This window comes from Lontra canadensis, unplaced genomic scaffold (genome assembly GCF_010015895.1).
Source record: "Lontra canadensis isolate GAN:19392208 unplaced genomic scaffold, GSC_riverotter_1.0 scaffold93, whole genome shotgun sequence".
NCBI classification, from domain to species: Eukaryota; Metazoa; Chordata; class Mammalia; order Carnivora; family Mustelidae; genus Lontra; species Lontra canadensis.
The window spans coordinates 5,467,688-5,536,254 of NW_022631087.1; the positions used below are offsets into that span (position 1 = coordinate 5,467,688).

The following is a 68,567-nucleotide window of genomic DNA, read 5'->3' on the forward strand; positions in this document are numbered from 1 at the left end:
CAGAGAGAGACACACACAGCGAGAGAGGGAACACAAGCAGGAGTGGGAGAGGAAAAAGCAGGCTTCCCGCTGAGCAGGGAGCCTGATGTGGGCTCGATCCCAGGACACTGGGATCATGACCTGAGCCAAAGGCAGATGCCTAAGGACTGAGCCACGCAGGTGTCCTTGCAGAACCCCTTTCACCATGTAATGCAACATATTCAAAGGTGCCAGGGATTTGGATGCAGACATCCTTGGCTGGGTTGTGCAAGGGGGTGGGGCACATGCGTTATTCAGCTTACTGCAGGAGGACAAAGAATACCATTTGGACCATTTCCGTTTCCTGAGGACAGGGAAGGGGAAGTCAGGAAGCTGAATCAGCTCACAGAAGGACCCCAAGCTCAACGCTGAGACAGAGGAAAGAGCCAGATCAGCTCTGCTCCGGCCTCCTCTGTCCCGGGTTTGTCAGTGTGTGGGGTCTATTTTGGCCAAGTCCGGGGCTCTTAGAGAAGCAGTTAGAATGAGAAGCAAGCCTGGGCTGGGAGCCAGGAACCTGTGGTCACTGAAGGCTCTGCGTTGTCCTACGGGTGCAGCCTGGGCAAGTTGGTCCCCACTTGGGGCCTCTGCTCCCCCATGTTAAATAAGAAGGAATTCGATCACAGCAGCATTACTTTCTGGGATTCCTGAATTGACAGGCTCTGGATGTGCCTAAGGGAAGTTTTCAGACCTTGACACTCTTATCCCCCAAATTGCCGAGGCACAGATGGACCCCCTCTGTGACACAGCGAGTGGTGGGGTGGGGTGGGGGGGGGTCAGGAGCATGCGTTCTGGCTCCAAAGTGCCATTGTTGGAATCCCAGCTCTGCTGTCACTAGCTGTGTGACTTGGGAAAGCTATTAACCTTTCTGTGCCTTAGTGTCTATGTGGACACAATGGAGATGCAACTGACAATAACCCAGAAGGACGATGTCAGGACCTGAGCCAAAGGAAATCCTGCACATAAAGGCTCTGCGCATGGAAAGCACTCTATAAAACTGGGTTAAGATTGCAGTTTGTAACTCAATTCCAGCCCCTTCGGGGCAGCCTAGCAATATTACCACTTTTACCAGAAAGATCTTGTGGTTTATCTGTTCATTCTTTCCAGTCAATCAGTGCAGAAGGTACGTCTGCTGCCTGCCAGGCATTGTTCCAGGCTCTGGGATTTACAGAACAAAGCAAAGTCCCTGCCCTCCAGGAAACTCACATTCTAAGGAGGCCTTTGGTTTCTAATAGCCCTCATTTCTAGAAAATTGTTGACAACACTTAAAAAAAAAAAAAAGATTTTGTTTATTTATTTGAAAGAGAGAGAGAGAGCATGAACTCAACTCGCACAAGTAGGGGAGCTGCAAAGGGAGAGGGAGAAGGAGAAACAGGCTCCGCACTGAGCAGGGAGCCAGACCTCCTCCGGCTGGATACCAGAATCCTGGGATCATGACCTGAGTCACAGGCAGGCGCTTAACCCACTGAGCCACCCAGATGCCCATTGGCAACTCTTTTGCCATCTCCGGGAAAGGACACCTCCTCTTGAAATTTTGAAATCTTGGTCTCAGACTGCCTGGGTTCAGACCTTGATCTTAACTTCTCTGCCTTGGTTTTCTCGTTTGTAAAATGGGGATAATAATACCAGCCTGATGGGGGGAATTGTGCGGATCAAACAAGCTAATGCATGTGAGTGTTTAAGTAGTAGCTGATGCGCTCGGTGAACCCGAGCTGTTAGTACGGTAACGACAGTTCACAGAAGCCGAGCTGGTTCTACGGTCTGTAGACTAAACTTGACATAGCCCCTCTATCTGGAAGGCCCAGAAACCTCCTGATTGCCAGATTGACTTGGTGACCGAAACTCAGGTAAGTGCCCCTGCAAGAGGGTGGCTCACGGGCCAGAGCTCTGACCTCGGATTAGATGCACCCACTGCCCACTTCTCGAAGACTGTCTCCAAGCATCAGGGCCTCCTAGACATGTGAGGATGGAAGGCACGGCAGGACGCAGCCACCACAGCCCCCGTGCTTGACAGAGCATGCTCAAACCTTACTAGCATTTTTTTCAGATGTGGGGCACTTGCTACTTCCATTTCCAAGCAGTATCCCCGTCCCAAGCCAAAGTCACCTTTTTATAATATTTTTTGTTTGTATTTTTGTTTTTTAGTTTAGAATCCAGAATGGTGGCATTGGGACGGGACTTTAGGAAACACCCAGTTTTCTCACCAGGGCTCATCCAGTGACCTGCTCTCCCCGAGTCCTAAGTGACGAATCTCCTGCAGACCTAGCTCAGCAGTAGCTCAGACACGGCCGGCTCTGTGAAGAGAGGAGTCAGCTGTGACAAGTTCTGGAAGAGCGCCCTAGGCATGCGAGCAGGGAAGTAGAATGTGTGACGGGCATGGCTCTCAGGTTGCGTGTGCACCAAGTGCAAAGACAGCTTGGAGGAGGAGGGCCGACTTCAACTCACTCCCAGGTTTGAGTCCTGGTTTCCTGCTTTATGTGTGGCCCGGGGAACACCACTCCCTTGCCCCCTGCCTCAGTTTCCCCATTGTAAAACGGTAGTGATCTACCCCACAGAATAAATGTAGAGAGGAACCATAAACACAGCACAGTCTCTAACACTTGGTGCTTAAAAAAAAAAAAAAAAAGTCCTAAATGTACATATAGGGTGAGAACGAGGAGGCAGGCTGTCAGGGCAGGGTACCCTGGAAAGAGGTGACATCTGGGGAGAGTAGGCTCCCATCACGGGGAGGAGAGCAGGCAGGGGCTGGGGCTGCTAAGTCCGGGCTGTGGCCCACTAGCCTCCCAGCTTTCTGGACCTTTCAGAATCCCAGGGTGCGCAGGTCCCATCCTGGCATGGGGGCCTCTGTAAGGGTCGAAATCACAGGGCTGCTCAGATTTCCAGAAGGTTTTTTTTTTTTTTTTTTTTTAAGCGTCCTGTTTTAAATTGCTTTGTTTTCCTTGGGTCATATGACCGCTTCCCCTCCACCCCCGCTGGCCTGGGGCGGGCGCGGCGCGGGTGTTGCAACGTCGGGCCCAATGTGGGGATCAGCTGCCGGCCGCCGCCACGTGACCCGCGGCTGGGATAAATGGACGGCGCGGCGCCGCTCGGCACAGTCGCTCTCGCACGTCCTCTTGCGCGTCCGGGAGACGTCGGAGCCAGCCCCAGGGACACCGAGCGCCGGCCGGATGGATCGCCCGCAGCCCGACAGGCAAGCGCGGGGCGCGGGGCGCGGGGCGCGGGAGACCGGCTTCTCCCGGGTGGGCAACCCCTGCGGCGCCGCCTAGCTCTCGGCTCCAGCCCCTCCCGGAGACAGTGCTGGGAGCCTCTTCCCTGAGTCCCCTTGGGCTTTGGACTAAGGAGCCGGATTTCGGTCTCAACCGGTGGGGTCGTTAGAGGGAGAAAAGTTATTTACATGTCTGGCTGCCGCAGGTTGGGTGGCCGGATGGGAGTGTCCCTATGGTTTTTATTTTATTTTATTCTATTATTTATTTATTTATTTAGACTTTTTAATGTTCTTGGAGGTGCTTTCTGCTTAATCTAGAATCTGTGGGGCTGCAGTCCCTGGGTGACAGCGGCTGGTTCTCTTACCAGAGCCCCCTGGTGGCCACGTCCTCCTCTTACTAGGAGTCCAGCACCTGAAGGAGACACCACAGTGGCTATCCTGTCCCCATTTTACAGATGAGGACTGCACTGTTCAGGGAGGCGGGAAGCCCAAGGCCCTCTGGTTAGCAGGTGTCCAAGCTGGGATCTGAACCATAGTCTGTTCACCTCCAAGTGAGGCTCCTTCCCTTCTCACAGGAGTCTGACAAGCATGTACAGAACAGGGTGATGTTTCTGGAAAGGGTGAGGGAGAGAAAGGAGAAATAACTGTTCTGTGGGAGGTGGATACGGACATAGAGCAGAAATACTCCCAGAAAGGGACTTTTTCTTTGAGTAAAATAGAGTTTTGCAGATTTTTTTTAACCCAAGCACTTTCATGATGAGCGTAACATTATAAGAGATTTGTGTCTGAAATATCAACAGAATAAATGAATTAAATCTTGGGTCTAGAGCCAATCGAAGCATTTATGACCTAAAATATGAATGTTCGTACTGCTGGGTTTGCTTCTCACTGGGCCTTGCAAACACCACCCCCCACCCCCCATAGTCACTGGTGCCAGGATTTCCCAGTTGGTTGTGTGACCTGGAGCACGTTGTTGGGGCTGCATCCTAAGGCAGTCGGGAACGTTGCCCCTGTATTAGATGGCAGGCTCTACTGACTTCTTTAGAGAAGCCTGATAGTGCTCGAAGACCTGCGGATACACAGGTGGTGTCCCCAGAAGCTCCAGCATTCGGAGGAACCCTGCTCAGAGCCACCCTTGTTCACCCTCCCCGCCTCCCTTCTGCAGCATGCCCCAGGATTTGTCAGAGGCCCTGAAGGAAGCCACCAAGGAAGTGCACGTCCAGGCAGAGAATGCTGAGTTCATGAAGAACTTCCAGAAGGGCCTGGTGACCCGAAAAGGTTTTAAGGTATGTGGCTTGGTGGGACAAGCCCTGGTGGGTGTCTGTCCCAGGCGCTCAGGCCAGTGGTTTGAGCAGGGATTGGGACCAGGGACACTGAGGGACCAGAGGGGCACGTCCAAGGGAATCATTTTGCAGATGACACTGAGGCTTAAAGAGGGCAGGTGGCCTGTTCAAGGTCACACGGCAAATTCACAGCCTGCTACGTGCCGTTGTGGGGGAGGGTTTGCTGAGGCTCTAGAGCCGTCCACTGAGTGCCTGTTCTGTGCTGGGCGTTTTACACACTCTGTTTCTAATCTGTGCCCCAGGTCTGGGGGAAGGAAGGCAAGGAAGGGCAGGCCCAGAGAGGTGAAGCAGCTAGCGGGAGGTCACACAGCTCGTAGGTAAGCGGGAAAGGCTGAAATCAAACCGAGGTTGGTGTTCCTTCAGAGCCTGTGCTCCTGACCTGACGCAGGGGGTGGCATGGGTTCGGGCATGGGTTCGAGCCCGAGCTCAGCCACCTCCTCACCAGGCAGCCTGAGGGCAGCCTACGGCAGCGGGGTCTTCTTAAGCACCCACTCTCTGCTAGGCACGGATTTTTGCTGTTTCCCCGCACGGCTCAGGAATTCATGCAAACAGCGGGCGAGCACTCGAAGAATCAGGCTGGGGTCGGGTGCTCAGACATCAGTGTGAGGACAGGCTTGTTCAGGTTGAATGGGGGTGCTGAGGTGGGAAGCCCTATCCCCTGACTGCTGATACCCCTTCCTTTTGTGATCTGCACGCTCCCCCCACTTCCGACTGGAGAGAAGCTTTGGTGGCAGGTGCTGTGCTGTTCTAGGGGGTCAGGCCCTTGGCTGCCTCCTGTGACTGCTGCATCTGGTCTCTGCTCCCTCTCCCTGTGCTCCTCCTCCCTTTCTCAAAAAGATGGCATGCACCCAGTGGTTGGACTGGGCCTGGGGGGCAGCAGGAGCCGGGGAGGTGGCTCCCGGGGTATCCTACCCCCAGCCACTGGGACTTTGGATCTTACTTCTAAGCCCCTAAGTTCGAAGTGAGCATGGAGATCCGGGAGAGAACCCAGTGCTCGCCCAGATGATGCTGAAGGAGGTGGCATTTATCACCACAGCCTGGGAACTGAGGGCCAGGTGCCAGCCTGTGCCTTGTACTTGACCTGGGTCACCCTGCTTGACTCTCCCAGCAGCCCCCTGTAGGACATCGTTGTCCTCTTTGGCAGGGGAGGGGACCGAGGCTTGTCTGGACAGTTGCTCAGACGTTCAATCACCCAGAGAGGGCAAGTGGCTTACCCCAGGGCCCACAGCCTGGGCCTGACTGAGCCCAGGTTCAAACCAGGTCAGCTCACTTGATGACCCGGGCGGTTTTGTATCAGGCCTCCTGGCTTTCTGCCCCCACTGAGAAGGTCTGTGGCTTGAAAGAACTTGGAAACCTCAACCAGAGCCTCTAAACTTTGTCCTCTTTCAAACTCCAGATCAAATGTGTGATGGGAGGGTCTCCCCTAGCCTCTGGAGGTGGTGGAGTTCAGAGTGGGTCTCTGGGAAGGAGAATCGGCCCCACAGGTAGTCACCTGTAGGTCCAAGTCCAGAGGCGCTGGGAGGCTCCCATGAATGCGTTCTTTCAGGTCCTCCCTTGCTCCAGGGCCACGTTGGCTCCTGGCAACGCCTGGGCCCGACTCCAGTTTCATTTCTTGCTAGTCGTGAGGGCTCACCGTCTCCTACCCTCTCCAAGCTTAGCTTCCTTTTCTGTAAAGCGGGGATGGCAAATCCTCTGTGGGGTTTTATAAGGGCTGAGTTAGGCTGCGTGTTCATCCGTGGAATGCCAGGGTTTCAGGTGTGTCAAGCGTGTGGTCGAGTTTTCCCCTGACCTGCCCTCTGCCGTGCAGGGGCGGATGGGGCCGGGGGCAAGCAGAAGGTGGGGCCCTGCCTGGGGGGGGGGCGGTGTCACGAGGGTCTCGCCAAGACAGCCGCAGAGGGGCTGGATGGGGTTTTTACTCGAGGCCAGCAGCCCAACCTGCTCGTGTGACCATTTCAGCTGGTGATGGCCTCTCTGTACCACGTCTACGTGGCCCTGGAGGAGGAGATCGAGCGCAACAAGGACAACCCGGTCTTCGCCCCACTTTACTTCCCAGAAGAGCTGCACCGCAAGGCTGCCCTGGAGCGGGACATGGCCTTTTGGTACGGAACCCACTGGCAAGAGGCCATCCCCTACACGGAGGCCACCCGGCGCTACGTGGGGCGACTCCAGGAGGTAGGGCGCAAGGAGCCAGAGCTGCTGGTGGCCCACGCCTACACCCGCTACCTCGGCGACCTGTCAGGGGGCCAGGTCCTCAAGAAGATCGCTCAGAAGGCCCTGGACCTGCCCAGCTCCGGCGAGGGCGTGGACTTCTTCACTTTCCCCAACATCGCCAGCGCCACTAAGTTCAAGCAGCTCTACCGCTCCCGCATGAACTCTCTGGAGATGACCCCCGAGATCAGGCAGAGAGTCCTCGAGGAGGCCAAGACCGCATTCCTCCTCAACATCCAGGTGAGGGTCTGGCAGCCTGGGGCGTGGGTCGTGGTGAAGCCGGGCCTCCAGGTCTGCTGCTGACTAGCTGGGTGGTCTTTATTACCTCAGTCGCCCCATCTATAAAATGGGGATAGAACAGTACCCGCCTCCTAGGGCTGTTGGGAGGGTCGAGTTCATACTGATCATGGTAGGAGCTGGCACAGGGCCAGCCCTGTTCTGTTAGTTTGTGTTCTCTGGGCATGTGATGGGGTACCATTGTAGCCCTCTGTGACCGCACTGACCATATTGACGTCGTGGGTGCGTGGTTATGTGGCTAGGTTGACACTGCGGGGAGAGGGGGTCCCAGGGGGCGCAGGTGTGGCCAGGACACAGGGGAAGGGCATGACCAGGATGTCTCCATGGCAGGATGCTGGTTATCTGCAAGCACATGGGGAGGAGCGGGCAGGCGACGCGGATGCACCTGTGACATTTTCCCTCAAAAGCTGGGTGACAGGAATGGGACTGCTCAGTATTTTTCTTCACGATTTCGTGAAGTTGTCAAGATTTCTGAGGACAGCTTAAAGTCCCACCTTTGGCTGGGGCCTACCGCCATCTCTCACCGGGATGGGCTTGTGTGTCTTCTGTCTCTCAGCTGTTTGAGGAGCTGCAGGAGCGGCTGAGCCGGGACGCCGAGGACCAGAGCCCCTCGCAGGCCCCGGGGCTGCGCCGGCGGGCGGGCAGCAGGGCACAAGGTGAGGCCCCCTGACCTACAGGGATGGGCTCTGTGGGAGGAGAGCCCGGGGCCCAGTGGTCTTTCTCCAGTACCTCTTGGCTGTTCTGTCTTCTGTTTTAAATGAGAAGCAGGGCACGAGCACAGGGGCCTGGGGCCGTCCTTCAGGTGTGGCTCAGGGCCAGCTGTACAGCCTCTCCACACCTCAGTCTTCCCCATCTCTAACATCAAGGGCAGTCGACAAGTTCTAGTTCACTGGCTTAGGAGTACAGACATGCACACAAAGGACCATCAGGAGTCCTGGGCAGAGCCTCTATTTTTGTGTGTGTGAAGCCCAATGTGGGGCTTGATCTCATGACCCTGAGGTCGTGAAATGAGCTGAGATCAAGAGTCGGGAGCTGTCCTAGCTGTTACCGTACCATGGGACACCGGGAAGACAAGGAACCCCTGGGTCTTTTTCCTTTGCTCCTGGAGCCACCCTCCCCAACCTGCCCTGGGGCTTCCCCACCTGAGCCGGGACCACATGGGACCCTCTGTTGGTGGAACCGTGCCTGGGAACGTGGGAATGAGACCAGGTCCCATGGGATGGGATGGCCTACCTGGTAGGAGGAGGGGTCTTTACCCTCATGCAGCAGTTCTCAAAGTGCGGTCCCGTCGAGTGCCCCTGGAGGGTGTGTTCTCACAGTGTGGGCTGGCTGAAGATGGAAATGTGGACAGCTTAGAGAAGTCGTAAGCTCCCTGTCTTTAGAGGGATCCAAGCAGTGGCCAGAGGGCTCCCTGTCTGCATTAGCAGAATCCTGGCATTGAGCAGGAACAGTACTAGGGACCGCTGAGGCCCTTTTGCTGTGTTTTTCTGGGACCCCCTCATATCTCCCACCTCTATCCACCTGTTGGTGACATTGCCCCCTTCTCTCTCGCAGACTCGACTCCCACGGAGCCTCCCAGAGGGAAGCTCCAGCTCAGCGTTCTCTCCCAGGCACCGCTCCTCCGATGGGTCCTTACACTCAGCTTTCTGGTGGCGACGGTGGCTATGGGGCTTTATGTCATGTGAATGCAAGGGCACTGGCCCTGTACACTGTGAACTCTGTCCAATGGAGGACATTCTGTAGAGGAACTGTCTTGGCTGGCTTCCTTACCTTAGGCATGAGGGGTTGTCGGTGTCTTCTTCCCTGTCCCTGCATCCCTTTCTTTGGGAAGGGAGTCTGTGGCATCTTCCCCAACGCAAAGCACATCCAGCTCACAGACATGAACTTCCAAAGTGGGATGAGGGATCCTGCCTGGGCCCTCAGCACCCCCAGTTCCTGCAGCAGAGCCCCGAAGACACGGCCAGAAGTGGCAGCTGTCTCGAACCGCCAAGGGTCCCGAGTTCACGGTCTCCTTGACATGCCATGACCTCTTTCTCTGCGGGCCGTGGCGAGTTTTATATAAATGTGCAAAGATGTTGTGTCTTGTATCTGTCCTGTTTTTGTTGGAACCACTCCTTGTTCTTGGCTGCACCTGGGCTGTGGTGTTTTGTTATGTTTTGTTTTTATAGCAGAGTCGGGGTGGGTTTGGGGGTGGGATGGCGGGGAGGGAGGTGTTTAACAACACTGTGGCCTTGGCCTCTTTTGTGTGAAATAATAAACTCCAGTGCCTGATAGTAACGTGGAGTGTTTTTCTTGGGCTCTGTTACTCTTGGGGAGCTGAACTTTTCCCCGCTTGTCTCTTGAATATTCCTGGGGAGAAGGGGTGAGGGTGGGAGTAGAGGGGGGCCGGTTTTGGAGGTTGGTCTCTGTTCTGAGAATGTGAAGGGTGAGCATTAGGAAGTTGATGTGCGAATCTTCATGTTGAACCTTGTGTGATGCAAGACTCAGCTTTACTGAGAATGGCATTGCCCTGCTGGGCTGAAATGAGCCGATTCTGGGATAAAATTGACGCAGTTGCTCCCGCGAATCTTTGGGACTCCTGTGAGATCCTTGGGTTCCAGCCCCTGCCACTCTGCTTTGTAGCTCTGCCTTTGAGGTTAGTTATTAACCTTGCTGGGGCTCAGTTCTGTCACCTGTAACATGAATACAGTGAGACCTACCTCACCCGCCTGTCCTGAGAAGCAAATGAGATGCAGGTAAAATGCCAACATCGTACCACATTAGGTCCTATCAGGAAATGAGGCTGATCAGGGGTTTGTGATTTTTGCGAAGTGATTTTTGTGCTGTGTGTGTGAGTCGCTTCACCTGTGTCCCCTCATTTAATCCTCGCAGCAAGCCTGTGAGGGGTGCTACCACTCTGGGGGGCAGGATGGATTTAAACCAGGTCTGTGCACCTCCAAAACCCCACGTTCCCCCTTCCCCCAAGTCATGAAAGCCGCTGAAATATTAATAGTGCAGCTTCCCAATTCAGGCAAGTGAAAACCCCTCCCTGAAGGTGTGGTTGGGAAAGCAGAAGACTGCGCATCTTAGCACCACTAATATCCAAGGACTGGGAGTCAGGAGAGCGTTGTGTCCAGTCCTGGCTTTGTCACCAGATCTGGAACCTCAGACAAGTTACTCGTCCCTTTTTGTTCACTGGCAAGACGGAAGTAATATATCTATCTCCCACAGCTGGTGGAGGGCCCGGGGGTGTCTAAATGTCAGTGTGTGGATGGTGGCATCAGAATCACCGGGGGATCTCGGGGCCCCACCCTGAGACCTTCTGACTCTGGAGACCTGGGGCAGGACTCTGGAATCCTGTGGGTGAAAAGTTGCCTGAGAGATTCCAAAGCGTAACCAGGCCCAGGAGCCACAGGTGATGAGACGACGTTTGCCAAGAGCAGGCATGCAGATGGCTGTAGCTCTTCCCACCCTAGGCCTGCTTTCCAGCTTTCCGTGAAAGGGATGCCCTCGTTCATTCTCTGTAGTGATAATGAAAGGAAAGGAGGGAGGGGAGAGGCAGAGAGACAAACCACCTTGATTGTACTAGTAGGAAAATGGCGAAATAGTCTGTATTCTATTCCCACTAGGGAGAATCTGCAGCTGTTAGATAGGACTGAGTTTGGCGCCTGGATGGCTCCGTCCCAGACGCATGCAACTCTTAATTTCCGGATCCTGAGTTCGAATCCCAAGTTGGGTGTAGAGAGTACTAAAAAAATAAAAATAAAAATAATAATAGAACGAGTTATATCTGTTCTGTCCTCAGGGGAACCTCCATAAGGTATTACTGAGAAAATTAAGTGTCAGATTCATTTTTTAAAAATACACTGTAAAAATACACAATTACATACTCCGCATGACTATGTTTCCGTGACTGTGGCAAAGAGAATAAAAAGTTATTTCTAGTTGTTCCTCCTGGAGGGTGGGAAGGAAAAAGGGAAGAGATTACGCAGCCCTCGCTGCTGGAGAACGCCAAGTTTTGCCAAATCTTCCCGTTTTTCCAGCCAGGTTGGGTATCTGGTCGTGCATTTTCGCAAATTTTAAGCACTTTCAAGTAATGAGAAGTCTTGAACAACGAAAAGAGGTATCACTTTTTGGGTCTAAGGAAACATCCTGGAGTCCCAAGGAGGGGCCAGTTTCGGGCCCGTGGGGACTTATTTCTGACCCATCCCCAGCTGTCGGAGGGTGTGACACGGCGGGCTCGGCACAGGGGGCAGCGGGCTTCCGCCGGGAGCGACGGCTTCTGAACCCCCAGGTCTTCCAGGGCCCGGCTTTGCAGGCGGTCATTTTCTCAGAATACTTGTAAAAAGGCTCGAGGACAAGCCCTCGCAAGCGCTCGCCGCCCAACAGGGAAGGCCGCCTCTCCGCCATCTTTGCATCCGCCCCGCGCGGAAGCGCCGCTCCCTCCCGGGTCAGAAGTTTCGCGCCAAATTGTCCGGCCTGCAAAATGGAGCCCGGAAGGAAGCCAGGGACGTGACGTCATGCGCCCCGCAGCCATTCCGCTCCCGCGGCCGGCCTGGAAGGCGGTGCTCGCGGGCGCAGAGCGGTCCAATCGCTAGCCGCGGGACCCCGGCGAGCCAATCGGGGCGCCGCGGGTGCGGCGTCCGAACGCGGCGTCTGGTTTTTCCCGCGAAACTGGCAGTAGAGAGTGGAGGTTCTTCTCTACCGGGTCCTGGGAGTGCGGTAAGTGGGAGGTGAGACCGGCGGGTCTGCGAGGGGGTGGTGGGCTGGAAGTGTGCTGGCGTCCGCACGTGAGGGCGCGGCAGGGTGGGCAGGGTCTGTTGTGGCAGGGCCGGGGACCCCGAGCCCCGCGTTCGGAGCCGAGCCTCCGGGCTGCTGAGCCCGGGCCGCGCGCCGCCGTCCCCGGCCTACTTTAGCTGTTTGTGCCCGCGCCAGGCGCAGTCATGTCGGGCTTCGACGACCCCGGCATCTTCTACAGCGACAGCTTCGGGGGGGACACCGCGGCCGACGAGGGGCAGGCCCGCAAGTCGCAGCTGCAGAGGCGCTTTAAGGAGTTCCTGCGGCAGTACCGAGTGGGCACCGACCGCACCGGCTTCACCTTCAAATACAGGTGCGGACTGGGGCGGGCCGGAGGGTGGGCGTGCAGACCCGCCGGCGTGGAGCGCACGGACCCAGTGCGAGCACGCGTCTGCACCCAGACAGAGCCTTCTGCTGTCCTAGAGCAGGGATGGGGCCACGGGCCCAGAGAGGTGATGCGGTCTGTCCCAGGTGGGAGGCTCCGGGTCCCAGCCGCACCCGTGTGACATTTGGGTTTTGTCCAGTTTATACCTGAAGTTAACTTTTGAGTGAGCATCTGTTGAGTGGGCCCCTTACAACCACCTGGAACTTGTTGGGGGCCTTTGGTTCTTTATCCGGGACTGGCTGTTGACTTCCTTCTTGTTGTTTTCCTGTGGTCTGTGTTTGTGATGCCTCCTAGACTCAAGTTCTCTGTGTGTGCAAAAGGTGAAGGTGGTCGTCCGGATTTTTTTTTTTTTTTTAAGATTTTATTTATTTGACAGCAAGAGATCACAAGTAGGCAGAGAGGCAGGCAGAGAGAGAGAGGGAAGCAGGCTCCCTGCCGAGCAGAGAGCCCATTGCGGGGCCCGATCCCAGGACCCTGGGACCATGACCCGAGCCGAAAGCAGAGACTTTAACCCACTGAGCCACCCAGGTGCTCCAGCTGTCCGGATTTATTTCACTTAGGCGTTCGTTCCAATCTTGCCGCTTCTGCTGATCAGCCACTGTTGTCCGCCAGGCACTGTTCAGGTGCCGGCTACCCGCTGAACCTGCTCTTAGTCATTGTCTAACCCGTGGCATCACCCCAAATCCTGGTAGGCCCAGCCTCTATCCCTAGCTCCTAAAAATGCAGAGAAGGTGAATTTGTGGGTCTCTGTGGCTTGGGCATGGCCAGTGATTAGCTGATTGACTTCCAAGTAACGGACTCTCTGTGTCATCAGTAAGTGGATGCCAGCGGTTCTGCCTCCCATTTATTCATGTGCTTGCTGACATTGACCGTGTGTGTGCCAGGCACTGTGCTAGGCATTGAGATAGGAAGATGAAAAGACTCCCTGCTGCTTGTTCTTCAGAAGCTCATAGGTCAGTGGGGGCAAGGCATGGAGGTCAAGAGATAAATTACAAGGTGACAGTTGCCTCAAAGGAGGAATGTAAAAGGGGAGTGAGGGAGGCTTCCAGAGGAGCCCAAGATGACCCTCGGCTGAGAAAAGAATTTCGGGTGTGGAGGGCATTGCCGATAGGAGCCGTTGAGTGTATGGGCGGAGAGGAATGGGTGGGCTGTTAGAGTAGGGTGCTTTCCAGTTCAGGGTGGCCGTTTCTTGTGGCTCTGGGCCATAAGGTTGAAAGGGATAAGGTCTGAGATGAGGCTGTGGAGAGGGCTCTGCATAGCATAGGTCCGGGGTCCCTAAGTGTGTTTGGGGACAGTAGTCCCATGGGATGCTCTGTAAACAAAGTCCCATCTGGTGGTTGATAAGACGGACACGGTCACTGCTATCTGTGGTCTCCCAAGTTTGAGCTTTGTTAGTCTCTGAGAGAAAGTAAAAAGCTCCAAAGGGTCCTGCAGGGAAAGAACCGAGTTTCCCAAACCGACCTGTGCACACAGCCCTGTCTTTAGTGTGGAGATCTCTCTCAGCATCTCGTGGACTGTTTCCGTGGGGCTGTTTTTGGAGGACACCCCTCTGGGCAGTAGGGTGCCTCTGCAGGGTTACAGCATAGAGCCACATGGACCTCCATGGGTGTTTGGGAAGAGGAAAGAGGAGAGGACGGGGGTGGTGGTTGGTGATGGTGTGGGCGGATGTGGGGTGCAGGCGTACCTCAGCCAGTGTTGATTTCCTCTGCTCTGCACCCCACCCCCATCCTGTCATCTGCCCATGCCAGGGATGAGCTCAAGCGCCATTACAATCTGGGGGAGTACTGGGTCGAAGTGGAGATGGAGGACCTGGCCAGCTTCGACGAGGACCTGGCCGACTACTTGTACAAGCAGCCGGCCGAGCACTTGCAGCTGGTGAGTGGGACCCCATCCCTGAGTCCCCCAGGACTGGTCCCGCTCTGGTGACCAACAGTTGTCACATTCCTCTTCTCTAGCTAGAGGAAGCTGCCAAGGAGGTGGCTGATGAGGTGACCCGGCCCCGGCCCGCAGGCGAGGAGGTGCTCCAGGACATTCAGGTCATGCTCAAGTCGGATGCCAGCCCATCCAGCATTCGTAGTCTCAAGGTGGGTCCACTTAGAGACCGGTCGGAGGGTGACAGTGGCTGCTGCATGGTGTTTAGGAGCTTCAGACACAGGCAGACCAGAGTGTGAGCTGTGTGACCCTGAGCAGCTCGCTCGACCTCTCTGAGCCCGTTTCTTCCTTGGTATAATTAACCCATTGAACAAGTTGAGCTCCTTTCGTGGGCAAGGCATTGAGTTTGGCCATGGAAAAATAATGTTGAACTAAATACCAAGTTCCTGTTCTTGTGAACTTTATATCCCTCCAGGAGGTGTGTGGGTGGGGTGGACCTTGAGTAAACCAGTGAATATCACCCATGATGGTTTTAGTTGATCGGAAGTGCAGTGGAAGAAGTCAGGGGGGTAGCCCTCTGGGAAAGACAGAGAAGGCTTTCTTGGTGGAGAACCACCTGAGGGGGCAGACGGCGCGAAGAGCGTTCCAGGGAGGCCGAGTATAGCCCATGCAAAGCCTGAGTGGTGAGTTGGGCATGGTACATTCAAGGCCATGTTGAAGGACAGCCAATGCGACTGAAGAGTGATAGGAAGCAGGAGGGGTTGGCAAAGCCAGTCTGTCATCCAGGTGTTTGTTTTCTTAAAGATTTTATTTATTTATTCAAGAGCGAGTGCAAGGTAGCGTGAGTGTGGGAGGAACAAGGGAGGGAGACAAGCACACTAGACTCCCCACTCAGCACGGAGCTCGGAGTGGGGCTTGATCATGACCTGAGCCTGAGCTGAAACCAAGTCATTTGTCCAACCGGCTGAGCCACCCAGCGGTACCCAGGGTGTTTATTTGTTTTAATTGACAAATACCGAAGGCTGCTTCACTCCAGGAGCAGGGCTAGATCCTCACTATAACAGATGGGACTTGCTTTTCATGGAGATTATGGTGGGAGAACCAGGTAAGGGAGGTTGAGATAGCTTCAGGAGCCGTGTATAGTCATGAAGAAAAGAGAACGAGGTACACATGACAGTGGCCGAGGGAGGTGGGTGGTGGTGAGAATAGGCCTCCGATGAAGTGATGTTGGAATGAGTGAGAGATGCATCGTCAGCTGCATAACAGCCCAAGGGAAGAGCATTCCAGGCTCAAGGAGAAAGCAGGTGCAAAGGCACTGAGGTGGGGATAATGGCATGCTTCATGGAATAAGATGAAGCCTGCGTGGCTGGACCGCAGTGAGCGTGAGGGTTGGGGGAAGGAAGGGGGAAGGAGGGAAGAGGCCAGAGGGCCAGGGCCTTTCCAGCCATGGGAAGGAACTTGGATTCTGTAGGAGTCACAGTAGGAAAGCGGCAGATGTTTAAGCAGAAAGGGCCAATTCCATTTGCAAACAGTCCCTCTGGCTCTCCTGTAAAGAACTGATAAAATAGCACGAGAGCGGTGAGTGGGAAGTGACGATGGTCAGGATGCTAGTGGTGGTCATAGGGCTGTTTTCAGAATCTAGGGAAGTGACGCGCGTGCCAGTGCTCGGCGCACTCTGCAGTGGGGCCCGGGTGTCACCCATTTAGCTAATGGCGCCTCCACGTCGCGCATCGCACCCAGAGGGCCATACTCTGGTCTTTGCTTATGTCCCCACATCCTGCAGCTCTTTTGGAGCCCCTGTCAAGCTAACTTTGGCTCGCACGATGGCAGGTCTGTTCCAGAAGCAGGCTGTAGGCTCTGGAGCTTGTTAGCTTTTTCTCTTCCCAGCACCAGGGAGGGGCTCTGTGACAGTGTTTGGAATCCAGCTCAGTGTCACGCGTTTGCCCCTCTGTGGACGTGGCATTGGGTCTGTTTTGTGGGGGCACCTGTTTGATTAGGGAGCCAAGCCTCAGCTGCCCCCAGGGACACGCTTCCTACCCTCAGACTCATTGGAAGACACAGTGAATGGCCTATTTCAGCTGATGGGTTCCCCGTGATTGGGGAAGAGCCCTCTCTAGAAGGATCATTTGTCAGGATGGCTTGGAGGGGCTGAGGCAACCGCTGTCCTTTCCAGCTTGGGATTCTGGTGCCAGGACACCTGCAGCTTTGTAGCTTGTGCTCTAAAAAAACAACAAAAAAACACGCTCCGTGGTGGCTCCAGCATTCAGTGTCCCCAAGTCATGGCGGCGGGCCTGCCTGCCCTCACGTACCGCAGAGGGGGCCAGCCTCCTTCCTTCTCTGCCCCCCATGTCCCAGGCTGTGGAGGGGGTGCCAGCATGAACTCATACCCTGCCTGTCCAAAGGAGCCACTGGGAACGGGAAGAAAGTGAGGAAAGAAACTTATTTATTTTTTTGTCTTACATAGTCTAATGACTCTTACGTATCCTTAGCTGGGTTTAGTTGTTAACCTTTTGCCTTATTTGCTATTTCTCTTTCTTCCTTCCTTCTTTCCTTCCTCCTTTCCTCCCTTTCTTTCTTTCTCTCTCTCTCTCTTTTTTCTTTTGGTAAAGCACTGTGTTTTAATTTTTTAAATTATTTTTGAGAGAGAGAGCGAGCACATGCCCATGAAAGGGGGGGAAGGGGCAGAGTAAGGGGGAGAAGCAGACTCTTCCTATTGATTGCGGAGCCTGACACGGGGCTCAATCCCAGGACTCCAAGATCATGACCTGAGCTGAAGTCAGATGCTTAACTGACTGAACTTCCCTGGGGCCCTTGCTAAATTTTAGATAAATTACAGAAGTGCCACTTTGCCCCTAAATACTTCAGCATGCATTAGAAGAGGAGATTTTCTAGAAATGTGTTTCTTTTTTCATTATTTAAGTAGGCTCCATGCCCACTGTGGGGCTTGAACTCGAGACCCTGAGATCAAGAGTCACATGTTCTACTGAGCTGACTGGGTGCCCCAGAGAAAGAGATTTTTACCATAATCCCCACTGTCCCTGTCTCCCTTGAACCAACCACGCTGTCGGTGGTTCTGTTGCAGTCGGATATGATGTCGCACCTGGTGAAGATCCCTGGTATCGTCATCTCGGCGTCCGGGGTCCGCGCCAAGGCCACCCGCATCTCCATCCAGTGCCGGAGCTGCCGCAACACGCTCAGCAACATCGCCTTGCGCCCTGGCCTGGAGGGCTATGCCTTGCCTAGGAAGTGCAACACGTGAGTGGGCCTTGCCGGGCCCCACGCCTGGTCAGGGGGGATGGGGTGGCTGGTGGGGGCGAGATGGGCAGGGGGAGTGCTGGCCTGCAGCTCAGGGCCTGCCTCACGGTAGTGGCGTAGCCCCACACACAGGGGCTCGGGGATGGTGTCCCCTGCGTGCCCACCAGGCTGCCCGGACACCCTTTGTGGGGGAACCCAGGGTTGGGAGGGAAAAGCAGTGCAGGGGAATGAGTCTGCTGGAGTCTTCTAAGGCACACTGGCTTGCTGGGGCAGCTGGCCCAGGAACAGGGCGTGCTCACGCATGGACAATTGCCACCGACTGTGTGTGCACTGCAGAGTCAGAGAGCAGATGGCCTCCGCCCCTACAGCCCAGAATTTGCTCTCTGGCCCCTTGCAGGAAGCGATCTTCACCTTGACCTGAAGGGCCTGCCCCTTCTCTCAGGCTGCTCCTTGGTCTCTGCTGGTCCCCTTCAGCTTTCTGACCTAAATGTGGCAGTGCCCCAGGGCTTAGCCGTACTGCTTTTTTTCTCCACTCGCTCCCTGTGTGGTCTTGGACTTTAAATACAATCCACGTGCAGAGGACACTCACATGTGTGTCTCCCCTGAACTCTCCAGGGTCAGATCCGGCTGCTGGCCAGATGCCCCTATGTAGGTGGCAGGCACCCCGCACAGACCTGACCTCCATCCCACGCCCAGATCTGCCCTTCTGCTGGCCCTCTCCTGCACCCCAGATGGAAGCACTGATTTTTCAGGTGCTCAGGCCCAAGTCCTTGGTCTCTAGGGTGTTTCCTCCTATTTCCGTTTAGACAGCAGAGAAGTCATTTTGGCTCTGCTCCTGAGCTTGCACGTAGAGAATCACACTCTTTCTCACCACCCGGCATGGCTGCCTTGCTTCATGCTCTCCTGTCTCACCTGGAGCCGTGATCTCCCAAGCCCACCCTCGTCCCCCAGTCTGTTCTGCACATCACAGCTGGTGACACTTTGCCCTGCAGGTGACCTAATCATTTTCATGTCACCCAAAGTCAGACACTGGCCGGGCCTGCACGGCCCTTCATGGTCCTCCTCCCTCTCTTTAGGCCCAGCTTCCCTCTGTTCCTGGGATCGTTGAGCGCACTGCTGGCACAGGGCCTTTGAATGTGCTATTTACCCTGCCCCGAACATTCTCCTTCTGACCTCTGCAGTCCTTGTTCTCCGTTCCATCAGCGTTCTCTTACGTCACCTTTGAGAAGTTCATCCCAGGTCCTCCATCTTACACTCGGTACACACATACCCGGTCACTCTTCCCCACCTACCCGACAGCATGGGGCACTGCTGTCATTCTGTCATGCAGCCCTTTACCAGCTGGCTTTTTCAGTCTCCCTTGACAAGAACATGAGCTCTGTGAGATCAGGGACTTTGGTTCCCTGCTGTGTCCCTGGCCCGTAGAATGGTGTCTGGCACGTAGTGGGTGCTTTGCTGGAACGCTGCTATGGTAATTGAACCATGACTTGCTAACATGGAGATAAAAAGAGGCTTGGACCCTGAGAATGGTCTCTAGGTGCCCAGACCCTCACCACGAGATCCTGGGCTTTGAGTGGGGGGTTTTGTAAGGTCGTTGGTGATTCAGCCTCTCTACCTGTGGGGACACTGAGACCCTCGTGGGGGTTGAGAGAGTGATTTGGCTGTGTCCCATAAGTTAAGGGAGGAGCCCCGGCTGGAGCAGACCTCCCTCTTCCTGATCTGGTTCGCGGTCCCCCTCAGAGCTGCCCTCCTTTTAAGGGCTTTGTCCAGCTTATCGCAGAGAGCCTCAACTAGCTCCTGGCCAGATCTTGTCCCCAGCTCCTGGGATGGACTCCCTGGGCTTTGGGTTCTCCAGAGATCTCTGGTGACCCTTTCTTCTCTCTGTACAGGGAGCAGGCCGGGCGCCCCAAGTGTCCACTGGACCCGTATTTCATCATGCCTGACAAGTGCAAGTGTGTGGATTTCCAGACCCTCAAGCTGCAGGAGCTGCCTGATGCCGTGCCTCACGGCGAGATGCCCAGACACATGCAGCTCTACTGCGACAGGTGAAGCAGGGCGTGCTGGGCATGGCAGGGTGGGAGGTGGGGGTGGGGCTGGGTGTCTGTGGGAGCCAGTGGCCCTGGCCGAGGCATGGTGGGAGGAGAGGATGGCTTGTTGTGGAACACTTGTTCACTGGAACACACCAGTGCTTCCCATACATTTCTGCTCCCTTGGTGGTCCTGGAATCTGCAAGGGCATGTAGCCCCCTGCTCTGCAGTTCCAGAACCCCCCGGGCGCCCCTGCCCCACCCACGCCTTCTGATGACATTCTTCCTTGGATTTTGCGGAGTGGTTGGGAAGGAGGAGAGGTGCCCAGCTAGAGTCCGGTCCCCTTGCAGCCACCTGGGAGGAAGGCTTGGAAATGCGACCATGGTTCTGCACCTGGATGTGCATCCAGACCGTCAGGCTGTGGGAGCTGCCCGATGCCGTGCACCCAGATGTTCTGTGCTGCATGTGTTTCCAAGGAGTGAATCCCTAGGTTTTGTTAACTTTGTCAGTGACGGTGGAAACTTGTAGGGATCCGACTGGAGCAAGTTAACGTGTGCTGGCGAAGGCTTGCTTTCCTTAGCAGTAAAATGGGCTTCATGACTGTCTTTAATCTCTAGATAGGTTGCCGGAGATGGTAATTGGAAAATGCACATGTTTCATACAGGTCCTTAATATGAATTATGTGTTTGGTGTTTGTTGGGTTATTCTGCAAGTAGTCTAACCCAGGCTTAAGAGGGGGACGTATGGGAAGGAGCACCTGGGAGGCTCAGTTAAGTGACAGACTCCTGATTTCAGCTCAGGTCATGGTCTCAGGGTTGTGAGATCAAGCCCCCTGTCAGGCTCCACACTGGGCGTGGAGCCTGCTTAAGGTACTCTCTTCTCTTTCTAAAAAACAGAAGAGGAAAAAAAGGTGCATGGGCAGGGGTGCCATAGAATCCTCTTGGGGGGGGCGCCTGGGTGGCTCAGTGGGTTAAAGCCTCTGCGTACGGCTCGGGTCATGATCTCAGGGTCCTGGGATCGAGCCCCGCATCGGGCTCTGTGCTCGGCAGTGAGCCTGCTTCCCCCTCCCTCCCTCTCTCTCTCTGTCTACTTGTGATCTCTGTCTGTCAAATAAATAAATAAAATCTTAAAAAAAAAAGAGTCCTCTTGGGGCAGTGAGTGCGACAGTGATGCTCCTTTGTGGGGTGTGACTCTGGCACGTAAAGCACGTTTGGGTCTGTTTCCTCCCATGATCCCATGAGACTTGAGCAGATCCGATCATGTTATCACTGCCCCGCTACTTCTCTAATCTCAGAGAGGTGCAGTGACTTCTTTGAGGTCACACCGCTTCTAAGTGGCAGAGTGTAGACACGTGCATGCCCCAGTGTCCCCTCTGTGCTACACTGGTTTTCACTGGAACGACTTGGAGACTCCTTGTTTCATTGTCTTAGTTTTGCAAAGAGAACGTGGCAGAGGCACATCCAGAGGCAGGATGTGCCCGAGCTCGTGGAGCCCTGAAGAGGCAGAAATGGGGGGAGGACCTTGCAGAGAGGCCGGAGGGCCTAAGGAGGACGAGGACACCCTTGGGTACCCCTTGGACACCCCTTCCCCTGAGGTGGCCAAGAGGACTCCCGTGGCGAGTCTGGCAGCAGGTGGGGGATGGGGCTTCTGAAGGCTGCGGTGAGCTAGCACCGAGCCTAGCCGGCAAAACAAAAGAGCCCTTGCAGGCAAGGAAGGGTCAGGCCAACTCCACGACCAGGGGTGCTCAGCACCATCCCGCAGGCAGCTGAGCAATGTACACTTGGAGCAGGGGGACCCGAGGGATGGAGAGATCTGGAGTATCAGTGCTAAGGTGGAGCATGAGGGTGATGGTGGGTGAGAAGCTTCCCACCAGGCTCTCATCTTTGTTTCTCTCTCCTCCCTGTCTCCCCAGGTACCTGTGTGACAAGGTCGTCCCTGGGAACAGGGTCACCATCATGGGCATCTACTCCATCAAGAAGTTTGGCTTGACCTCCAAAAAGGGCCGTGACAGGGTGGGCGTGGGCATCCGGAGCGCCTATGTCCGTGTCTTGGGCATCCAGGTGGACACAGATGGCTCCAGTAAGTTTGGGCTTTGGGGCTCTGGCTGTGCTGTGTCCTGGGCCGAGCCCCTGCTGTCTCTCTCCAAGGTTTTGGTCAGGCCTCCTGGCCTCCCCGTCCCCTCTCTCTTCCCAGTGGTCCCCGAGCATCTGTACGATCTAGTTCCTCACATCCCCCTTTCCCTCTCTCACTGGACCATGAGCACAGGCCCACTCCTGGCAGGGAGACCTGGGCTCTATCTCCCCAGGCTTATGCCATCTGGGCATTGAGGCCCTGCCCTGTGGGGGCCCCTGACCAGCTGGCCAGGGTCTGTCTCACACAGCACTCATGCATCCTCCTTCCCTGGCCCACCCAGGCCGCAGCTTTGCCGGGGCTGTGACCCCCCAGGAAGAGGAGGAGTTCCGGCGTCTGGCCGCCCTCCCCAATGTCTATGAAGTCATTTCCAAGAGCATCGCTCCATCCATCTTTGGGGGCACAGACATGAAGAAGGCCATCGCCTGCTTGCTGTTTGGGGGTTCCCGAAAGAGGTAGGGGCTCAGTCCCACCAGATCTGGGGAGGGGAGAGTGACTTGGCCATAGGCGGATAGCTGCTAATGGTCAGGACTTGAATGTTCTCATTTTCCTGGGATCCTCAGCCTTGTCTGGTACTCCCAGGCCCCTTCCCCAGCTCCCAGGCTTGCTGTCACTTAATGGCTAATCCATGCTCTCCTACCCAGAGGGATCTCCTTAACCAAAGTAGGGGTAGGCTAGGCAGGGGAAGGAGGGGGTCCAGCAGGTGCAGTGGGGAGAGCTCTGAGCTTGGAGACGGGAGACCAGAGATTAAATCTCTGCCACTTTTTCCTGTGTGGCCTTGGACAAGAGACACCACCTCTCTAGACCCAAGTTTCCATGGAACAGGGCAGATGAGAACCTAGCCCTTGCAGGACAGCTCGTGTGCTCTTGAAACTAGGAAGTAGTAGAGCCAGGGAAGATAACGTTACCAGCAGTTACCACTTACTGGGGCCCTCTTGCAAGTGCTTTCATGTGTCCAACACCCAGCCAATTCTCACAGTCACCCTCAGAGGAAGCTCTGATCAAGCCCGCTTTGGAGGTGAGGCAGTGGAGGCATGGAGAGTGAAAGGGACTTCCCGAGAGGCCCCATCAGTGGGGCCAGGATCCTGCCTGCCTGGTGCCTGTCGCACGTGCCCTTTCCTTTCCAGCCACCAGGGCAGTTTGATCAGACCCTTATCATGTGTGGCCAGGCCCTGAGTGCCCTACCCTTGACCATCCTTGGCCTGGAGGCAAGTTCTCTCCATTGTTCACCACGGGTGAGGCTAGGGGGCACGGCTGTGAATGAGGGTCCCAGCCCAGAGCCCCTGCCTCCCCGAGGCTTACAGGTTGTGGGGCCGACTGCCAGCCTGCCCCGTGCCCAGCCTGAGTCCTAGCCTGGCCCACCTGCCTGTCCTCCCCCAGGCTCCCCGACGGACTCACCCGCCGAGGAGACATTAACTTGCTGATGCTCGGGGACCCGGGGACGGCCAAGTCGCAGCTGCTGAAGTTCGTGGAGAAGTGCTCTCCCATCGGGGTGAGTGCCGGGGACATGCCGCTCTGCTCGGCCGAGCCTTAGGAAGACAGGCTGTGGCCCGGGCTACCTGGTCCCTGGGCCGTCCTCGGGGGCCGGCTCACCAGGGCCTTTTCCGCATTCCTCTTGGCTGTGGGTCAGGATGGCACTGAGAGGAGGAAGGGGACCAGCTGGCGTGGGGCAGTTTGGGGCAGCGGGTGGACTGCGGCCTCAGAGGCAGCGTGGGCTTTGGGTCTCGCCTGGCCAGTGGCTAGCTTGTGGACCTTGAGCGCGTTCCTCCCTCTTCTCCCTGAGACTGTGTTCATCCACCTGCTAAATTGTGATGTTGGTCATCATGCGGCAATCAGGGGCCAGGCACTGCTTGCAGCCCACTGCGTAGACTTACTGACCTAATGCTGTGCTCGCTGTGCAGTGGGTGCTGTGACCCTTTTTAATAAAGGAGGAAACTGGGGTACAGAAAAGCTCAGTCTTGCCCAGGGTCCCACAGTGAGTATGTGCAAGCGCAGGGATTTGACCCCAAGTGTGTGGTAGGTGGGGTCCTCTGTGCAGTGATCTCTGGGTCTGGGGGCTCAGAGTGGGGTGAAGATGACCTGGCAGGAGAGGCTGCGTGGGGGAATATGGTCTGGGGGTCAGACATGCCCGGTGTGCCGCAGTCACGTGCTAGAGACACACGGGTGCTACTCTGTGGGCTGTGGGGTGGTTTCTGGTTTCCCGGCAGCCCTGGTGAAAAACTAAAGGGAGCAGATGAAATTAATTTTAATATTTTATCTAAAGTGTTACTGTCTTACCCTGTAGCTTAATATAGAAAACACCACATTGTACTTTACCTTCTCTTTCGTTAAGTACTGACCCTGGAAGCGTGTGTGTTTTGCACTCAAAGCCCGCCTCACACTGGACTTGCCATGGTGGCAAGGTTGTGGCACGCGGCTCTGTACAAAGACGACAGGGGACTAGGGAGGGGCAAGCTTCCTCTTGGAGGCAAGAGTTCACAGCCCAGCCCTCAGGGCCGCCAGGAGTGTGGCATGCCTCTGCCCGGGGCCACAGTCTGCTCCTCTGTGAGCTGGTCCCATGAGTGCTGCTTCACAGGGCCGTGATGGGGCTCAGATGACCATGGACGTGGACGCCTCCTACCCCCCTGCCCCGGGGAGAGCCTCCAGGCCAGGCTGGTGCCCTGGGCCGCCTTCCTACCCAAAGGGAGGTACATGGGTTCTATTCCCGGCTCCACAGCCAGCTTGGATGTGTGACCTTGGGGGAGCCACATCAGTCTGGCCTCTTGACTCACCGGGGTTAGGGCAAGGAGCTGGAGCTGGGTCGTGTCCTGATGTCCCCCCTGCCCTAGGTGTACACCTCTGGGAAAGGCAGCAGCGCGGCCGGCCTGACAGCCTCGGTGATGAGGGACCCCTCGTCGCGGAACTTCATCATGGAAGGCGGAGCCATGGTCCTGGCCGACGGTGGGGTCGTCTGTATTGATGAGTTTGACAAGGTGGGTCTGACGGCGAGGTGGGGGCCGAAAGGTGGGTGGCTCCTTGGAGTTGTGGGGCTGGAGGCCTGGCCTCCTGGGCTGGGACCACAGAAAACACCTCTGACTTGGAGACTGGTATTCAGTCCTGGGCCTGTCATTAGAGGGAAGTAGTTGCGCCTCTGACCCTCAGTTTCCACATCTGGAGAGGGGAGAGGAGAGCCAAGCCCACACGGCTCATTGTCACCAGGGCTAGAGGCCGCCTGGTTCTTGCCGTGGACCAGATGTAGAGTCGGGACTTAGGGCTGTTGCTGCTGTAGTTTTCCTGCTGCCCTGCTCCCCTGCCCTCTCACCTGGGCCTCACAGACATCTCTGCCCCACACAGATGCGGGAAGATGACCGAGTGGCGATCCACGAGGCCATGGAGCAGCAGACCATCTCTATAGCCAAGGTGCGTGGCTGCCGTCCCGCCTGGCCCAGCCACGCCGGAGGGTGCTTCCCGGGGCTGCGATCAGGCTCCAGCCTCCGGCTGTCCTGAGCACCCCGGGCTGGGGCTTATTTGTCTGTTTGCCCTGGTGTCTGCTGGCTGCAGCTGCCGCCCTGCGCGCATGTACGTGCAGGAGAGATGTGTGCCCGGGTTCTTATCTCTCTTGTCTGCTCCCCAACCCCCTCTCAGGCTGGGATCACCACCACCCTCAACTCCCGCTGCTCCGTCCTGGCCGCCGCCAACTCGGTGTTCGGTCGCTGGGATGAGACGAAGGGGGAGGACAACATCGACTTTATGCCCACCATCTTGTCCCGCTTTGACATGATCTTCATTGTCAAGGACGAGCACAACGAGGAGAGGGATGTGGTACGTCCGGAACCAGCTGGGGCCGCGGGAGCCAGGCCCACAGCTCTGGGGGAGGGCAAACAAGGGGCGTGGCTTAAAGTCCTTCCTGGCAAGAGTCTTGCCTATTAGTGGGCCGCTGGGGCAGGGGGTGCAGTATCTGCGGCTTGCACGGAACGCTGGTCTAGGGGTCTGGAGTCCTGCCTCCTGCCTGGGCTGTGCAGTCGGGGAAATTTTTCTCTCCCTGGGCTCAGCCCGTTGTATGTGACACAGCGAGTTGGCCTTTGCAAGGGGAACCCCAGCTCTGGTCGGGATGTTTCTGGAAGGAATGGAACGGCTTGTGTAATGGACAGGTCTAGAGGTGCGAGGCCCACCCAGATCCAGGGGCCGGTGTCAGCAGAGCTCTCTTTCTGGCCCTCTGCTCTGCCTCCCTTGCTGGAGGCTTGTTCTCAGGGGGCCGCTGTCTTCACGGGGGCAGCTAAGGCCTTGGCAGGTGCGGGATTTTGTTGAACCAGTTCACGGCTCACGAGGAAGGGCGGGGGGCCTCCTCCTTTCCAGGAGTTCTGGCCCTGCCTGCTCCTTCCTCCCTGCCTGTGCAACTTCTGTGTGGGGACCAGGCTCGGGAGGGCCCGTGGGCTGACCCAGTGTCCCCTTGGCTCCACTAGATGCTGGCCAAACACGTCATCACTCTGCACGTGAGTGCACTGACCCAGACCCAGGCCGTGGAGGGGGAGGTTGACCTGGCCAAGCTGAAGAAGTTCATTGCCTACTGTCGAGCGTGAGTCCTGGGGTGGCCCGGCTCTCCTGCGGGAGAGCACCCTGAAGCCCAGGCCTGCTTCTCACACAGGGGGCCTGAGATGAGGCTCTTCTTAAGGTTTTAGCTCTGCTCCTTTCTGACCTTGCATAGGTCACTCTGTGGTTCTTGGCCTCAGTTTCCCCATGGCTAAAACGGGGATGTAGGAGCTAGAAGGTTTTGCAGGCCCCCAGGACTTCCCATGCAGGGAGGCAGTGCAGTGTGGACGTTGTGGATGTGGGCTCTGGGTAACGTCCGCTCCCACCGTGTGACCTAGGGCAAGTCAGGGGACCTCTGAGCTTTGCATTCCTGGACTGGCACAGGCCTAGGTTTTCGTGAGGATTGCACAGAGGTTGAGAGCTCGGCAGAGCCCTGCCCCGAGGAACATTCAGGAAATGGTCGCTGCGACTTCTGGTCTGGCTTCTCTCACAGATTGTAACAGTGATTGTGCACGTAGTCCCCGTTCTGTGCTAGGCGTCCCTCTCAGCGTTTCCTGTGTAAATGAGCTTTCGCCCTGTCCCGAAGCCTTGGAGCTGCTGTAGTTACCCGTTCTGCAGGTGGGCCTGAGGCAGAGAAGTGGGGAAAAGAAAGGTTAAGTGACTCGTCCAGGGTCCTAAGTGGGCAGTAGCAGAGCCAGGATTTGAACCCAGGGACCCGGCTCCAAAGGCTGGGCTGGTAACTACGGTGCTGAGCACCTGTAAGTGGCCTCAGTTGGCTCTCGTTGGAGGTAAAACCTGAGGGCGGGGGACTCTTCCAGGGCCCCTCCAGTGGGAATTGAGGCGCTGTAGTCAGGTGGGTCCTGAAAGCACGCTCTCCTTGGGAGTGCTGAGCGGTGCAGCACATAGCAGTCCTGGGTGCTCCTCTCGGCTCTGAGGTCTTTATGGCCCCGTCATCAGGGGCTTGGCCCCAGGTGTGTCTTGCCCCACCTTGATGCCAGGTCCTGGGTGGCCTTAGAGAGTCGCTCCCTCTTTCTGGCCTCGGTCTTCCCATCCTCAGGATGAGGGTGGGATTAGGTGATCTAAGCATTCCCCTGAATGAGTGACTGTCATGTGGTTAGGGGACACGGTGGGTGCCCCCTGAGTGCTTCCTGGCCTCATGACAGCAGCTCCCCACATCCTGCAGGAAGTGTGGCCCCCGGCTGTCGGCAGAGGCTGCAGAGAAGCTGAAGAACCGGTACATCATGATGCGGAGTGGAGCCCGTCAGCACGAGAGGGACCTTGACCGCCGCTCCAACATCCCCATCACCGTGCGGTGAGTGGGTGCACGTGGCCCGGACCCAGCTGGGCCGGACGGGCCCCGGATTACAAAGCAGGATGTGCCCAGCAAGCCTGGGGCCGGGGCCCCTTGCTAACTCCAGTGCAGGCCCATAAGATGGGCTGTGGGCTGGGGAGACTTTGGGGAGTATAAACAGTGGCCTCCCTGACTACATGTATTTCTTGGCTTGTTTTATGGCTGAGAAAACCTGAATCCCTGTTTTGTGAATTTTGTCTGGCTTCCCTCATTGCAGGGAAGCCTGAGGGTGAGGGGAAGTGTCCAGTCATGGACGTTATGAGCCCTGGGTCCTAGACTCTGGCCCATTGTGTGACTGCAGGGAAATTGCTTTTCTTGTCTGGACCTCAGTTTTCATAGTTCTTCACTTCTTATTCTTGTGAGTTTACACAGAATATAGTGACTGGGGGCTGGGACCTACCTGGTGGGCTGCATCCTGCCTCCAGCGCTGATGAGTTAGAAGTGAATCTGGCTGTATGTGGTGGAAACCCCAAATAGAGTTGAGTAAGCAGGGGATGTTTGAGGGTAGGTGGTCCAAGACTGATGTGATGGCTTCTCAGGGTCATTGGTAACTCAGGCTTGTTCTCCTAGTCCAAGATGGCTGCTGGAACTGCAGCCCTCACCTCTGTATTCCAGGTGACAGGCAGGGAAGGAGAAGAAGGGCCTATCTTTTCAGGACATTTGCTGAAATCGCCACAAAACTTTGACCTTGGAACTTCTTGGCTACACCTTAGTCACCTAGACGCATCTAGATGTAGGAGAGGCTGGGAAATGTCTTTTAGCTGGGTGCCATGTGCTAGAGTCAGAATTGGTTCCATTACCGAGGGGGAAGGGAAGATGGGTCATGGGGACCGCAGGTAGTCTCCCCGGTGGCCTTCCTATCCTGGGCAGGCACCTCCCTGATGTGGCGCGGGTCGGGGCAGGGAGTGAACTGAGGCCGCCCCGTCGCTTCCGCACAGGCAGCTGGAGGCCATCGTGCGCATCGCGGAGGCCCTCAGCAAGATGAAGCTGCAGCCCTTCGCCACGGAGGCCGACGTGGAGGAGGCTCTGCGGCTCTTCCAGGTGTCCACGCTGGACGCTGCCTTGTCCGGCACTCTGTCAGGTGAGCAGGCTCGGGGGCACAGGCTGAGGTTCCCGGGGCGGAGGCCTGGAGCGTTTGTTGCTTCTGTGCGGTAGCCCAGCGTCTCTGAGCTTCCTCTTGGCGGTCAGAACCGCCCATCCCCCCGCCTCCCTTTTCTCCCCACAGCCATTTCCTCCCAGAAGAGAAGCACAGTTTCTCTTCTACACCCTTGAACACAATCGACCCTGTTAATTATTACGGGCTGTGATTTTGTCATTGTCTGAGAACACTAGCACTCTTGCTTGTGAGCTCACAAGCACTTCGAGCGCTTCCAAAGCTCTTTCCCTCCTTTGACTTCCGGCTGCCTTCCAGAAGCCAGCAGGGCACTTTGAAATGAGGTGGACACTCAGAGGCCTGTTCGTGGTGCCATTTGTTTAGCTAGAATGCGGATCTCTTGACCCGTAGGCCAATGTGGGTCAAACTGCTGTCAGTCCCACTGCCTGCCTCAGGCTCAGTCTTCCAACAGACTTTTCCGGAGCACTGACTGTGTGCCGGGTGTGGTATTTGCCAGACACCATTCTAGGTGTTGGGTGTAAGAGGAAACACATCTCCAAGTGTCTGCCTTGTGGGCCTTTCATTCTGAATGGGGGGAGAGACAACAAAGGCAGATCAGGTTCAGGCAGAAGTGGGGGTGGGGATTCTGGCAGGCCAGGTGTGTTGGAGGACAGGATGCCTCCCCATCAGAGGGGTGGTCAAGAGGCAGTGGTGTGAAATGAGGACATTAGGTTCTGTGGGGGAGGGGCGGTGTAGAGAACGCTCTGGGTAGAGAGAGGAGGGCTCGGTGCCATGCCTCCAAGGAGACAGAAGGCTTGGAAGGTTCGAGGGCCAGTGTGGCTGGTACCTTGGATGGTGGGAGGGACCTGATCACCTCGTGTTGGTGAAGCCAGTCTCTGCCCTGGAGGGGATTTCTTTCTCTTGAGACATTTGGTAACGGAGAGTTCTCTGGGATGCTGATGCACAGAGGTCAGGTGAGATTTGGGACAGTGGAATTTTAGTTGGGCCCTGTAGGCTGTGTAGGAGTTTGCCTTGCAGACAGACCCCTTTCAACCTGCAGCCTTGAAGTCCATCTCCGTGGCTTCGCTGACCATGCCCAGCCCTCTTCTTAGCTGAAACCCAAGGCATCTGTAGGTCTTGGTCAGCAGGAGAGACTCGCCCTACAGCAGTAGGTGGAAGTCAGGAGCCTCCCGCTTGCCTGGGCTCCTTAGGGCATCGTGCAGATGTGGCCTCCGGGTCAGTCTCCTTCCCCCCTCCGACCCCGTGGCACCAGTGGCTTCCGCTCTCTGAGATCTGCTTCTTCTGGAACTTTGTCCCTGCTGCCTGACCAGCCAGAGGGGTCCACATGTTACCAGCATTCTCACAAAGTCAGATCCTATCTCTCCGCAGAGCCCTCCACTGGCTGCTCCCCCAGAATCAAACCCAAACCCATGCTGTGGCCTAGGGGTCGGAGCTGACCCCTGGTCCCTAGTCTGGCCACGTTGCCAGCCCCTGGCTGGGTTTCGAATGGAGTCGGGTTTCTACCTCCATGCTTTGCGCCTGCCGTTGCCTCTGCCTGGAGCGTCCCTCTGCACAGGTGTGCCTCGGGCCCTGGCTTCAGGGCTCTGCGGAGCTGTCTGCTCGGCCTGCGCAGTCCCCCACGTGCTGTTCCCTGCTTCGAGGGGTTTCTTCTTCTTGTTGAAGTTTTCTTCTGAGCCATCTCTCTTGGCTCAGGGGCCTTGTCTCTCCAGGCGTCCGTCCCACCACGGGCCAACTGAGATCCCTGGCACCCCGTTCCCACCCGTTCCTCCCTCTGTCCGCAGGGGTGGAGGGCTTTACCAGCCAGGAGGACCAGGAGATGCTGAGCCGAGTTGAGAAGCAGCTTAAGCGCCGCTTTGCCATCGGCTCCCAGGTGTCGGAGCACAGCATCATCCAGGACTTCACCAAGCAGGTGGGCCTGCCAGGGGGCCTGGGGGCTGGGCTGGCGTTGGGGGGTGGGGTGTCTCCTGCTCGCTCCTGGTGCCTGCTTCCCACCTAACCGGCAGCCGTGTCCTGCGGCTCAACACACAGGCCTGAGTGGGGGATGGGGTGGCTGTCCTTGTCCTGGACCTGTCCCTGTCATTTGTCCTCTAGGGACTGTTCCAGTCTGGGGAGTGCGCAGTTTTCTGTCCCATTAGGGGAGGGGACAGGGTGCTGGTGTCCACAGCCAGGCTCCCCCAGCCCTTCCCATCGATCCCTTCCCCCACTGCCTGGCTTTTTTTTTTTTTTTTTTAATGGTTGAAGTGACTTTATTTATTTATTTAAAAGATTTTATTTATTTATTTGATAGATACAGATCACAAGTAGGCAGAGAGGCAGGCAGAGAGGGGGGGAGGCAGGCTCCCTGCTGAGCAGAGAGCCCGATGCGGGGCTCGATTCCAGGAGCTTGGAATCATGACCTGAGCTGAAGGCAGAGGCTTAACCCACTGAGCCACCCAGGTGCCCCCCACTGCCTGGTTTTTATGGGCACGGCGGCGGGGGCAGAGCCAGGAGGGTGAGCTGTCCTGCTCCTGGAGGACAGTGCTCTTGACCACAGAGAGAGGACGGGGGCTTTCTAGATGCTATAGAGAACTTGTGGTCTCAAAAACCACAGGAACAGCCCACCAGTTTCTGGTGTTCGCTCCTCTTCACGGATGTCATTTTGCTGCAATCTTTAGTTTCATGCAGTAGGTGGGACCGCGCCCATTCTGTAGGCCTGCAGACTGAGGCTTAGAGAAGTTCAGGGCGTCAGGAGCTTGGGTTCTGGAGTCAGGTGGACTCCGATGAAGTCCCAGCTCTGCCACTTACTTGCTGTGTGATTCTGAGTGAGTGACTTCGCCTCTCTGGGCTTCAGCTTCTCCCCTGTAACATGGGAGTCATCTCTGTATCAGCCGCATGGGAAGGATGGGAGTTCATGTACACAGCAGTGCCTGGCGTACTGTGGGGGCTGAGGACGTGTGAGCTCTTCTTAGGAGCCACGGAGACGGATGTGAAGGCCTCTTCTAAGCCAGAATGTTCTCTGGGAGCAGGGAGGGTAGGTGAGTTGGTGGGTGTTCGGGGGTCCCCTGGGGAGGCTCGCTCCTGCATCTGGCCTCGTGTCCACAGAAATACCCGGAGCACGCCATCCACAAGGTCCTGCAGCTCATGCTGCGGCGCGGCGAGATCCAGCATCGCCTGCAGCGCAAGGTCCTCTACCGCCTCAAGTGAGCCCTCGCCGCTCCGTGGACGCCCCCGGGCCTCCTGCACGTCCCCTACCAGCCCCGAGCGCTGCTCCTCAACACACCCCCAGCAGCACTCCCTCCCCAGCGGTGCTGTCCTCTGTCTCCCTGCCCCCGACATGGACTGTCCCGTGCTCTGCCCCTCGGGGGTGCAGCCCCCCCTACCCGGCTGTCTTCCTGCCTCCCTGCCTCTGGGCGTCTGCTTCTGGGGCAGGGCCAGGACAGGTGCTTTGGAAAATTGTGGAAATAATAAAGCCGTGGTATGTGTGTACGCTGTGGGCTCTGCACCGGGGAGCCTGTGGCCGCCCCCGTCGTGCCGTCCCTGCAGAGTGGGTGTGGGGACAGGACCAGCCTTGCGGCCGGCCCCAACGGGGTTTCCCAGCTGCATCGGCTGCTCGGGCTCCTGGGCGAGGTGACTGCGTTCTCTCGAGCTGGTCCTTGGGGCCGCTGTGGCCCGTTTCTCACACCTGGCAGTAGTGACGATGCCCGCGGACCAGGCCAGGCCTGCGTGGAAATGCCCCGGAGAGCGGAGAGCGGGGACGGTTGGCGGCCTTGGCTGTGCCACATCTGCCGGGCGGGGTGGGGGCGGGGGCGTTCATTCACCTCAGGCTGGCTGGTTTACCCTCAGTTTCCCCTTCTATAAAGGGACGACGCCCCTGCTTTGCAGGGCTATGTTCAGGGCGAGTGGCGGCAGAGTGCCCGGGAAGGACAGGGCTGTGTGGTGAGACTCCTGTGGCGTTTGGGATTTGGGGACCTGTGTTTCCCCCCAGGCCTTAGAGCAAAGTCGCTCAGAGGAAGGTTACAGGATTCTGTGGACTGGTTGGTTTGCTCCTGGTGGGCTACCCACAGCTGTGTGGCCTTGGTTCTGGCACTAGGCTTCTCTGGGCCTGAGGATATGCCTTCATTTGTTTTGCTTTCTTTTTTTTCCCTTGGGTCTTGTTAACATCTCTCACCACAGGTTTTTCTCTTGTGATGGGAACTTTTAAATTTCTCTTAGCAGCTTTCCAGTATTTAGTACGGTATCATGAACCATACTCACCACAAGGGGCATTACATCCCCACAGCTGACGTATTCTATAGCAAGTGAGCCGCTTTGACCCCCTTCTCCCATTTTGCCCACTGCCCACCCCACTTCTGGCAGCCATCCATGTGTTGTCTGTGTCTGTTGAAGGGTTTTTCTTTCTTTCGTAAAAAATTCCATATGTGAGATCATATGATATTTTTCTTTCTCTGACCTATTTCATTTTTTTTAAAATTTTATTTATTCATTTGAGAGAATGAGAGCTCAGTGGGGGAGGGTCAGAGCAAGAGGGAGAAGCAGGCTCCCCGCTGAGCAGGGAGGCCAATATGGGGTCGATCCCAGGACCTCGGGACCATGACCTAACCCAAAGGCAGAGGCTTAACTGACTGAACCACCCAGGTGCCCCTATTTTGTCTAATAGGATACACCAATATGAGGGTAGAATTCATAAAATTAAAGTCCGTGAAATGAAATACTTGATATTTAAGGTACATTTAGAAATACAGAACCTCAAGCAAAACAAGAGTATTCAAATGTATTAAAAATTCTATTCTAATAAATTATGAGCAGACGAAGTATTTATAAATAACCACCACGTAAAAATGAAGCCAGCTGTGACCTCAGCATCGGCTGTGTGATCTTCCAAACGCACGCCTGAAACCCGGATGCAGGCGTGCGGTCACTGTTGTCACAAGAGTGTGTGCGCGGCGATTTCCAGCTGTTTCAGGCTCTTTCCGACTCCCCGGTTCCAGGAAATGGAGACATGAGAGGAGCTAAATCAGTTTTCCTCTGATGCACTCATATGCTCAAAGCCCTTTCTTCTTTGGTAATTTGGAGAACTTTCGAGCAGCCCTTGGTTGCCGTCTTCCTGAGAGCGCTGCGAGCGCTTCTGGGCCCTCTGCCCCTTTCATCTCCCGCAGGTGCAGACGCGGGCGGTGGCAGTGTCCGCTGCAGAGCCGGATCTTCTGTTCCTCTGTTCGGGGGTGCTGGGGGGAGAGGAAGCTTTAATCCCCCAGCGGGCGCTTACGTCAGGCAGTGGAGAGGGATCTTTGTCCCGGGAGTGTGTTCCTCTGGGGTCTCACCTGTGATGGTTCGTGCCCCGCCTGTGGAGACTGCAAAATGGTGGCTCTGTCCTCCCACATTTGTCAGCTGGTGGCACTTAACCCTCCAGCAGTTGCAGGTGTTGGGGTCCTGCGGTCACCTCGGTTTTACAGATGGGGAAACTGAGGCTCGGAGAGGCACGTATCACCATGAGTGGAGGGCAGGGTCCGGATTCAAACCCGCTTGTGCTGTGAACCCCCAGGCCACTGCGCCTCTTGCATGACACCCTCACCAGGCAGGTGCTTTGCTCTGGCTGAGAGGGCTGCTGGGTGGATGCGGGTCTGGCCTGGGAGGAGGTGCTGGGCCAGCGGGAAGACTGCCTTGGCCCAGCCCCCGTCCCCCCGGGTGGCTGGCACTGTTGGCAGGCCCCGGTGGGCACTCGCTTGGCTGTCACAGGAGAGCCCCCCACCCCAAGCCCACTGCACACTGCTCTGTGGACACGGTCCTCTGGGGCAGGCGCCTTCATCTCCCTGTCTGGCTTCCCTTTTCTCATCCGTGGAAAGGGGGTGCCAGTAGTCCTCCTCAACACCCCCAGGAGGGCCCAAGGCTCAGTGGAGGTGGCAGATGCCCCTTCAGCCCCGGGCGCAGCTGCTCTAGGAAGGCTGAGCTTGTCTCCTGCGTTCTTGCCGTTCACCTTTCCCGCCCAGGTGACTCCAGGCCTCTCCAGGCGCCCCTGCCCCCCACCCCACCCCTGGCTTCTATGGCCCTTGGATTTCCTGTCCCTGCTAAGGGGGCTCCCCTGTCCCCTCCATCTCCATGAGGGGAGATAAGATGGGCTTGTTTCTGCCTGTTGGTTTGGACACTTAACACGTTTTTGTTGTCTTCAGGCATGTGGGATTGGGTTCCTATCCACAGTGGGCCGGGGGCTCCAACAGGAGGGGGCAGACCTGAGGGAACTGGAGGCCGCCTTCACCAGGCCTGATCCTTTGTGCCCCTAGATCAGAAGTCTTAAGGAACCGGTGTATTTATTTATTTATTAATTATTATATTTTTTAAAGATTTTATTTATTTGATAGAGATCACAAGTAGGCAGGCAGAGAGAGAGGAGGAAGCAGGCTCCCTGCTGAGCAGAGAGCCCAATACGATGTGGGGCTTGATCCCAGGACCCTGGGATCATGACCCGAGCCAAAGGCAGAGGCTTTAACCCACTGAGCCACCCAGGCGCCCCGGATGTATTTAAAAAGCCAGTATTATAAAGGAAGGTGTTGTGAGGCTGATGCCAGTCTGGGTTTTTACTCATTGGAAACAGACGGCCCACACTTGAAGCGGGTTATCTCTGAGAAGTGCTTGCAGGTAGCTGCCCAGACCCCATTCTCTTGTGTGTAAGAAACAAAACCGCAAAAAAACCCTGAGTTTAAAAGATGCAGAAGACAAGCATTCCAAATGTCAGCTCATTAAAGAGGAAGTTTTTACACGTTGGGGTGTCGTAACAACTATTTCATATATATTTAAGCATGAATATAAAAGTTGTAGATTTATTTGACAACATCTGAGGTCAATGGAAGCTTCGAGTCTTGATGAGCTGAAGTAGACATTTGTTTCCCAGCAGTATGTTAAGGCCAAAGGGTAGGTCATGATGATTTTGAATACAGCTTTTGGGAATGTGCAGTTCAAAAATAAGCTCTTTTCACTTGAAATATGAGGCAGGCAAACACAGTAGTTAGGCACCGGTGGGCACGCAAGCATCCCCTCCGAGCCAGACGGCCTGGGTTCAGGTCCCAGCCAGCCACTCTCCAGCTCAGGCCCCGGGGCCTCTCCCTCCACCTTTGTGGCTTCATTTCCTCCCCTGGAAAATGGGCATCCCAGGGCCCATCTCATCAGGAGGGATGTGAGGGGGGACATGGGTTAATGTTTATAAAGCACACGGGCCCGTGCTGGGTACATAGTGTTCCAAGTGAGTGCTCATGCTGAAATGCTAAGTGTCAGCATTTCAGAGTGGGCTCGGAACTCTGGGTGCCTGTTTCTGTTGTGTCAGGAAAGCAGGCTCATGTGGGCGGTGTGGCGGGCCCCAGGACCAGGGGACCAGCTACCTCGACTGGGCATTTACAATACCCTGGCACAGTGTCGGTGGGCAAAGGTATTTGGAAACCCAATTCTTCACAAGAGGCAATTTATGACCCACTCCCCCCCACCATCACCACCATTTTCAGAGTCTTTAGAGCTGTTTTAGCGGGAAGTTGGAGTTGGCTGGGAGTAGTAACTGGTAACCTACCAGAATTCAGCAACAGGCCAGTTTGGATGAGGCTGCCATGGGCCCTTTGGGTTGGGGAGGGGGCGTCCCCTGCTCAGACTGCCATAGCCAAGTACTTTGGACTCGGGGGCTTCAGCAGCAGACCTTCCTGTCCTTCCAGTTTTGGATGGTTTCCCCCGAGGCCTCTCTTCCAGGATCTTCACACCATCATTGTTCTGTGTGTGTCCAGATCCCTCCTTAAAAGGACAGCAAAATACTAGATCAGGGTCTGTCCCAACAACCTCATTTTAACAAAATCCTTTCCTCTTTCCTCTCTCTTTCTTTCTCTCCCCTCCCTTCCTGCCTGCCTTCAAGATTTTATTTATTTATTTGGCAGAAACACAGTGAGAGAGGGAACATAAGCAGGGGGAATGGGAGAGGGAGAAGCAGGCTTCCCGCTGAGCAGGGGACCCCCCCCCCCCACTGAGCCACGCAAGCGACTACATAATCCTCTCTAAAGGGCTTGCTCCAGGGGCACCTGGGTGGTTCCATGGGTTAAGCCTCTGCCTTTGGCTCAGGTCATGATCTCAGGGTCCTGGGATCAAGCCCAGCATCGGCCTCTCTGCTCAGCAGGGAGCCTGCTTCCCCCTCTCTCTCTGCCTGCCTCTCTGCCTACTTGTGATTGCTCTCTGTCAAATAAAATCTTTATACATACATACATACGTACGGGTTTTGCTCCAAACAGAGTGGAATTTTAAGGTCCAGAGGTCCTGGAGGTTGAGGCTTCTCAGGTGGGGGCCACCACTGCGCCTACTACAAAGGGGATGTGAGTGGGGGAGGGAAAGGAAGGCCGTCCCTTTCACCTGCAGTGCGTTCTTATGGATGCTGGGTGGGACACCGTGGGATGGGGTCAGTGGCGTGCCTCCTGGTTGGTCCTCAGCCTTCTTCCTTTGAGAGGGATGGGAGAAGAGGAGATTGCAGACAGAGGGAGCTCTGTGGCATTGTGTTCAAGGGCGAGCCAAGTCCCCTGTAACTATTATAGCACAAGGCACTCAGGGAGGGGGCCTTAGAGACCAGGATGAAGGGCTTGCTGGAAACCGATTTCATGTGGGTGCCAGGGCCTTCTGGGACTTTCCTTTGCCCTGGGCTGCCAGTTCACTGGCAGGTTGAGTCAAGTGCCCGCTCAGTGCTCAGCAGACAGACAGACAGACAGATGGATGGTAATGGGCCGCCCTTACTGAGCACTACCGTGTGTGAGGCACAAGTACAGTCTGATTTCCTCCTTCCCTAAGACCGAGCTAGTGGTTTATTACCCTAATGTTAGCGATGAGGAAACTGAGCACAGAGGCTTTAGATACCATCGCAAGGTCACACAGCAAATGAATGGTGGGGTGGGGTCAGAGAAAGGACTTGGACTCTCAGGAGCAAATGAGCCGTCTGGAAGGGGGATGAGCGCAAATGCATCAGGCAGAGGCTGAGAGTCTGGTGTTTCTTCTGCCTGCCGTCATGTCTGAAGTTCACACCTCCCCCTCCGCCGGGGACCTTTGCTGGGGGTCTGTTCTCAGGTAGGTCCCTGCACTCTGGGGAAGACTTTCAACCTTTTTGGGGGGCATAGGCAGGATGTGTGGCCCCTCGGCCCAGGAGAACCTCAAACTGGAGGGGCTTGGAGCCACTGCTGCCCAGAAGGCCTGAACCTCAGCTTGCTCTCAAGGAAAATGCCTCCTGGGTCCGTGTGGGGAGGGGCAGGAGGGCTGGGAGTGAAGGTACCAAGAGGAAGGCTGCTCACGCCAAGCCCCACCTGCCAGAGAGCCCCGGGGTCAGGGAGGTGCTGCTGGCGCTGGGCTGGTGAGCCAGTGCAGCCTCCCCCTGAGGAAGAAGATGAGGAATAGAGGGGCCAGATAAGGCAGGGGTGCATGGAGGGTGGGGTCTGCATCTGAAATCGGTTGGAAAGCTTCCTTCTGTGCTGGCGGGGTGTTCCAGCCCATCCTGTCCAGATATGGAGGGTAACGGCAAGGAATAAACGAGTTAATAACATAGAAAACATTGAGGACGGTGCCCTCCAGAGAGAAGAGGCTTACTAATTGTACATAGACGAGTTATAGACAGGAACCTGTGCCCATTGGCCTGTGCTAAACAGATGTACCCTGTGAGGTAGTAAGCTCCCTGTCTCTGTAGGCAATCAAGCTCCATTGGCAGGCTTGGTCTTCCAGACCTGGAGCATCCAGGAATCTCCCTGGCTACTTTTCAGGGCTTGCCGCCACTCTTAATTAGGCATGTTCTTATGTTAAGCTTCTGTCTCTAATGCCAGGCCCATGGTAGGTATTCGGTAAATGCTGCTTGAACGGATGAGGCTACTGTCCCAATTTACAGATGAGAAATGGAGGTGCAGAGATTTTAAGGGAAAGACAATGTCTCAGCCCACAAGTGGAGGATCCAGGTTACCATCCCAGGCTGGTCTTACCAGGAGGCACTCTTAGAATTTCCAAGAGAGCCTGGCTTCTCCTCTTCTACCATTTCCTCCCTCTGCTTCCTGCCTTTTGCTCTATTCTTCCTTGTGGACGCTCCATGAGGAGCTCAGCTGTTGTATTTCTGCCCCAGCTGACCTGCCCCATTCTGGAGCCAGACTTCCAGGCTCCGCGCGTGACAGGTATGTGATCTGTCACTCCCTCGGAATCTCAGTTTCCTGGTCTGTAAAAAGGGCAGAGTGTTTCTGGTGTTAACGGTCAGTCTTGTGTCCTGGGACGCCCTCAGTCCTGGGAAAACCAGGACAGTTGGTTACCCTAAAAAGGGGGAAAATACAAACCCATCTTGGGAACTTGTGGCCAGAATCGGAGGACACCTATGAAAAGCCATCAGCTCCAGACCCATCACAAGGCCCACAATTGGGAAGTGGAAGTTGCAGTTACTGACCCTTCTTACTGAGTGAGCCTGAGTCTGACTTCCAATAACCCCCACCCCGCTGACCCGCCTTGCTGGCTGTGTGCCCGGGTGCAGTTTCTTTATCTCCCTTGGCATCTGTTTGTTTCCCCAGGTTTCAAAAGGGTTAAATAATCATGCAGGCCCAGAGCAGCACGGGGAGGGCGAGGTGAAATAATGCAGGTAGAGTGTGTCATTTAGACTGGGCACTTGCCCTCTGGGCAGGTGTGCCCGTGGCTAGTAACGGGGCCATTAAGGTGTGGGGAGAGCTGCCCCACGTTAACCAGATGCTGCACACCACCGGGGCCCAAAGCAGCCAGTGGCCCTCTTAACTGTGGGTCCAGTGGGTCCTGAGCTTTGGTTCTTATTTTATAACCTCCAGCAGTCGGGAGATTTTAAAAATAAAAACGAGCCCGCTTTCTTCTGGGCGTGTGATGAGGAGAGTGTCCACGAGGGGGTGCCAGAGCGCCGGCCACGGCCGCAACCCTCCGCCGCCTCCCTCCCCGCGGCGGCCTGGGGCTGCCCCGCCGCCCCGCGGGCTTTCTCGGGTGGCTTCCCGGGGCCTCCCGGCCAAACCCTGGGAATCTGGTAATTCCCTGGCTCAGACTCAGCCTGGAGAATCCAGTAGGCTCTGGATACTCACCCCTTGCTTGGGTTACACAGAGGCCTTGCGGATACCAGACCCTGGGGGGACATCTGCATCACAGACTCTGATCACAGATGGAAAACGGAGGCACTGCGTGCGGGGTTTTCACCAGCAATGGGGAGAGCCTGGATCCAAACTCGGGGACGTCCGACCCACAAATCTTTGCCAACAGCCTCTGAGAACCACAGAATCTTAGTGCTAGAAGGATCTTACAAACTTAAGAGGCTTAAAAGGCTGGAGTCAAGTTTTGGTTTGTCAAATATTTTATCTATTTTAATAATATATTTATTATTATTATTATTATTTGCACTTAGGTTGAGAAACAAAAGGATCAGTTCTCCCTTCCCCTCCTGGGAGGCAACCAGTTTCTGGTTTCCCCCAGATTTAGACTCACCAAATATTAGAATTTTTGAGAATTCTGGGAGACCCAGCTGCTTCTAGCTCCCTGCCCTCAGGCTCTTGCTGGTGTCACTGTTGCAGGCTGCCTGAGTTTGCAGATCTTTCTTGGCTCGTGGGGTTCCCCACCTTCAAGCCCACCTGTCTCTGCACTGGGGTTTGGTGGCACTTAAGAGGGTGTCCCTTTCAGTGCAGGGGGCGGGGCCTGTGTTTCCTCTGGGCACGCCCTCCTTTGGGGGCCCTTGTCCTGGAAAGGGGAGAGTGGAAGTGCCCACTGGTGGGGTGGGCGTTGGGTGGTGGCTGGTGGGTCCACCAAGGGTGAGGGCCTCCCCTCTCTCCACCTGGGAGGGCAAGGGCCCCCAGCCCTGGGTTTGAGGGCTAGCCTTCCTCAGACCGAGATCTCCTTTTTCAGAATCCTTTCCCGCTCTCTGAGGCCGGGTCGAGGGGTCCTCTGAGCACCCCTCTCCCCTGGGGGAGCTCTGAGCTCGCTGGATTCCGCTCTTGTTCAGTTCACGTGTTTCCCCCATGAGAAGGTGCGCTCTGGAAGGACAAGTTTCTGCCACATTTCCCATTTCTTTCTCAGTGCTCAGCCCAGAGCACTCAGTAAATGACTCACTGAAACCCCACATTTCCCCCCAACATCCACAGTTCCTCCTCCTTCTGGGCCCGCCAAAGCCAACACATCTCTGCCCCTAGAGTTGGCCATGTGACATGCCCTGGCCAGTGACACAGGAGCCCAGGTGACACGGGTCAGTTGTGGGTAGGAACCTTACGTGGCTGTCACCTGATTCTTAACAACTTTCATCCTCAGCAGTAGCTGGGGCTTCCTCTGTGGGGACACCCGGGAGCGGAGCCCCGCCCCCACAAATTGTGTTACGTGAGTTCGAAAGAAACCTTTGCTGCGTTAAAGCCTCTGAGATTCGGAGGTTGTTACTCGGCCTCGTCTCTCCTATCCTGACTGCGGCAGATCAGGGAAATGGAGATGGTGGCAGAATTTCTGCTCTTTCTACCTCCCGGGATGTGTGATTATCAAGAGACGGAGGTGATCAGGAACCGGTTATCGCCGCCCTCACACCCTCTCAGGCTTCACACCCCAAGATGTTGGCTGTCTTGGGTCAGCACCTTCTGAAGGAACACCATTCCCTGTCACCCGTGTCACGGAGACACTCACATACCTCAGTGTAGGGCCGGGAGGAGGTCGGAGGCGTTAGAATATGTGGAGTTCCTGGGCGAGTCCTTGGCACATGGTACGTGCTATGGACGTGTTTCTATTATCATTAGTGATTTTTTAAAAAATTCATTCAACTACATTTCCCGGGCATCCACTACGTTTCCTAGACACCAGGAAGATGGAGAACGAAGCTTGTTTCTTCCTGCTTTGGGGCAGAAAGTCCCAGAGAAGAATTTCCAGGCAGCAGAAAGGACCTTGTGTGAGGACACAGATGCTGTGGCACCTGCCAGGAGGAGGGACTCCACGGGGCCTGGTGTGGGGGCAGCCGGTGGCCTCGTGCCTCAAGGTGGAGTCAGTGGTGTGCCTGGGGTGGGGGCGCCAGCCATCAGTTACGTGAGCCCCCAGCCTGCGAGCCAGACGCAGCTTTGACAGCCCTGTTCACAGCCCCCTACAAGGAACCTGTTCCTCCACAGCAGAGATGGGGTGCGGAGCTGGAGGGGGTCCCCTGAGAGCAGCTGCTCCATGTCTGGAAGCATCTTTCCTCACCTTCCTTGGGGAGGAAGACAAGAGACCAGCCTCTAGTGCCAACACCTGGTGGCAGGTGAATGGCTTGTGGCCACTGTCTAGTCCCTGGCTCTCACCATCTGCTAGCCTCAACCTCAAGCCCAGTCCGGCCTCCTAGGCTCTGTATGGGGAGGGGTTGGAGGTTGGGGGCCGGCTGGGCCGCAGGAGCACAGAGATGGCAGGTAAGGAGGGAGACCAGGGAATCAAGTGCTGGACAGAGGGAGAGAGGGGAGAGGGTAACACTCCCATCTCCATCCTCTCTCCCTTCTGGGGGGGCTGACCTTTCTAGAGAAGGGGCAGTGGCCAAGGGCGGCTTCATTGCCGCCTCTCCATCTGCAGGACCAGGGCTGGGTATGTTGGGTGCAAAGGAGCTGGGGGATAGTCGCCCCCTCTTCTCAGAGCCTGGGGGTGGGAGCCAGTGTCGGGCGGCCACTCAGAGGACACAAATGACCCCACCTCCGAGTGTGGGCTGGTTTCAAGACTTGGGTCTAGTAACTAGACTACAGCAGAAGTGATGGGACGTCCCTTCTGAGGTTTGTCCTCTGATCTGGGAGCTCCCTCTCTCTGCTCCCTTTTGCTTGCTCAAAAGCCAGCTGCCGTGTTGTGAGCTGCTGGCCTCTGGCCCACAGCCAGCCAGGACCTGCAGCCGACCAACCGTCATGACCATGAGCTTGGGAGGGGATCCCCCGCCCTAGGTGAGGCTTTAGATCAGACCACAGCTCTGGCCAACTCCCCACTGGCAACCTCACGACAGCCTGAGCCAGAGCACGCTTGGAACTGAGATCATGGATGTCTGTTGTTTGAAGCCACTGAGTTTTGGAGAAGTGTGCTCTCCAGCCACAGAAAAAAAAAATTTTTTTTAAGATTTTTTTAAATTTATTTGACGGAGAGAGACACAGGGAGAGAGGGAACATAAGCAGGGGAAGTGAGAGAGGGAGAAGCAAGTTTCCTGCCAAGCAGGGACCCTGAGATCGTGACCTGAGCTGAAGGCAGACGCTTAACGACTGAGCCCCCCCAGGCTCCCCCAGCCACAGATAACTTAATACAATCCACCACCACCACCTCCGGAACCCCCCCACCCCAGACCCACGGAGGAAGTCCCAGGGTTACATCCTAGTCTTCCACATTCTGTTGCCTGAAGACCTGACCTGGGGGAGGCATTTCTCTCTCTCTGGGTTCCTTTTCCTCTTGGTTAAGGCCACTTTCCGAGGTGCACAGGTCTTTCTCACTGTTTTCTCATCCTGACCTTCATAACTGCTTGGGGATGTATTTGGGACGGGTCTCCACGTCCCCCAGTGACAGAGAACGGATGTGGGGCCTCCTGGGTCATTGTAGCATCGTCCAGGACGGCGGTGAGGACAGTGAGGGTCAGACTGTCCGTGGCTGGTGTCTCACTGACCACACCCGGCGTGTAGCTCGCCTCCCACGCTGTGGAAGCTGGGGGACACAACCACTCTGTTTCCGGACTCGCCTGCGGCTGGCGATCCGCGGGCCACATCAGTCCCCCACAAAGAGCACTCTCGCAGGCGAGAATTTGGAACTGGGTTTTGTGGGGAGAGAGCCTGGGCACCGAGCGCCCATGTCACCATGTGGATCGGGGTTCTGGAGCCGGTCGCTGAGCCGTGACCTCCCGATTCCCCAGGTTTCTGATGGAGGCAGGAGCCATGGCCCTGGGGCGGCCCAGTTTGGAAGTCGCTCCTGGACGCTCTGCTGCTTAGTACACTTAAAAAAAAATAAATAAATAGATCTTTTTATTTATTTATTAAGATTTAGAGTAGATTTTGTTGTCGGTCACTGAAGCCTGACTGATACACCTTCTCCAGAGCATTCGGGACAGAGTCCCAGGAGGTCACCACTCGGCATCCTCCTCCCAAGGGGGCCAGACATTAGTCCCATGGGAGGGTGCCGATGGGCTCTGCTGTGTCGGTCCTTTGTTTTAAGCCCCTGGCAGTTGCCAGAGAGATGGTGAGTGAATGACATGACGGGGTCTGACATTACCTGTCACGGGGAAGCGCTGTTAGCGAACCCCACACGAGACAGAGTGGTAATTAGGCCCAGAGGGTAGGAGGTCATTACAGGAGTCCCAGAGTCCCTGCTCACGGGTGATCGGGTGATCGCATCTGTCCTCCAGCCCTCCACCATGGAGGACGCAGAACGACCCCATCCTCTCCTGCCAGTGCTTTAGGTGGGGAGGGGGAGATGGAGGCTCAGAAAGGATGAGGTGGCTGGGAGGCTGGGAGACCTCCTAGGGGAGATGGGGGTTCAGATTCAGGCCCCCCGATTCCCATCCGCTGTGGGACCTGAAGTCAGCAGACTGGGGCCATGACTCTGACAGGTCCTCTGCCTCGGCCACAGGGCTCTCATGGGCAGAGTGACTATGGCCAATGGCCATGGGAGGCCTCCGTGGGATGGGTGTTGGGAAAGTGCCTACCCTCGGGCCTGACCCCAGGAGGCACCTCCCGGTGACCTGGTGACAGATGACAGGCCAGAGAGCTTGATTCCTGTTGCCGTGGTGACAGACTCTAGCTCGAGCTGGGCTTCCATTAGAACCTGGTCCACGCAGCAGTGGCTGTATCCCAGTCCCCCCTGTTCTGTGAGCCTGTCCCCTGACACAGGGCCGGAGGCGCAGGCCGAGGGCGACGGGGAGCCCACCAGGCCTCTCCACCTCAGCCCTCCCTGCTCCCTCTGCCATCCGCCGGCCTCCCTGCCCGGGCTCGGCCTCTCTGGCCGGAAGTCTGAGGTCTGGGTTCCAGTTCGGCCTCTACTTCCTCCTGGAGAGTGAGGAGGGGCTTGTGTTTTGGCTCAGCTTCCCAAAACGTGGGTCAGATGTCGGCTGGGCCCCTTGCCCTTGCAAATCCCGATACCAGCTCCTCCAGCCTCGGCTCCGGAAGGGCCAAGTGATCCTCTGGTCTCGGGCTCCTACTGCTCCTCCCTCCCACGTGGGTCCTCTGCCATGTGTGACACCAGCTCAGGTGACACCAGCTCGGGTGTGGAATCCAGCCCCTTCCTCAGTTTCCACAAAACCCCTGTCTCCTATGGGGGCAGTGGAATGCATGGAATGGTGGGGGGAGGGCAGGTGTGGGGGAGGGTTTGCATGGACCCAGAACCCAGAGCTTCCCATTCCCTCTGGAAGCGCCTGGCCTTCCACCCTGTCCCAGGAAAGGCTTGCTTTCCCCCAGGCCTGCAGGATCCCTTTCTCTCCCTCACGCAGAGCCAGCCCTGACCGTGGCCCCCGCCCCCTCTCCTGTCCCCCTCCCAGCCCAGGGGCGCAGAAGCACAGGCCTGTCCAGGTCCCATCACCGTACTCCCCCTTCCTGCAATCTTCACAAACAAAAGAGGAGTTCTGGGGAACTGCCCTGCGGATTGCGGGGTGCAGGGAAGACTCTGGTCTCTGGGACCTAGCCATCTAAGCTCTGCCCACTGGAGAGGGTCCTTCTGCAAGCACCGAGGGCACATTCCACAGCCAGAGGGGAGGGACCCCAAGACTCAGCACTGGGCCATATGTCACTGGGACCATCTCCTTTTGAGGATGTATAAAGGTGGTTAGCTTGGATCCGCTGGAAGTTTCCTGAAAGCTGCCACAGCCCCCGGCCCCCAGACAGGAGATTGCTGAGGGACAACGGTTCTGAGGGATTGTGTCCCCTGACATCTGTTCATGCAGGTCAACCCCTGGAGGATGCTGGGCTATCCTGCCCCCTTCCATGAAGTCTCTGTGGCTGGGCTTTGACCAGGGCCATATGCCTAGGAAATGGGGGAGCCCAGCAGACACACTGGTTTCCTGTCCTGAGGGACTTGTGTGGGTCACGTGACCCTGACTGACTAATCAGAAAGCCCCATCCCTTAGCAGAGAGATTGGCTCATGGTGGCCACGTGACTCAGGCAAAGCCAATCAGAGTCTTCCCTGAGATTTGATACATGGACACCAAAGACAGTGGGTTCCTTGCCTTCTACTGGCATGTAGGATGGCATGAATGGGGCTGGGATGGCCAGGAGCCATTGCCATGCCACATAGAGACAGAGCCTACCAGAAAATAAACCAAAACACCTAGGGAATAAGAACTTCTGAAAGATGAGGTGATGAGACTTGAGGATGTTTGAATTCCTGGATCCAGCTGGGCCTGAAGGCAGCCCCACTTCTGAATTTTCAGTATGTCAGCAAATAAATTCCCTTTTGCTGCTCTGGGTTGCTTTTGACAGTGTAATTGAAAGGATCATGACTATCAGAAAGGGAGATAACGAGGGAGCTTACAGGAAAGGCCATGGGTCAGAGGGTGTCCCAGCTGGGACCACAGAGACCATTTAGTCCCTCATCCCCAAATATTGCCTATTGTGAGATCATCTGGCAGGCTGTTGAAGTACATGCTGGTTCACTAGGTGGGGACCTGGGAACCTCCAATTCCAGAGGCTTCCCAGGGAATTCTGATATCAGCCAGGTGGGAAACTGTTGACCTCATGCTATACCCTCACTCTGTCATTAGGGAAACTGAGGCCAGAGGGAGAAGCACACAGCAAGTTGTGGTAATTCCCCATTTGTTCTTTCTCCCTTTCCTGTCTTCCTGTTCCTGGCTCCAGGAGTGAGGGCAAGGAAGGGGAAGATTTAAGACCCTCTGCAGAGGGGCCCAGGCTCAGACCATTGTCTTGCTCCCCCACCTCTCAGTCAGAAGCCGAGCAAGTGTACAGAAATGACCATGCTGTTGGTCCTGGAACTGCTGCTTGCCCGACGTCCAGCCATTTGTCCATCTGTCCATCCATCTATTCATTCACCAAGTACTAAGCACTCTGTGTGCTCAGGACAAACCAGTCAATGTAGCCTCCATAGGTTATGCCTTTCCTCCATACCCCTCCCTCCTCCCTCTTCTCCCTCTCCCCTTCCTTCCCCTCTTCCCTCTCTCTTCCCTCCCCCTACCTCCCTCAGTCCCACCTTCCTTGACTCTCCACTCCCTCCCCATTTAGGGAGGAAGCATGGACACTGCCCTCAGCGACATTACGGTCCAGTTGGAGGCACAACGCCAGGCCCCAAAAACCTAACTCAAGAACCATCGTTCAAGGGGCGCCTGGGTGGCTCAGATGGTTAACCCTCTGCCTTTGGCTCAGGTCATGATCCCAGGGTCCTGGGATGGAGCCCCATGTCGGGCTCTCTGCTTGGCAGGGAGTCTGCTTCTCCCTCTCTCTCTGCCTCTACCCCTGCTTGTGCTCTCTCTCTCTCTCTCTGTCTCTGTCTCCAGTGAATAAAAAAAAAAAAAAATCTTAAAAAAAAAAAGAACCATTGTTCAAGAATTATCTGAAAGAGAAGTATAGACTTTTCAACACAAACAACTGCACTTGAACTTGATCTTGTCCCAGGTGGCAGCAACAGGACTCCTGCTTCCAGGGGCTCTGAGGAAGGCAAGAGCTGCCCTGGAGGGAGGGATGGCCCCAGCACGAAGCAGGGGCCTAGTGAGCACCTACAAAGGACCTTGGATCTGAGCAAGCTCTGCCCTGGAATGTGCTGGGGAAAGGGCTGGGGAAAGGGCTGCACTTGCCGGAGGTCCTGGGACCTTCACTGTGGGAGGGGTCGGGGGTACTGAGCTGTTGGGTCAGGGGGCAGGAAAGCTCAGAGGACAGACCCCTGCCTTCAGAGAGTGAGAGGTGTATGTGGTTGAAGGGCTGGGTGTGTGCTGGTGACCCTGGGGGCAGGGCTGGCCCGGGGCAAGGGGGTGGGGGAAGGAGGGAGGAGGCACGGCAGCCCTGAGCCCTTGGTTTGGGAGCCTGGCCAGCACTGGGTGACGCCCGCTGCCCGCTTACCACGAACCCACAGCCCCTGTGCCAAGTGAGCTCCGTGCATATCTGCTCATTTCCCATAACAACCCTGCCAAGTAGGTGATGCCACAGCCCTCAGTTTCCAGACGGGGACATCGAGGTATGCAGAGGGTAAGTCACGTACCAGGAAGTGGAGGGGGTGAGATGTGAACTCAGGCGGTGGGGTCCCTGGTGGTGGGGCCCCGTGAGCAGAGGTAAGGAAGGTTGGAAGGGAGCAGGGCAGGGGCTGGGCCACCACAGCTGTAGAGGCTCATCAGGGAGGGCTCTCAGGAAGAGGTGTCCTGGAACCGGCATGGAGGTCAGGGAATGCTCACTGGAGAGGAGTAGCAGGAGTGTGGAGGCCAGGGAAGTGGCTGGTGCAAAGGTGTGTGGGTGGGATGGGGCATGGTGTGAAGGCGGGCAGGGGGGCAGGGGGCCCCTGGGAGTGGCCAGGACTGTCCAAAGCAGACCCAGAGCCACACGCCAGGCCCTTTGCTGGTGTCTGGAGGCCCCGTGTGGTTGGCCGGCCAGCGGATCACAAGGCATCTTGACTAGCTAGCGTTGCCCCGATGTCCTTCTGGCCTCCCCACCGCTGCCCAGTCCCTCAGCAATCTGATCCAACCTCAGCCTGACCAAGCTGCTCCCTGTGCAGGAACCCCCATGGCTCCCCACTGCCTGAGCATAAAGTCCCAGCTCTACCCCTTCCCTGACATGTCAAGGCCTCTCCAGCACCCCCACCCCCCGGTTAGTGGACCTTTCCCTTCTGGTCCCGCAGCCACCAGCCCAGCGATGGCCAGAGGGGGTGCCCTGTCCATCCAGACGACAGAGCCCTTGCTGCACCCCTGTTGGACAGGGAGCTCAAGAGCAACCACTGCTCTCTCTTGGGGGACCATGTCCCTTGTCCCTTGAGTTCAACGCAGGCTCTCTGGGAGAGCGCCAGGCCAGAGACAGGGAGGTGGGGGATCCAGAACACTGGGGCTTGAATCCCAGATCTGCTGGCAGAAGGCCCGTGGTGAAGGATCCGTGGGAGGTCGCATCAGTGCCCCACTCATTGCTGGAGGCTGAGGGGAAGTTGGCTGGATGTCATAGAACCAGGAGACAGGAGGGAGGGGAGGGAGAGGGGGGTGGGGAGGGAAACAGACAGAGAGGGAGACAGAGAAAGAGAGAGAGGGGGAGAGAGGGAGACAGAAGGAGAGGGAGGGACAGAGAGAAAAGTAGAGGGAAGGAGAGAGAAGGAGGGGGAGGGAGAGAGGAGAGGGGGAGGGAGAGAGGAGAGGGGGAGAGGAGAGGAAGAAGAAGGAGGGAGGACGAGGGGTGGGAGGGAAAGGGAGAGGGGAGAGAGGGGAAGGAGAGGGAGAGGGAAAGAGCCATGGGGAGAGGGTTGGGGAGGGCGCTGTGGGTGAGAGGTGGAAGGGGACATGAGGCTGGGAGAGGAGGCTCCCAGGTGAAGCGGGGAGGCAGGGAGAGCAGAGGGCATCAGCCAGGGTCTGTCTGGCTCAAGTGAGAACTGCTCCATCACGAGGTGCCACCTGCCAGCCAGCTGCTCTGAAAATAGCTGTCCCTGCTGGGGCCACGCGGGTGGAGGGCGGGGCTGGGGGGCTTGTCTGGACGAGTGTCCTGCCCGGGCACGTGGCTCCTGCGATCTCCAGGCTGACAAGAAGCCTCTGTGTCCTGTGCGTTGAGGGGCTGTGGCTGGGCCTCAGAGGTCCGTCCTGCGGGTCTGTGTGTGTCTGGTGGCCTGGGGTTGGGGCCGGAGGCTGTGCTGGCGTCGGGCAGGGAATGGCCAGACTGATAATGATACTCATTAAAGTGGTCCTCATCCTCATCATAAAAAATGAGGCAGACACAGCGAAGTTGCCCACCCATGCTGGTCCCTCTTCTTTCTTTTGCAAGGACCCAAGGGTGCTGGGGGCGGACCAGGGGACGCACCCACCTCCCAGACTCTCTTGCAGCTAGACCCACCAGGGCACCCACCTCTGGCCACGGAGACACAAGGCGAGTCTGCAAGGAGGGCCCTGAGAAGGCTGTCATGTTCTCCCTTTTTGGCGCGTCTCTGTGCTAACTCCTTCTCTCCCACTGCACACAGACCTGCCCCAGCAGGCCAGAACTCCTTCTCTCCGGCTGCACACCAGGCCGAGAAGCCCAGGCCTGGAGTGGCCAGGCTGCTGCAAGGACACGGACACTTGCCCGGCACAGTCTGAGTTTGCGTCCCAGCTGTGCCATTGCCCAGCTACATGACCTTCTTTGGCCTCAGTCATCTCAGTTGTGAAATGGGAAGAAGAGAGAGCGATCAGGGCCGAGACCCTGCTGTGTCTCACAGGCCTGGACCACCAGAGGACAAGGGAATACTGATGTTGATGCGTTTCACTACGAGCTGGATGTGTTTTGTGCATTTGGTCCCGTCTAGGTTGGCAGGTATTTTTTTTTTTCTTTTTTAAAAAGATTTATTAATTTATTTGAGAGAGACAGAGAGAGCAGGGACAGCATCGGGGCAGAGGGAGAGGGAGAGAGAGAATCTTAAGTTGTCTTCTGCTGAGCGTGGAGCCCGCCACGGGGCTCAATCTCACGCCCCTGAGACCATGACCTGAGCCGAAGCTAGGAGTCAGCTGCTCAAACCGCTGCGTCACCCAGGGGCCCACAGTTCAGCAGATTCTTCTAACAGATTCCTGCTACTTGGAAAATTGGAGTGACCACACTCGCCTGGTATGGCCACCATCTGATCGGTGCCTGTCCAGGCCCGTTTTCATCTCCTGGGGACCCAGCCCAGTGCCTGGCACAGAGCAGCCATTCGCCGGGGTTCCTGCCGAGGCACGGAAACAGATAAAACCAAGGACAAACTGGCATCCCTGTTGCACGAGGCCCGTATGTTCGCCTTTGCGGGGTGGATCGGAATTTAACAGGGAGCGGCATCTTGGAGCAAAAGGAGTCCTGGCTGCTGCAGGAGAGGAGGTGGGCTATGGAAGCATGTTCTTGGCTGGAACATTCTAGACCCTGGATTCCCCGCTGAGAAAGCCAGGTGTCCCGTGTGGGGCTGGAGGAGAGCCCTCCCTCCTGACCCTCATTCTGTCTCACCCACCAGCCGTGTGTGAAACCTTGTCCCTCCCTCCCATCGCTGTACCCGCAACATCTAGAACCCCCGGGTACGGCAGTGTGTGCAGAAGAGGGTCTGAGGCAGGAGTGGCTGCTGGTCTGAGGGAGGAGGAAGTCAGGAGCCAGAGGCTTCTGTGGGCTCTGCCCACGGAATTTTCCAGACTGGCTTCTCCTCCAGTCCCAGTCTGAGCTTATCCATGGAACGGCATGGCCTCAGCCCCCACCCCTCCCCACTTCGCTGAGCATCACTGTGGGCCACATTCTTTCTGAGAGCCTTGCCACATGTGAGGTTCCTTCTAAGGATTCTGGCTCCCTCCATGGAGAGAGACAACTCCGTGGGGGCATGGATCTCCCACCCAGCGAGTCCCCAGGCCCCTGCGTGGGCAGACCCCACACCCTTGTGATGTCAGCCCGGTCCTTGCCTCCAATGCCTGGACACGAACCCTGCATCACTCGGCACACAGAGCAAATGGGGTGGCCTTTAGCCCGGGGTCCCATCCAGGTCTGGTCCTTCCAGGTGTGTGTGCAGGGAACTCAGCCAGGCCGCCGCGGGGATTAGACTCGGAGATGTGTGGGAAAGTGCTCGGTAAACTGTAAAGAGTAAGCAGATGGGAGGGTTCCCTTCCACACCTCCTCCCACCAGCTGGGGGGTTCCACCCAGAGGAGTATTGGGGGCCTGCACAGAGACTCCCTCCTCCTGGCTCTGCTCTGCGGGCCCCTCCCCAATGCCTGAATTTCGGTCACTAGGAGTTCTCGCTCTGCTTTGTCTCTAACCCTGGCGGAAGGGTGTGGGTGGTCCACACATGGGTCACTGACTCTGGGATGAAGCATCCACCTCGTCCTCCTGGGATGGGGCGAGGAAAGGGGAGGGAGCGGAGAAAGTCCAGAGTCTGGTGAAGCCCCCCATCTCCGTGTTCACAGGTCCTGCCTCCCTCCAGTGCCCCGTGGGAAGGGTCCCAGTATGCAATCCGAGGCTTGACCCAGTGGCTTGAATCAAAGGGTACAAAGCAGAAACACTTTCCCTGGAATCCACCAGTGGTGGGTCATCCCCTCCTCCCACAGCTGCTGGGAGTGAACTTCTCTGCCCCCTCCTCATGCCACCAGAGTCTCCGGAGTCTCTGGACCCCCAATGTTGCTCTGAAATGTGAGACTGGAACGCAAGGGTGTGGGGAGGGTGTCGGCGTGAGGACCCCAGGGCTGGGCTGCCTCAATGGGCAGCCGCTGCTCACTCACCATATGATCTGGGAAGATTAGGACCCTCTCTGTGCCTTGATTTATTCTCCTCGAAAACGGGGATGATCACAGTGCCCAGCCCATAGGGCGGTTTGAGGATTTAACGAAGTGGGGCGTAGGGAGAGCCTGGCCTGCAGGACGGGCTGAATCGGCCTCAGTTTTGCGGTTACTCATCCCAAGTCTGTCGGCTTCTCTGTTCTGTCCAGAGTCCTGGACACCTGTGTCTCCTTCTGGACCACAGCGCGAGCTTCCTCACTGGATCTCCTGCAAACCGCACCACCCCCCCGCCCCCGCCACGGAGTCTGTTTCCTCCTGCAGCAACCAGCCATCTCCCTCACCCACATGTGATTCCCCTCCCCTGATTCCGCCCCTTTAAGACCCCGTAACCACTCACTCCCTGGCTTGATGCACACATTCGATGTTCTCCAGCCCTCGGACCCCATCCCGTACTGGGTACTGACACTAGAGCAGACCTGGAGGGCCCGGCCTCACAGAGCCTGCGGGTGAGCATGGGCTGAGACCACAGCGACTGCACAGGGACATAAATGAGGGCATGTTAAGTTGTGTAGACCAGTCCTCGGTGGTCCCCGGTTCGCCACCTAACAAGCCCAAATGCGGGGCTTCCACAACAGTCCTTCGTTCTCGCTCACAAGTCTGCAGATGGGCTGGGGATCCGTGGGTCTGGCTGGGCAGCCCAACAGGCCATTCATCCTTGGCCTTCCGGGGACGTGTGTGTCCCAGGGGGATGGCAGGGGGCAGCGTGCAAAGAGAACGCTGTGTCGTGCTTCTGGAGGATCAGAGCTGGGACGCTCCCACTTCTGTTCTGCTCACATCTCATTGGCCGAGCTGGCGGGGGGGGGGGGCAACTGGGAGCATCAAAGCTGGGAAACAGGGGTGCTGATGAGGCTAATCCCGGAGCGTCTGTTCCTGAGGGTTGCTCAGGGTCAGCCTCTCTGCACAGTCCACATTCATGCTTAGACCAGAACAAGGAGGAGAGCCAGGGAAGAGCTTTCTAGGCAGAGGCAATAAGTGTAAAAACTTAGAAGTGGAAACGAGTCGCTGTGTCGTTGGAACAGACAGGAGGTGGGTGAGGCAGGTGGGACAGGGGCCATGTGTGCTCTCTATCTCCATGCCCTGGTCAAGGCCCAGGCTCCCCTGCTTGTCCACCAAGGCCCCCATGCTCTGGTCCACGCTGAGCGCCACCCTCAGGCCCTCTGCCTGAGCTGCACTGGAGTATCGCAGTCCTGTCCCCCACGCTCCTCCCGAGTCTGGGCCCATGGGGGCCTAACAGGTGCATTGCGTGATGCCAGGTGGAGTTAAATACTAGGAAGGGAGGGGGCACCTGGAGGGACAGACAGTTAAGCATCTGCCTTCGGCTCAGGTCATGATCCCAAGGTCCTGGGATCAAGTCCAGCATCAGGCTCCCTGCTCATCGGGGAGCCTTCTTCTCCCTCTCCTTCTGCCCCTCTCCCTGCTTGTTCTCTCTCTCTCTCTCTAATAAATAAATAAAATCTAAAAAAAAAAAAAAACCAGGAAGGAAGAGAAACCAGGGTGATGGGATAGAGACAGGCAGAAAGAATATTGACTTCTTTCTCTTTAAAGGCTTTATTTATTTATTTGAGAGAGCGAGAGTGTGCACATCGGGGGAGAGGCACAGGGAGACAAGCTGACTCTGGGAGCAGAGCCTGAGGCGGGACTCACTCTCACACTCCTGACATCAGGACCTGAGCCGAAATCAAGAGTCAGACACTTAACCCCCTGAGCCACCCAGACCCCCCAGGAATGTTGATTCTATAATTCATTATTTGGGGAGCCTCCACCAGTGGTGGCTTTGCTCTGTGGGCCTCTCCTGCTTGACATTCTGTCACTAAGGAGTTATCGCTCTGCCTTGTTTCTAACCCTGGCGTGATACGTTCTTATAAAAAAATAAAAAGTATGTAATTTATTATTTTAAAAAACTTGACTATAGGAAATTTCAAACATATAAAAAGATAGAGACAATTGAGCAATGAACCCTGAGGTGGCCACCCCCCAGCATGGCTGTCTCGTCTCATTTGTCAGTGCCCGCTTGCCTCAAAGCTAATTATTTTAAGTAGAGGGGGTGCCTATCTCAGAGATGGTCGGAGGAGCCCTCTCCATGGAGGGGATGTTAAAGCAAAGTCCTGCACAGAGTGTGAGCAGGTATCTGGGGAGGAATGTTCTGGGTGGGCGGGAGAGCAGGGACGGAGTTCCGGGGGAGAGGGAGGGAGAATGAAGAATTGGCGGGGGGACGTGCAGCTGAAGGTCTGTGGCGGGGGGCTGCCCAGATGCATGTGGGGAGAGGAGAAGGGTCAGAAACAGAAGGGGCCAGCCAGAGGAGTCCCGGACACGGGCCCACAGGTCTGGTCTGGGGCTCAGATCTGCAGGTCCTCCCGTCATTGTGAGCCTTGGGTCCATCCCTAAAGGTTTCTGAACTTTGGCTTCCTCCGCTGGAAGCAGGGAGACATAACTCCCCACCTCCCGGGGTCACCTCTTCCTTCCCCCTTCCCCCCATCTACAGTCCTCACACTTTGAAGGGGTGTCTGGTATTGACAATGCTAGAGACAGAGCAAGAAAAGGAGCTGTCCTGTCCCAGCTGCCTGCTGGTCTCCCAGCCATTGTCCAACTCCATGTGGCCACAGGACCTCAGTGGGTCCCTAACCCCTGCCCCCAATACTGCACCCTGACCCGTGGCCACGCCCAGGTCCTCGAGTAACAGTGTTGGAGGTTGAGGGTAGAGCAGAAATAATGGATGTCTATTGGTTCCCCTCCGTCCCCCTCTCCAGGGGTGACTGCAGGGGACTGCTGGGCACAGACCCTGGCCCCCGGTGTGGTCGTTTGGGCGGAGGTGGGGGCAGCACAGAGGAGTTCTCTGATGTCAGGTGATATGCCTAACCTCGCTTAGCTCCGCGTTCTGCATCAGCGAGCAGGATAATGGAATCCGCCTCCTAGGACAGTGTGAGGATTTTATGAGGGGTTTGGGAAGGAACGCAGCCCACGGGTGCATTCTGGATCAACCTGCTCACTCTCGGGGCGACCTCACTCCACCTCTCTGAACCTCAGTTTCCTAATCTGCCAAACAGAGGGAAAGAAAACAGCCTCATGGGGTTGCTGGGATATGGTGAGACAGTGCCTAGAAGCCCTGGCAGGGAGGCCTCCTGGATGTCACCTGCTTCCTTCTCCTTCCCTCCCCAGACTTTCTTCTTGGAGGGACCTCAGGGGAGGCAGCAGGTGAGGACCTTCGCAGCCTGGCCCGGCCCCTGTTTCTGCACCGTCCCCCCAGCTTCCCCTCGGGAGCGGCGCTTCCCCCAGAGGAGGAGCAGCCTGGAGCCCGGAGCTGGGCCCATGACTGCTGCCCAGACTCTCCTCAGGGGCAGGGGACCTGTCTCAGGGCATTACGGGAACTCGGGTTGTTTGCTGCTCCCAGCACCTTCCAAAGCTGGTTCAAGTCTGACGTTCTCCTGGATAAATGAGGGGAGTCGGGAATCTGAATGACCTCCATGTCTGTCTGACTCCAAAGCCGGTGCTCTCTGTTCCTGCTTTTCCACGTGGGCTGAGTGCACGAGTGTGTGTGAGTGTGTGTGTGTGTATGTAGGGTTCTGCCCATCCCTCCATCCACCCAAGCCTGCAGGAAACAAAAGAGCCAGAAAACAGAACAGATGCTCGTGGGGTAGAGCGTGTGGGTGATCAAGTGAATGAATGAATGACTTACGAACAGGTGAAGGAGGGAATGAATGAGTGCCTTTGTGGAGGCCCATTGTCCTCTTTTTCTGGAACCCCCTTCTCCACCATGTTCTACCCCAAATTGACCTCACCCCCAGCCCCGTTGCCCCGGACCCCTCCTCTGCCCACCAGGCAACCATCTTGAACCCCCCACCCCCGAGACAGGCCCCCGCCCCCACCCGCAGCCCACCTGCCTCCTTGGGGTGCTTTAAGGGGGTTGCCTTGGCAACCGTAAGTTTCCAGTTGAAGCAAAAAGTTCCAACCACGGTTTGCCACGCTGGAGAATGACATGGGGAGGACCAGTGGAGAAGGTTGCCATGGCAACTGAATATTTAAGTCGAATTTCCTCGTGGGTCTCAGTGTGGGGAGATTACTCTCAGCAAGTCAGCCTCGGCCCCCTCGCCAGGCAGCTCTGCCAACGCCAAGCCGTGTGCTTATGGGGATGGAGGCGTCCAGGCCGGACTGAAGGGCCCATTGTTCCAGGCCCATCCACTGTCTCCGGGCTTCTGGGCCACGTGCTAAGTCCCAGGTGACCTCACGGAGAGTCTCCCAGAGGCCAGCTTTTGTGTCTTCATTCATTTCCATGTTGGGTTGTGCTTTTTGTCACCAAGTCACTTTGCACCTCCCTCCCCCCCTTCTGTTAGCCAGTCCATCCTTTGTCCCCCCGCAGAAGCCCAGAGGGCTCCGGGCACTGGAGAAAGGGGCCTCCGACACCTGTTTTTTTCCAGAGTGGGATGAAAGGATGAGCCCTTGTCTCTAGGGACAAGGAACGAGCTTGAAGGGAATCTGACTGTTGGCTTCCTCGGGGTCTGTCTGAGCCCCCTCAGGGGTCCCCTTTCAGGGGCAGGGCCATCGGGGGTGCTGGCTGAGCGGGATCTGCCCTCTGCCCCTCCCTCCGGCCCCAGTCCCAGCTCCAACCCCTGCCTCAGGACCGCGGGGACTCCCAACGCCGTGAGCCCGGCACCTGTCTGACTCACGGGGGCACATGACACCCTGTTCCTGCCCCGCCACAGTCCCCTCGGCTACAGGTGGCTCAGCGACCCTGCTCCTCTCCCTGTGCTCCCCCACCCTCAGCTCAGTCTTCCACACCTTTGCACCCTCAGAGCCTCTGCCCCGACCACGCCCACCTGGACCCCGCCACCCTCCTCCCCGAGTCCCGTGGAAATCAAGAAGGAAATTCCTGGGAGTAGAGGCCTGGCTCTGACTCGGCTTCCCACTTGGTGCTTAGTCCTGTGTCTGTGTTCGTGTCAAAGAGCAGCTCTCACCGCCCTCTGAGCCCATGGTGCAGGCATGGGCAGCTCTGGTGCGATTAAGACGTTTTTAAACCGTGCTGCCACTTGTGGGATTCGTTCTCTCTGGGAAAATATTCATGCATGATTTCTCCCCTCTTGTTCATTTTCCTCCACCACCTCTCTGCCTCCCTCTGCACTGCCCTGGGGGCCTGGGGTGATCTCACCTCCCTCCAGGACAGGCCTTCCTACCACTCCTGATGGGTAAATATTTATACCAGGAGGGTGTCCTGGGGAATGTTGTTACCCTCCTCCTTTAAACAAGCAGGTAGAAAAGGGTTCCTGAGCCTTTCCTTTTCCCCCCACTCCTCTCCACCACCTTGGCCTAGAGCAGGGCGTGGGGTTGCAGCAGCCGAGGGGTCTCTTCCGCGGCCTGTGCAAGGCCCCTTCCCCATCCGCTCAGTCCTCGCAAGGACCTGAAGGCCTTGGTGTTCCGGCTCCTTCGGAGCTCCGAGAAGGTGCACATCTTGGCCAGAGCAACGCAGCTAGTCATGGTAGAGATGGAACTTGAACTCGGGTCTGCCGGTTACACCTGAATGGATGTTCTTGCTTTGAAACCAGGTTGGGGCATATGACAGAGAGAGGCAGGACAGACAGCGGCTGCCCGCAGGACAGTGAGCCCCAGCAACCGTGCACAATTCATGAGCAGGTGTTGGGTGCCTAAGGAGACACCCATCAGAGGCTCTGGATTCTTCTATCAGCGTGGGCAGTCTGCCCACCCCTCTCATATTCCGGAGGGGAGTGGTAGCCGCCCTCCCCTGATGGCGGCTCATTCCAGGGGTTCAGATTTGGGAGGGAGAAGACAATGTCAAGGTCGTGCCAGCAGGTCTGGGGAGCCAGGGCTGGGTGGTACCCCTTGAGCCAGGATTCTGGTCTCCTCGGAGAGCGTGTCCCATGGCAGCCACAAGCCCTCTGCTGAGGGAAACCAAGGCAAAGGTAGCAGGCGCCGGCGAAGGCCCTGGAGCTCTCGCTCTAAGCAAAGTGTGTCAAGCTTGCTGTTTCCATGTGACCCAAATCTGATTGTAGGTGCACCAGAGAAACTCGTTCCTTTGACCAATCCACATGAAAGCAGGGTTCAGGTACTCCTTGGGAGCACGGAGAATTGGATGTCCCTTGAGGATGAAATCAACCCTGCTTGAGAACCCCTGGAGAAATCATGGCCATTTTTTCTTAATTTGAAGATCTAATTGGCTTTATTAAGCGATTCATGAATCAGGAAGCCTCCCGGCTCCCGGAATAACCGTAATTATTGTGACTAATGAAAAGAATTTTTTTTTTTTTAAAGGGCCGTGATGACGACAGCCCCACCCCCGGGATGCTGCTGACCCCCTGTGTGTAGAGCCAGACCCGATTTGTAAGATGATTAGGAGCCCACAGAATGCAGACGGTGGTTGGAAAGTTTCATCTGGAGAAGATGAAACATGGGAAGAGGGTTAATATCAGTCTTCAAACAGGTGCTCGCACTGCCTCCCGGGCGGCGAGAGGCAGGGGACTCACCCTGTGATCGGCATCCCTCGCCCCCCATGACAAGCCCGTGAAGCTGGCTTCTGCTACTTTTGGGCAGGGAGGCCATTCAGGCTCACGGAAGGACCCCAGAACCGGGTGGTTTTGGCCTCTGGTGTGCTTTTCTCTGCCTGTGTGTGCTACTTTCTGTGGCTCCTTGAACACATCACCACTCAGCAATACTCACTTATTGACATACGATTCTGTGGATGGGAGGTCTCCTGTGGGTGTCGTGGGGGCAGGGCTGGTCCTGTGAGTTCTGACAAGCACCATCCCCCTTGTGTTACCACAACCACCCGAGACGTGACACATCACCCCCAGATTCTGGAATCTTGGCCTCCAGGCGTCTGTGTGCGCTGACCTTAAGCTGCGGGCTGCCTACCCTTGGCAGAGGGAGGACAGAGTCAAGTAGGTCTGTGTGTCGCTGAGCTGCGGACCTGGTCCAGCCGCGGCATCTGTCCTTCCAGCGGTGAGCACTGGGTGAGGGGGACATTTAGGCTGAGGGTGGGCTGGGCTGGGAGGGCAGCGAACATTCCAGGCCCCTGGAGCAGCCTGAGGCTGGCAGCGTCTTCCCTGGCTGATCCTCCCCAGGGACCGGAGCTGGGCTGGCATCCACACGTTCCTGACCCTGGTCTTGTCGCCTCCTTGAATGTGGCCTTGGGGCGTCTAGGAATGCTCTGCAGATTTGGGCATGGCCTTGGGTGCGGGGCAACTGTGCCAGCTCAGGTACCCAGTGTTCTGCCCCACCTAAGGGCCCAGGGGGCGCCCGTGAACACCATTTGTTAATGGAAGAGGCAGGCGGTGAGAAGGCAGCTGGAGTCACTTTGTGCTTTGAAGAGCCCTAACCAACCCCGCTTGACTCCGGTCCAGAACTCCCTGGGTTCAAATCCTTACTTTACCACTGACAGGCTTTGTGGTGTTGGGGAAAGTGTTTAATTAACCTCTCTGGGCTTTAGGTCTCTCATCTGTAAGTGGGGGCTTAGTCTTTTTCTGCTCTCCTCCTTCCTCCCAGACCATGTTTTAGATGCTGAGATGGAAAATATCTGCATTGGAATCTTGGTCCCACATCTGTTATTATTTATGTGGTATTGGGCAAATCCCTAGGCTATTCTGTGACTCCTTGGATTAAAAAAAAAAAAAAGCCAAGGATACTCTGACACCCAATGATTATTATAAGATACATCTTGATTTTAAAGCTGTCACGATATGAAAATATGATACATCTCTTAGAATTGTTAAACTTTGTTATCCTGAGTGCTTGCATTTTAGCCTGTGTGTTGTCGCCTCATGGTCTCAGAATGGCTGCCAAGCATCACGTCCTCACACCAATATCCCTGTAAGGAAGGGTGAAAAGGCCCAGACAGCCGTGGCTGGCTGAGGCGTGGGAAGGACACGAGATCTTTCCTAGAAGTTGCTCAGCAGACCTGCTCTTGCATACTCCTACTGTCAGCTAGAAGTGGGTCATACAGCTACGGCTACTGCAAAGCAAGCTGGGAAAGGGTCTGGCAAAGGGAAATGGGAGACTTATAAGTAGCCTAGAACAATCATTTTTGGTCCCGATTTGGGCATTGGGATGTTCCATCCTGGATGGGAGTTCTATTACTAAGGCCAAAGTAAGTCATCCGTTGGGCAGGCAAATCCCGGACTCGGCCAGAGATGGGAACTGGAAACTCAGCTAACACCACTTCTCACCAAGCCCCCTGACTGATTTATTCTTCCAGCATCCTTCATAGCTGGTCATCCAGCCTCAACTCAAAACCCTCTAAAGGGGGGTCCTACTTCTTGAGCTAGCTCCCAGCCTTTCTAACCACTGAACTGTTGAAATGCTCTTGCTTAAACGGAGCCAAATGGGCCTCCTCCAGTGAATCTTGCTCAGGTCCCATTGGTTTCCTTTTCCCAGTGAGTGCCTCCCAGGTTTTGAAGACTGAGCTCTTCCTCTCCCACTGGCCACAGTCCCCATGCACCTTCAGCACCCTCAACCCTATCAATTTCTTTTTCAGATCCTTCCTGACATTATTCTTGGAGACGTCAATCTTTTGTCATGAAGCTTCCAGTCCAACAAGTCATTTCAGCCATTCTTTCTTGAGAGCTCACTTTTGTCTGTCATTGTCCTCAATCCCAGGGAGATAGCAGTGAACAAAAAAGCCCTTCCTCTGTCTGAGCCCACCAAAGAGCCATTTTACATGTACCCTCCTCCAGGAAGATTTCCCTGATTTCTGGTTAAGTTCGGGTCCCTCCTTTAGGCTCCCATAGCCCACCAGTCCCCTCTGCCATGACACTCAGCATATTCCTGACCTGCCTCTGTCTCCGGCTCTGGACCATGAGCCCCGAGAGGGCAGGGACTGTGTGTTGGGTATGGTGGTTAGGCACATTCTAGAGTCAGTGCATGGTAGCTGCTGGATACACAGCTATTTCCTCCAAGAATGAGCCATAATAAAGATGGTTCTCAGAACCAGGAAGAAGGAGACCTCTTGCCATTTCTGGGGATGAGGACAGCCCTCACAACATTAGCCTCTGCTTACAATGGACTCCCCACTCTCCAACCTTAGGTGACCTTCTCGCTCCCCATCTCAGAGTTGAGAATAGTGGATGTCAGGCTGACTTGGAATCTTGACTCAGCCAATAACTGACCCACTTACTGATTTGGACAAGTGACTTAACCTCTCTGAGCCTCAGTTTCTTTATTTATAAAATGCAAATATTAACCTACCTCATTGGGTTATCGTGAGGGACTTCATACCTGCCAAGAATCTGGCACATAACCCATGACAGGTGTGCCACGAACTTCAGTTCTTGCTTCCTACCGAATGAAACTCCGCCAGCCTTTGCCTTCGCCTTGGGGTTGTTGGAAAGGGTGGGGGATGGGATGGGGGGCTGTCAGGAAGCTTGGAAGTGGCTTTGAAGAAAGCTGGGCTTGGCATTCCCATGCAGCAAGTCCCAGGGGAAGGGGAGAAATCTGGGACGTGACCTGCGTGGGGACCCAGGTCAACCATCCCAGAATCCCAGACCACAAGGCTTGGTTTCCCAGGCCAGCTGGATAAGTGCTGATTGATCAGCATCTCTCTCTCTCCTCAAACCACACATAACATAAAGTGAAACTGACGTCCGGAGAGGTCAGGTGACTTGTCCAAGGTCATACAGCAGCTAGTCCCCGATCTCCAGATTCATGGCCCAGTTTTTTTTTCTTTTTTTTCTTCTTTCTTCTTTCCTCCCTCCTTGCCCAAGAATGTCTCCCTAAAGGTCGCTCCTTGGAGATGATCAGGCCAGGAGTCGCTTCTTTATTTCCCTAGTGAAACAGCTGCTACCTGTGGCCAATTCCCTGAGCTTTGTTGGAGGAATCCGGGAGAGGGTAAGGAGGCCCGTAGTGGACAGACACTCCAGAAAGGGGATGTCCTTTCATTGCGCAGTGCCCTCTCCCTCCACTATCCCTCTGAGCTAGTAGGAGGGTTGGGGGCTAGGGCACACAGTCTCGGGGGCGCGGTGCCTGAGCTGCGGCACGAGACCTGTTGCTGAAGCCCCTGGAGGGCAAGCCCATTATTGCCACTAATATCATCTTGGGAAGGGTCCCGCCATGCCAGCCTCTGTGTTCTGTGCCATGAAGCAAGCTGAGGCGTGTACCCATTTGACAGAGGAAGAATAAAGTCTTGGGCTACGTCAGCCGCCCACCAGCATCCAGCCAGCTGAGCTGAGAAGGAAGCCTGGCCCAGCACCTGGGGCCCCCACCTATAAGGACCAGCACTTGCAGGGTTCTCAGCATGTGCTGGACACACTTCCAAGCACCTCATGTGTCCTAACTTGTTTCCTTGGCACAACCGCCCTCTGAGGCGGGGACTGCTATCGTCCCCAACTCCCAGATGGAATGCTGAGGCAGAGGGAATGTCCAGTTCTTGCTTTGGGTCATGTAGACGAGAAGGGACAGAGACAGGGACGAAGCATGTTCTGTGTGGGGCTGCTCTGTCCCTCTCATGCTGCGAGCATCCCTTGGTGATGGTGATGCTGAGGCTGACGGTGGGCTGGCAGGTGGGGAGGGGAGAGCCAGTGTCAGCCTCAGGGGTCACAGGCAAGGGCTGGGCAAGGTGTGAGCCCTGGAAGGGACAGAGCCCTGGCCCCACCTCAGAGCACAGGGCAATATTTGCTCCTTGTTTGGTCCTGCCCAGGGTCGAGAAAAAGTAAAGAGGGGGGGGCGGGGAGAGAAGCAGAAGAATCTTCCTTTCCACCCTGCACAAGCCCAGATCTAGACTTTCCTTCTCTTTGATGTTTTCAAGAACCCAGGGTGTGGAGGCAAGTCAAAGGGAAATTGGCTCCCTGACAGCCGCCACCCGCACCTGCCAACCTCCTCTGCCCCTGGTGTGGGGGAAGCCGAAGCGAAAGCACAGTCTGGAATCAGGGACTGGGTCTCCCCCAGCTGTCCCCTCTCTGGCTGGGGCAGGAGCCCACGGGGTGAGGAGCGTGGGTTCTGGAGTCTGACTGTCATACTTTCAATGCCAGCTCTGCCACTTGGGCTAGTGGACCTGGTAGAGAGCAGGCCCCAGGTGATCGTGATGGGGAGTTAGAGGCCTCTGGGGAAGGGGAGAGGGAAGGGATCCAGGCTGGGAGTCTGGTGGGAAGGGGGTTGGATGGGGGGGCAAGAGGAGGTCTTGAAAGCCTATGTGCCAAAGCCGGGGTGTCTGACCTTGTCCTGTGGGCCACAGGGCAGGAGTGGTGATGGAGGTGGTGGGGGGAGTTTCTGGAAGGTTCTGTGTAGGGGAGAGGCCAGTCAGATTACAGCTAAGCCCCAAAGACTCTGGCATGCGACTCCAACAAGCGCCCCCTCCCTTCTTCTATCAAACAAGGCAAAAATAAAATAATATGAACTCAGAAAGGGAGATATACCAGAAGAGACTCTTCACTCGAGGGAACAAACTGAGGGTTGCTGGAGCGGAGGGGGGCATGGGGATGGGGTAGTTGGGGGATGGGCATCCAGGAGGGCACAGGATGTGATGAGCATGGGGTGTTGTATGCAACTGATCAATTACTAGACTCCACCTCTGAAATTAATCATACACTATGTTAATTAAACTATATTTATTTTTTAAAAAATTTTATTTACTTACTTTAGAAAGAGGGAGAGCACAAGCAGGGCAGAGGGAGGAGAGGCAAACTCCCCACTGAGCATGGAGCCTGACATGGGGCTCGATTCTAGAACTTCGGGATCATGACCTGAGCTGAAGGCAGATGCTTAACTGACGGAGCCATGAAGGTGCCCGAATTAAATTTTTTTTAAATTAAAAAACTGGGGGGAAAAAAAAAGGAAAACACAACAAAAAAAACCCAAGGCAGCTGCTGGCCTAGTGGGTCCTTGGGTCCCATCAGCTTCCCATGTTGGGTTAGGATGCAGAGCCTGGGCACAGGGTTGACAGGACCTCCAGTCACCTCAGAGGAATCTCACGGGCACAGGAAGACCCCGGTCCCCAAATCACTCTGAACACTCCCACAGGGCGCTGAGAAGGTGCTGGGTGAGTTTGGAGCCCCGTTCACCTTTACCTCTTGCCTTCACCCCCAGCCACATTCTGGCCTCCCAGGTCCCCGCGGGTGCATGATTCTCCCGGCAGCGGGGACACTCTCTGCTGAGTCCTTGAGGAGGGCATGGGGTGGCAGATCTGGGGTGTGGTGGGGCAGAGGGGCCCGAGGGGAGGGGGCGCTCTGGGAAGTTGGCTCTACTGTCAGCATCAGAGGGAGGGGAAGAGAGAGAGGATAGCAGAGGGACAGTGGCAGGAGACCAGAGGCCGGGGTTGCGGCGGGGGGGGGGGGAGCATTTTCTTTTAACTTCATGAAGATATTTATCTGACCCAAATTACTCTTTTTTCCCTTCAAAAACAGTAAGTGTGTAATTCTATGGACACACGTACGGACATACGGATGGTAGAATGGGGAGTGGGTGGGAGGTGGAGGCTTTTATGCTGAGATGGCATTTAGCTGTGGCCTCTGGAATCACCAACCACCAACGCCTGGGCTGTTGGTGCTGGAGGGTCCCTTAGCCACCACCCAGAGGTGCCTCACGCGACAGAGGAGGGAATGGAGCCTGGCAGGAGACCCATCCTTCTCGAAGGTTGTTTCCTGCCTGGTGTCCTATACACAGTGCTACTAGGGCCCAGGGTCACCCGGGGTGTCGCTGAACACTGCTTGGGGACAGGCGACACGGGCACTCTGGGGAGGGCGGAGGTTCCTTGGTGCAGTGTCTCCAGCAGCCTGCCCCACCAGGAGTGGCCTGGGGACCCCAAGACTTGCTCCCGACCTTGGGGATCCCCCCGGGAGCACCCCAGGGCAGCTGAAGGGTTCTCGTGGAGGGTTTTCCTGGACCAGGAGATCCCTGTCCAGAGAGCCCCACTGCGAAGCCAGAGCTGTTCCTTTTCTCTCACACAAACACATGCTCTGTGTTGCTTTTTCCTTAAATTCTCGGCTCCCTCCTCTCTCTCCTCCTCCTTTGCAACCACACACACTCATCTGCCCGCCTCTTCCCTCCCCACTCCCCTCCTCTGGCTCATAAATTCTCCCCCTGAGGCCTTTTGCCAAGGGGTTCAATAAACAGGAAGGGAAAGAGGCAATAAATCACAGCTGAGTCTGGCAGGCTCTGGGAAGGTCTCTGGCTCTGGGGACTGTCATAAGGAGCCAGGAGGCCTCTTTGCCTTGGGAACAGCAGCCTGAGCCTGGAGGGCCTGGAGGGCTGGGGAGAAAAGGGGCTGCTGAGCAGTGGGGATCAGTACTATCTGGGGTCAGCGTCAGGCTTGGGATCGACCCCACAGTCCTCAGAGCGAGGGAGGATAGAGCCCAGACTGGGAGACTGGTTCTGCTGTGTAACTCCAGGCAAGTTTCCTCCCGTCTCTGAGCTTCAATCATCCCATCTGGAAGGTGGGGCAGGATTGGATGGACAGGAGGGGTCCTTCCAGCTCTGATGCTCTAGAGTTCTGAGGCTCCATCTTTCCCACGACGTGGGAGCTCCGGAGGGCTGGGCCTCGCTGTGCTGCCCGGAAGGTGGAGATCATATAGAACCCCAGCTTCCCCTCCAAAACCCCAGCGGGCTTTTGTCAGAGCACTGAGCTGCCCCAGGACATCCCTGGGTGGGGATGAGGGTTGGAGGAGGTGGCCCCAACTGGTGGCCCTCAGTGTGGAGTTGGCTCTGGCTGAAACCTCCTTACTTCCAGGTGAGCTGGGACGCCAAGACCCCAGGCTGGGAACAGAAGTTTTGGGTTCTGGTTGCCAATAGGAGCTGATAACATCCACCCTTATTCAAGTGACAGCTGGGGACTTTGGGAGAGCGGCCACAATATGTGAGTGGCAGAGGGAGAGAGAGGACGAGGAGAAGGGCGGAGAAGGCGGCGGGCTCCAGGAGTGGGGCTGGGGGCCTGGGGCATGAAGAGCCGGGTGTGTGCGCACCGCCTGAGCCCCTGCGTCTCCGCCCACGGGTGAAGGGTTGTGCACATTCACTCGGCATCTGTCTGTGGTTTCCGTCTGTGCCCCTGGGGGAGATGCTGCGACCCTCTGTGTGGCTGTGGGGAGCAGGTCAATGCCTCGATGGCGCATGTCCCAAGGTGGGAAGGAAAGTCCTTCAGCCATCGAGTCTTGGTGAGCTCAGCGACAAAGCTCCTGTCCGGAAGCCGGGTCTTGGCCTTGGGCCGGCGACTCGGAGCGCTGAGACCCGGGGACCCCACGCGGGAGGCGGAGGGTCCAACCATGGGGGCGGGGGTCAGGTCTTAGAGGTTCTGGTACAGCCCCGAGGCCTTCCCTCCCCCTCACTTGCTGGGCCAGGGCGACTGACTGGGGTGTGACTCCTATCCCTTGGGGGTTCGGCCCGCCTGGCCTGGTCTCTAAGGGTTCTTGGTGTTCCAGGATGCTAAGACTTGGTGTCTGAAACGTACCGTCCACAGCAATAAATGTCACAGGAAGAAGGATGTGACCAAGCTGCGGAGGGAGGTAGAGACCTAAGACATTCGGAGCCAACTCCCTCCCCTCTCCCCCTGCCTCTCTCCTCTCCTCCTGCCCTGCGCCTCCCTCCCTAGTCTTGTTCTCTCTCTGCCCCAAGAGCTGATTCACCCCAAGAGTCCCAGAACCAGCACCCAGCTGTCCTCTGATGGCAGAGGTCATGAGCTGCTGTAGAGGTCACAGACTCATCCCCGCTGGGCGGTGGAGTTTCCACGTCCCAAAAGGCCTGAGGGCTGCTCTGATGCGAGGGACCTTCATGTCACTTTAACACATCCTCTTTGTGCCTGCGGCACCTCTGTCCCTGGCCAGAGCTAAATGACCCGGCCCTCGTGCAGCGGGGATGGAGGGGTGCGGGGATGGGACCAGCAGCAACAGCACGAGATGGGGCTTCACTCAGTTTTGTGACTGTGCCCGTGTCCAGGGACAGGAAAGCCAGGCAGTTCCATCACCCTGTTGATGTCACCAGGACTTCTTCCTGGCCCTGGCTGCCTCCTGCAGGGACTGCATTTTGCTCTGCCTGGGCACCTCCCATCTGTGCTTACCTATCATCTCCCCCAAAAACGCCTTCCTCAATGATTGTACCCCAAAGGGCCACCCTGACCTTTTCTATTTCGGCGCTCCACTGTTGAATACATAACGTTCATCACAGTTTATCCTCAGTTCCATTATCTTCAGCTTCAGTACTGTTCATTATCGTCATGGCTCTCCTGCTACACCGCCACCTGACACTGGCCAGGGGCCCCATGGGTGCTCCCTGAGTGTGTGTACTGATGGTCAGCAAACGTTTCTGGAAAAAACTGCATGAAGGAGACAATACTGGTTCACTTGGCTTTGGGAGGAGGAGAAGGGGAGAGAAAGGTAAAGAAAGGACGGGTTTATCTGCATCAGCAGAAAAGTCAGATGTCAGTAGCTTAACTCGAAAGGACAGTGGCTGCTTCCTTAGCCAGGTGTCTGGAGGGCGGATGGCCTGAGGTTGATTCTGCAGCTTTGCGGTGTCAGCCGGAGCCCTAGCTCTTTCCATCTGTCCTAGTCAGACTGGGCTTCCAGCACAGAGCACCACAGACTGTGCGGCTTACAAACAGCCATCCGGAGGCTGGAAGTCCAAGATTGGGGTGTGTGGTCGGGTTGTGACGAGAACCCTCCTCTGGGTTGCAAACTGCCCACTTCTTGTATCTTGTCATGGCAGAAACAGCACGTGAGACCTCTCTGGTTCCTTTTATTTTAGAGGGGGAGGGGCAGCGGGAGAGGGAAAGAGAGAATCTTAGGCGGGCTCCATGCCCATCTCAGAGCCTGATGTGGGGCTCAACCCCATAACCGTGAGATCATGACCTGAGCTGAAATCAAGAGTCTGATGCTTCACCGACTGAGCCACCCAGGTGTCCCTCTTGGGTCCCTTTTATATGGGCATGAATCCCATCCAAGAGGGCTCAGCCTTCATGACCTAATGACCTCCCAATGGTCCCACCTGCCCACACCATCACACTGGGGGTTAGGATTTCAACATGTAAAAGTTGGGGGGGACACAAATATTCAGTCCATTGTACCGTCTTCCACTTTAGCACTCTCAGCAGGTTGGTTCTTGTTCTTCTGCTTGGTGTCTCATGGTCACAAGATGGCTGCCACAGCCCCAGGCCTCACATCCTCACACAACAGTGTCCATGATAGGAAGGGAGGGAAGGGTGCAAAGGAGCCCTCTCATGAGGCTTTCTCTTCCACTGGAGAGGAAAATCTTTACCTTGAAGCATAGTGCCACTCACCAGGCCCTCCATGGATTCCTTTTTATGTTATTGTCATGCTAAACGGGACCACAGGTCCACCCAAGACTCATGAGTGGCAAAGCACACAGACTGCCGTGATCACTTTAGACCCCTTGAGATTCCTTCCCCAATCATCTTCTAGGTTATGCACAAGTCAAGCCAAGAAGGTTCTGTAGCAGAGAAGAGAGCAGACAGACAATGGCCGTTTCTTGTCTGCTGTCTTTTGGGAGCCTCCCAGTGTCCTATGGGATAGACAAAGTGAGTCTCTCTGGTCTCTAGGACCCTTTCCTCCTAGTCGTTTGGGAAAGCAAGGCTCAGGGAGGTTAAAGAGTGTGCTCAGCGGGTACCTGGGTGGCTCAGACGGTTAAGCACCTGCCTCCAGCTCAGGTCATGATTCCAGGGTCCTGGGATCAAGCCCTACATCAGGCTCCCAGGCTCCCTGCTCAGCGGGGACTCTGCTTCTCCCTCTCCTTCTGCCCCTCCTCCACCTGTTTGTGCTCTCTCTCTCTATCAAATAAATAAATAAAATCTGTTTTTAAAAAAAGGAGTGG

The 68,567-nt window shown here is 56.3% G+C and overlaps 2 protein-coding genes across 4 annotated transcripts; both read left to right on the forward strand.

Moving 5' to 3' along the window:
• Positions 1-3,139: 3,139 nt before the first annotated feature.
• Positions 3,140-9,149, forward strand: HMOX1 (heme oxygenase 1). Its single transcript, XM_032836702.1, has 5 exons — positions 3,140-3,205; positions 4,386-4,506; positions 6,520-7,011; positions 7,625-7,724; positions 8,623-9,149. The coding sequence occupies exons 1-5, from the start codon at positions 3,183-3,185 to the stop codon at positions 8,751-8,753; spliced, it is 867 nt and encodes a 288-aa protein (XP_032692593.1). The 5' UTR covers positions 3,140-3,182; the 3' UTR covers positions 8,754-9,149.
• Positions 9,150-11,732: 2,583 nt separating this feature from the next.
• MCM5 (minichromosome maintenance complex component 5) lies at positions 11,733-31,753 on the forward strand. Of its 3 annotated transcripts, none has more exons than XM_032836547.1 (17): positions 11,733-11,774; positions 11,968-12,157; positions 13,978-14,104; positions 14,185-14,313; positions 17,184-17,356; positions 19,246-19,401; positions 21,296-21,462; positions 21,797-21,968; positions 22,894-23,005; positions 24,342-24,485; positions 24,847-24,912; positions 25,138-25,314; positions 25,956-26,068; positions 27,206-27,334; positions 28,312-28,454; positions 30,269-30,396; positions 31,569-31,753. In XM_032836547.1, exons 2-17 carry the CDS (start codon positions 11,991-11,993, stop codon positions 31,668-31,670), a joined length of 2,205 nt encoding a protein of 734 aa, XP_032692438.1. In that variant the 5' UTR covers positions 11,733-11,774; positions 11,968-11,990; the 3' UTR covers positions 31,671-31,753. The 3 variants fall into 3 exon arrangements, with proteins under 3 accessions (XP_032692438.1, XP_032692436.1, XP_032692435.1); XM_032836545.1 differs by having other exon boundaries at positions 11,736-11,769; positions 11,983-12,157; XM_032836544.1 differs by having other exon boundaries at positions 11,739-11,780; positions 11,983-12,157.
• Positions 31,754-68,567: the final 36,814 nt, after the last annotated feature.

Coding starts and splice junctions, on each gene's coding strand:
- HMOX1 (XM_032836702.1), top strand. CDS start 3,183: ATGGATCGCCCGCAGCCCGACAG. Junction 3,206..4,385: donor GATCGCCCGCAGCCCGACAG/GCAAGCGCGGGG, acceptor TCCCTTCTGCAG/CATGCCCCAGGATTTGTCAG. Junction 7,012..7,624: donor CATTCCTCCTCAACATCCAG/GTGAGGGTCTGG, acceptor TCTGTCTCTCAG/CTGTTTGAGGAGCTGCAGGA.
- MCM5 (XM_032836547.1), top strand. CDS start 11,991: ATGTCGGGCTTCGACGACCCCGGCATCTTCTACAGCGACAGCTTCGGG. Junction 26,069..27,205: donor TTCATTGCCTACTGTCGAGC/GTGAGTCCTGGG, acceptor CACATCCTGCAG/GAAGTGTGGCCCCCGGCTGT. Junction 30,397..31,568: donor TCCAGGACTTCACCAAGCAG/GTGGGCCTGCCA, acceptor TCGTGTCCACAG/AAATACCCGGAGCACGCCAT.